This window comes from Hibiscus syriacus, unplaced genomic scaffold (genome assembly GCF_006381635.1).
Source record: "Hibiscus syriacus cultivar Baekdansim isolate YM2019G1 unplaced genomic scaffold, ASM638163v2 tig00111769_pilon, whole genome shotgun sequence".
Taxonomy (NCBI): Eukaryota; Viridiplantae; Streptophyta; class Magnoliopsida; order Malvales; family Malvaceae; genus Hibiscus; species Hibiscus syriacus.
In genome coordinates, this window is record NW_024063172.1 from 3,761,426 (window position 1) to 3,833,514 (window position 72,089).

At 34.2% G+C, this 72,089-nt stretch overlaps 5 protein-coding genes, 1 non-coding gene and 3 pseudogenes across 7 annotated transcripts; 7 read left to right on the forward strand and 2 right to left on the reverse strand.

Moving 5' to 3' along the window:
- Positions 1-22,718: 22,718 nt before the first annotated feature.
- LOC120169597 lies at positions 22,719-25,383 on the forward strand (annotated as a pseudogene).
- A 1,486-nt stretch (positions 25,384-26,869) lies between these two features.
- On the forward strand, positions 26,870-30,170 carry LOC120169954 (la-related protein 6A-like). 2 transcript variants are annotated; one of them, XM_039178024.1, is made up of 11 exons: positions 27,002-27,256; positions 27,382-27,463; positions 28,132-28,226; positions 28,394-28,465; positions 28,548-28,627; positions 28,735-28,819; positions 29,139-29,186; positions 29,277-29,342; positions 29,416-29,553; positions 29,626-29,722; positions 29,817-30,170. In XM_039178024.1, the coding sequence occupies exons 1-11, from the start codon at positions 27,002-27,004 to the stop codon at positions 29,936-29,938; spliced, it is 1,140 nt and encodes a 379-aa protein (XP_039033955.1). In that variant the 3' UTR covers positions 29,939-30,170. The 2 variants fall into 2 exon arrangements, with proteins under 2 accessions (XP_039033953.1, XP_039033955.1); XM_039178022.1 differs by having other exon boundaries at positions 26,870-27,256; positions 29,626-30,170.
- A 1,545-nt stretch (positions 30,171-31,715) lies between these two features.
- LOC120169910 lies at positions 31,716-33,765 on the forward strand (annotated as a pseudogene).
- A 906-nt stretch (positions 33,766-34,671) lies between these two features.
- On the forward strand, positions 34,672-36,407 carry LOC120169478 (60S ribosomal protein L18a-like). Its single transcript, XM_039177610.1, has 4 exons — positions 34,672-34,750; positions 34,991-35,106; positions 35,217-35,280; positions 36,035-36,407. The coding sequence occupies exons 1-4, from the start codon at positions 34,736-34,738 to the stop codon at positions 36,374-36,376; spliced, it is 537 nt and encodes a 178-aa protein (XP_039033541.1). The 5' UTR covers positions 34,672-34,735; the 3' UTR covers positions 36,377-36,407.
- Positions 36,408-37,504: 1,097 nt separating this feature from the next.
- On the forward strand, positions 37,505-41,496 carry LOC120169911 (annotated as a pseudogene).
- Positions 41,497-43,074: 1,578 nt separating this feature from the next.
- Positions 43,075-45,756, forward strand: LOC120169477 (urease accessory protein G-like). Its single transcript, XM_039177609.1, has 7 exons — positions 43,075-43,216; positions 43,321-43,506; positions 44,311-44,360; positions 44,578-44,796; positions 44,941-45,062; positions 45,151-45,255; positions 45,497-45,756. Exons 1-7 carry the CDS (start codon positions 43,161-43,163, stop codon positions 45,578-45,580), a joined length of 822 nt encoding a protein of 273 aa, XP_039033540.1. The 5' UTR covers positions 43,075-43,160; the 3' UTR covers positions 45,581-45,756.
- Positions 45,757-45,838: 82 nt separating this feature from the next.
- Positions 45,839-45,911, reverse strand: TRNAR-ACG. Its single transcript has one exon. It is a non-coding gene; the product is annotated as a tRNA-Arg (tRNA).
- A 3,540-nt stretch (positions 45,912-49,451) lies between these two features.
- LOC120169912 lies at positions 49,452-50,412 on the forward strand. The gene is made up of 2 exons (XM_039177971.1): positions 49,452-49,890; positions 50,279-50,412. The coding sequence occupies exons 1-2, from the start codon at positions 49,452-49,454 to the stop codon at positions 50,410-50,412; spliced, it is 573 nt and encodes a 190-aa protein (XP_039033902.1).
- Positions 50,413-60,652: 10,240 nt separating this feature from the next.
- On the reverse strand, positions 60,653-62,796 carry LOC120169913 (bifunctional aspartate aminotransferase and glutamate/aspartate-prephenate aminotransferase-like). The gene is made up of 2 exons (XM_039177972.1): positions 62,422-62,796; positions 60,653-61,525 (listed from the first exon to the last, which is right to left on the reverse strand). Exons 1-2 carry the CDS (start codon positions 62,794-62,796, stop codon positions 60,653-60,655), a joined length of 1,248 nt encoding a protein of 415 aa, XP_039033903.1.
- Positions 62,797-72,089: the final 9,293 nt, after the last annotated feature.

Here is a 72,089-nt window from a genome sequence, read left to right on the forward strand (position 1 = left end):
GTCGGACTCTTTGTGGGCTTGTGGATAACCCAAATGTGAGAGATTTTTTACTTCATTAGATCATATCTTTTTTAAAATTTATTTTGAAATTAAAAGGTTTCTTTAATCAAACAATGATTTCGGAAATTGTTTAATTCTCATTAATGCTTCATTGGGTCAAAAAAATTTCAACTGTTCACAATGTGAAATCTCTATAAATATTGTGTAAACCTACTAGGTTAAACACACTTAAAAACAACTCAAACTATTCAAAACGTTTTCTCTCTAGTTTTTGTAATAGATGAAGGCAAGAAATAATTTGTGATATCTACAACAGTGCAACTGTAGCTGATCATATAATTATTGTATCCTGGGAGACAAACGACCAATGATCTCAAGTATCATGGAGTGGTCCGAAATATGTCTTAAGGAAAATTGCGTAGTTATAGGCCTCAACTCGTTTCTAATCAATTGTTCCGGAAAAAAAGTGTATTTATTTCTATATTTTTTTAGATGAGTATATACCTTCATTCCAAAACCAAACATAGTACATAAAGTTCCCCAAAGAACACAAGAAAACAAAGCAGCAATACCCCTACATCAACCCAACAGTAACCAAACCCCTAGCACTGAAACAAATACAACCCATCCCCGATTCTGTACACTAAACTATCCCGACACAACTTTGTACAGAAAATAAAAGAATATACACTCAGTTCATGTACCTGAACTAGCAATACCCCAAGCTTCACATAGCAGATGACTACCAGAACCCCCTTGCTTATCTTCATCCCATAGAACTTCATTCTCACAAATTCTCTAATCTGCAAATTAATATCCTCAATCGTTGCAGCTCTCCCTTGGAAAATACGTCAATTACGCTCCTTCCAAATACAAGTCACCAAACAATTCCAGGCCAGCCTTAACAACACCGATAGCAAATCAGATTTAAATAAGATTTTCTTTTTTATTTTACCGTATCGGATTGTTATACTTCTAACAATCTTAAGATTGATTCTATATTCTACCTTTCTGAAAAAATCTGAAACGATTTCGAAATCTTGGAAAAATTGTGAAAAGCAAATAAATTCGTTTTTTGGATTTATCCTATCGTTTTAACGGGTTTGCTTAATTTTAAGTGGACAAATCTATTTAATAGAAATTTTCGTTCAAGTAACGTTGGTTACTGGTTTTGAAACGTTGATTTTATTCAATAATAAAATCGGAAATAAGCGAAATAGTTTTGAATCTACTTATTGTTTTATGGGCTTTTTGCAAATTATTTTGCAAGCTCAAGTAGGAACCAATTTGTGTAAATACAAAAATGCATGATGATTTGTCTTTTTGGAAATAAAAAATTAATGTGGATTATTATTATATTATGGTATTATTGGAAAATATCATTAGGATAAGATTTGTCACATAAAAGTGCATGTAAGCATTAATCATGATATTATTCAAGATATAATTGCTATGATATTATTACCATGTAATTTTTGGTCTTTTAATATGGAATATTAAATATGTCATGAAAAAAAATATCTTTGATATTTATAATTATTATTAAATAATAATTATTTATTGTGTTTTGGGAACAATATGAATTTTATTATTGTATTAGTAATTTCTTTTGAGAAATTTTGTAGATACAAATGGATTCAGAGTTTAATCTAAGGATTACTTGGTTGTGGAAATTAAAATCAAATGATTAGTTCTTTTCAATTATTGGGTTCTGAAAATTAGAATCAAAAGATTAGTTGCTTTCAATTATTGGATTGTGAAAATTAAAATAAAAAGATTAGTTCATTGTGATTATTGGGTTGGTAAAATTAAAGGATTAATTTTTTGTTTGTTTGTTAAATGGAATCGAGTTATTGTGATATATCGTTAAATTTATTTTCATGTGAATCTAATATGATTCTGTTTTGTAAAAGGAAAAAAATAATAGAATTTATTGACTATGTAGACTATCGCAAGAACATGCGAGGGAAGTTGTTTTTTCATCTAATTACCTTTTAAATAAGGTTTTCCGTAAAAAATGATAAGAAACCATATGAGTTATGAGAATGAGAAGAAGCAAAAAGAAATAGGAGAAGGAGAATAAGAAGGAGAAGAAGCAGAAGAAGGAGGAGGAGGTAATTGTCACGTTAGATAAAACTAACGAGAGGTAACGTCGTGGATTTTTTTGAAAACGAATTAAAAGTTTGGTAATTGTATTACAAGTTTTAAAAATTGGGTGACCAAAAAGTAAACGCCCTAAAAATTTGGAGACTATTTATGTACTTTGCCCTTATTGAAATGATAAAAAAATAGTATAGAACTCATTGAGTTGCTTTAGTGATTAAGGGGTGTTATTCTATATGTTGTCAATGGCTAACTAATATGGTGTAAATTATGTGTTTGTTTTTCATTTAATGATTTTTAATTCTTTTGTTTGGTGATATACAAAAAATGATAAAGGTAAAAATATAAATTATTTCAACTTTTTCTTTCTTTGTATTAACTACTTGTTAACGTCATCCACATGGTGAATGTGTGTATGACTTAAAATGGTTGTCCCTTATTCCCATATGTGGGTAAGAGGAAGGTAAGATAGTAGACTGTCCCCAATACCAGGTTGAGAGCAGCTTCCATAGAAGACCTCTGAATTATGAAATGCCCTCCGTGGGACTCGATCCCACGACCTCAAGATTAAAAACCTTGTGTCCTACCAACTGAGCTGGATAGTCATCTCTATGAATGTGTGTATGACTGATCTATATTATTTTGCATCCTTTTCTTCTGGGTACCATATTGTGCAGTGCTTTAATATATTTCTTTTGGGTATTCATTTGGAAGGAGCTAAGAAGTGTATGTACATTAAAAATGGCTTTTACTTTCTCCGAGGAGTGAATTGTATTTTTTTTCCTTCATATATCCTGAAATTGGGGCCATTTGGGTGAAGAAGCACATGGAAATATCAAAAGTGCTCCTCATTCCATTTCAACTGAGATGTCACCCAAATTGTCTCTCGTACAAACTAAAATTTTGTTGGCCCACTTCTATCCACTTAACCGACTACGCACCCTCCCCCTCCATATATCGATTTACCAGTGTTTTAAATCTTCAATTTTAAAAAAAATAATTAGTTTTTTTTTTACTTTTTATCGATCTAAGTTTCGTGTTTTTTAATATTTTTTTGAAATGATTATAAGGTAGTATACGTTCATAACTTTTTTTAATTTTTGACAATGCATGCATTCTGCAAAGTAGTTACCCGAACTCAGAACTTCTAGTAAGAACAACATTTAATTTAACCATGAAACCACTTAAAAATTTCAAATTTTGTATTTTAAAGTTTTATCTATTTACACCTTTAAATATAATGATTACCTCTGGATCAATTGACGTGGCATGTAACTTCACCCTTAACCTATATTTATAAATATATACAAAGTGTGCAATATAATATAAAAAATTTATTTTATACAAATATGTATTTATATACTCTCGAATACTTTTTTTATGATGTTAGAGGCAAAGGTTTTGGAGGAAATAAGACCATATTAAGTTGGTCCAATATATTGTACGAATGAACCACCCCAATAGTAAAAGCAAGAATATAATGCAAGCACACATGCATATTTGATATGTTTTTACTATATTAGAATTTTGATAAAAACTCAATTTAATTAATTTCAAATTTATTATATTTAAATATTTTTCTATAAACAATTAAGAGAAAAAGCAAAAACCGATGCATATGTTACATTGCTATTAGCATTGCCATTGCAAAGAGACCATAGTTTTGCTGGCTTAGTTGCATGTGTCTGTGTGCCATTTTAGTCTTCCTTTTTTTCTCAGCCATCTCATGCCATGAGAAGCATTTTTCATGGTCCACTCTGTTTAGTGGTAGGCACTTGCGTTTATCTTGTTCCTACTAAGCATGCCCTTATTTATTGTGCCGACTTAACTGTCTAAACGACCATACATGTAACATGCCATTCCAAGTGCAAATTATTGGCTTTTATCTCCGACACCCCCTTGTCATTCATCATGCACTTATAATTAATTGGTAGGAGAAATGACATCTTGGAATCAATCATGAAAATGAAGTTATATACAAATAGATGGGTAAACTATCCCATTAGTAAGTCGATTTTAGTATGTGTATCAATTTGATTATTGAACTTTAAAATATTTTAATTCTAGCACTAATCCTTTTACATTAGTCATTTTGTTACTGGATCGTTAAATTGCTAACATACTAATGACATGATAGTTTGGTGTTGACATGAAAGTAAAAGAAGTATTTTTCCTCTTATTTTCTTTTATAAATTAGGATTTTTTATCCATTTTTATTTGTCGTAAAAAATTGTCATTTTTTGATGTCTTTTACGATCACCTTAAACATCGATGAATTTATCTAATTGTCCTATACTATTTTATTGGTGTAGATTTCCCCAAAACATCTTTAAATCCAATGAAATTATAAAACAATTGTCGTATTTAAGGTATGAGGTTTTTTGTATTTGGGAAATTTACAATGTTTGTTTGAAAATTCAAACAATGAGAAACATTCTTTCAAGTAGTTGAACAACGTGCCTTAAAATTAGCATCATCAAATAAAAATCGGAGAATATTGAAGGTTATTGATTTTCATTGGTTTCGAATGAGTTTCATAGAAAACTAATTCAATGAGAAAAAAATAGTGAAAATTTTGATATCGATTTTGTCAGAAATGACAAATGATGACAATTGATGATTGAACAAAAACAACAAACAAAAGATTTGGTATTTTTTTGTAGAAAATATAGAAGAAACGATAACATCGTCACACTGTTAACGATTTAGAGGTTCAATGACAAAAATATTATAAAAAGGTTAGTGTTACAATTGAAGTGTTTTAAAGTTTAGTGATCAAATTGATACACAAATTAAAACTCAATAACAAATAAGACATCTTATCCTAAATATATTTATATTCAATTCGCTTATTGTCGCAACGATTTTGAGGCTATTGGACTTATCGACGAAATAAAATATAGATTAAAAATCGTCATCAATTATTTTAAGTGTTATTCAACCCCATATTAAATTTAACCAAAGTAAAAGTGTTGATTAAATAAGAATAGTATTTAGTCGATGGGAATCAAAATTAAATTTGAAGACACGATTATGTGTAGCTAAGGGTTAATAGCCCCACAATGCTTGTAAAATGACACTTAATTGATCAAGAATTATTTTATGTATCGACATAAGTACGCAATTATGATTAGTCTTTCCTATTTTTGACAAACAAAGTATATCTGTGCCAGAAATCCTTGATCAAATGGATCCTTTTTCCAATGAAAATGCCCAACTCACATTGTCCCGAGTAGGGATGGCAAACGGGTATAATTTCGTGGATTCCGTTCTATACCCGTTTTAATTAGGGCGGGAATAGATATAACTTTAGTGGGTAGTGAGCGAGTGTGGATTTAGAAAGTGGTACCCGTCGTAGGTAGTGGGCAGGTGATAGGTTTGAGACCTTACCCGCCCCACATCCGCCCGCCCCTACATCCGCCCACCCACTAAATACCCATTAAATTTTGGATCATTATGAATTTAGGTATAATTTTAGAGACAAATTTGTAAATATTAATATTGTATATGATATAACTTATAATTTAACAAAATATTAGGTATAATTTTATATACTAATGGACGTGTTTGTTTTATGTTTGTTGCTTATGTATAACTTAAGGTTGCTGTCAGGCGGGTCTAGCCGGGTACGTCTCTAGTTGGGTAGTGGGTGTGAGGATCGATTTGAGAATGTACCCGCATGGACGGGTGTAGATTTTAAAAAATTTACCCATCATGAGTGGTGGGAGGGTGGTGGATTTAAAAATATTAGGTGAGTATGGAGATAGGAGATTGGATATCCGTACCCAACCCGCCCGTTTGCCATCCCTAGCCCCGAGTGGTTCATTAATTCAGACTAATCATGCCTTGAAGTTGGACCCAATTGAAACAATTTCATCATTGCTTTCTTCCATATATTCATATTTACCATGCTTTAGAATTGGGTCCAAAAACATGAAAACCCACAATTTATAAACGTAACCTGTTACTAGTGTTGCGAACAATAATTTCAGAGCTGAAACTGATTCAATTATTGTTTTCTTCACGTGCCAACTAGTGAATGCAGTACTATACTGTACTCTGACAGAGCTTCCCATTAATCTCCACTTTCGGTTCTTGCTTCTCTAATCTATTAGCTATATCATCATTTAAGATTTTTTTTTATTAGTTAAATTTCAAATATTCGAAGAATACAGATAAATCGAATAATTCCAACAGTGACACTAGAATCCGAATTTCTGTTCATTTTACTGATCGTATCATTTATTTATATGGATATATGTGTACTCCCTCTAAAAAATATTTTTGACTAGATCATTGAACTTTCTATATAACTTTTTTAGTCGGAGATTCATGGATCACCGACACTCACACACGTAGCTATAGTGATCCTATTGGTATCGACATTAGGTGATGAAAGCAATAATAATTAAAGGCAGGTGTTGTGAAATGTTGTTTTGGTTGGGAATAGTTGAAAACAATATCATGTCGTCGTTGATTGTCCTTGCTTCGAATGTAAAGTCAATTAGTCAAACTAGAAATTAGGTGTTTGAAACTGAGGCTATAATCATATGCTAATATTAGGTTTTTGCAACTAACATTTCATTTTAATGTACAAAAAGTCTTTTGTGGACGAAAACCATCTTTAACAAATAATTAACACTTTAAAATAGGTGTTTTTACTCTAAAATAAAACATTAAGAGATAAAATGCTTCATAAAAAAAATAAGGGTCAAAATAATTATTTAATCAAACGTTGAGATATTTTTACCCTAAAATAACACATTCAGGGCCAAAATAACTATTTTGATAAATGTTGGGACTAATTTTTGGTATTATGCCAAAAATTAATTAAACAACTCAAAATATTAAAGAGACATATCCCGGGCTTTCAAGTTAACAGGGCTTAATAGTAGTTTTGAAAAATGGGTATGCTGCCCTGATAAAGAAGGAAGAGGGAGTTGTGAATAAGACTGATAAAGTGATAGTGTCCCAGGTTTAACGGCATAATTATTGACAGCTCACTCCACAGAGGAAATACCAACTCTTCAGGATCTTACTTTTATATTGTTTCTATGTTATCTATTTTGTATAATAATTTCAAAAGCCATCAAACTTCATATTTAAGTAGCAATCAGTTATCAGTCAAATTTGATCAAGGGAAGGGGCTTTGTTAGTATGTCTGCTACTTGACTGCTGGTTGGCACATAGTTGATTTGCACTTCACGAGCTGCCACCTTTTCACGCATAAAATGTAAGTCTAGCTCGATGTGCTTGCTCTTTGCATGCAGTATGGGGTTTACTGCCATAGCTACTGCACTGGTGTTGTCGCACCAAACCTTGGGTTCTTCAGGCAGTGTAACGTTCATCTCATTCAGCACAGATTTGATCCATACGACTTCAGAGGTGGCATCTGCAAGGCTCCTATATTCGGCTCCTTCAGTGGACCTGGATACTGCTCGTTGCTTTTTTGAGCTCCATGCTAGCAGGTGGTTTTCATTGTACACACAATAACCAGAGATCGATCTTATGTCATCAGCGTCTCCTCCCCAATCAGAGTCTGAGAAGGCAATAAGTGTCACCAGCTTTTGTGCTTGATTTGAGAACCAAAGGCCAGTTTCTAGTGTTCCTCATAAGTACCTCAAGATATGTTTTACTGCAAGCCAATGAATCTCAGTGGGCTCTTGCAAGAACTGTGCAGCTTTGTTGACTGCAAACGAGATATCTGGCCTCGTATGGAAGATGTACTGTAGTGCCCCAACTACACTCATGTACTGCTGAGGTTTGCTTAACACTTCCCCATCGTTTTTACTAAGTTTCATTATCGTTGCCATGAGAGTAGATGTTGAGTTTACATCCATCATTTGGTTCTTTTGTAGTAACTCGGTGATAAACTTCTTTTGGCTGAGGAACAAGCCATTGTCTGGCCGATGTACTTCGATACCAAGAAAGTACTTAAGTTGCCCAAGATCCTTCAAGGAGAATTTCTCATGTAATGCATGAATAATTTGATTGATTTCAATTTGAGAGCTCCCTGTGATGAGGATATCATCCACATACACCACCATGTATATGACTTCACAATCTACTTGTCGAATAAACAGTGAGGAATCTGCTCTCGAGGGCTTGAACTTTAAGCTAAGCAAGAATTCCCTTAGCTTAAGAAACCAATTTCTTGGAGCTTGTCTCATGCCATACAATGCCTTCTTCAGCTTGCACACTAGAGCAGTTCCGTTACTAGACTATTCTTCAAAACCAGGAGCCTGTTGCATGTATACATCCTCGATTAGATCACCTTTTAGAAAGGCATTGTTCACATCTACCCGCCTTATTTGCCAGTGGCATGAAACAACCAGTGAAAGCAATATATTAATTGTGAAAAAACGAACCACAGGACTGAATGTATCCATAAAATCATAGCCTGGTATTTAGGAATACCCCTTGGCAACCAGTCTAGCCTTCAATATTTATACTGAGCCATCAGCATTCTTCTTCACCTTGAAGAGCCATTTGTAGGCAATGGCTTTCCTTCCAGCTGGTAACTCCACAATGTCCCATGTGTTATTGCTAAGAAGTGCATTGTATTAGCCATAACGGCTGTCTTCCAGTCATCATCTTTGAGAGTATCTCGAATATCACTAGGCACTTCCTTACATTGAGCTGAATAGATTTTTGGTTTAAAAATTCCAAGCTTGCTTCGAGTTGTCATAGAATGAGTGTTGGTCATTCTAACATCTGGGACATTATCTTGATTTTGAGTTTGCTCCGTGAAGACAACTTGTTCACGCTGAGAAGATGCAGTTTGATCATGTTGGGATGAAGCATAAGCAGGAGATTCAAGAGCATGAGAGCATGATTCATTATTTACCGAGTGTTCTTCAATGTGTACATGCAGTTCATCGTCTGCAGCTACATATTGGTCTACACTGCTAGCTTCAATTGTTTGACCAGTACCAACTCCAACATTAATATTTGAGCTTGAAGTAGTCCTGGCAGTTATGGCTTGCTCGTTTGGAATGAAAACAACCGGAATGACCCTCGATCGAACTGCTCCATTACTACTTATATTGCAAGTTGCTGCCTTGTGAGCAAAAGGGAAGATACTTTCATTGAATACCACACTTCTGGAGACATAAATTCTGCCATGATCATCCATGCATTGATAATCCTGATGCATAGGAGAGTATCCTAGGAAGACACAAGCCTTGGATCGAAAATCCAACTTGTGTGTATTGAACATCCTGAGATTAGGAAAACACTGGCATCTAAAATTTTTAAAGAATCTGTAATCATGAGGCTTATTATATAACTTCTGATAAGGAGACACATTACCAAGGTTCTTGGAGGGCATCCTGTTGATGAGGTATACAACACTAAGAACAGCATGAGACCAAAAAGTTAGAGGCATTGAAGCTTCTGCTAGCAGAGTCAAGGCAGTTTCAACTATGTGCCTATATTTTCTTTCCACCACCCCATTTTATTGCGAGGTATGTGGCCATGATTTCCTGAGTTTAATGTCTAATTTCCGTGAGACAACTTCTAGAAATCGAAACTCTCCTCCATTGTCTGTTTGTAAAGCAATAATTGTAGTTTTAAACTGGTTAGAAACCAAGGCTGAAAATACTTCAAAAGACGTAGCAATTTCACTTTTATTCCTTAGCAGATAGACCCAACTGTTTCTTGAGTACAAATCTACAAAGCTCACAAAGAATTTGAAACCACTAGAAACAATAGGGGCAGGACCCCATACATCGATTTCAATTAACTCGAAAAGTTGTTTGTACACAGTTTGTGATATAGGAAAAGGATGAGTTTTGCTTTTTCCCAACTGACAGGCTGCACAAACTTCACTTTTGTCTATATTTAGTCTCTTATTGAGGGTTGTCATTACCACCTCAGGCGCTGGATGATCGAGCCTCTTGTGCCATAACCAATACTCATTGGCATTTCTAACAACAGTGTTGTTGAGTGTTGTTGCTCCTTGCATAGTCTGGCAATCAAAACTGTACAATCCTCCATCAAGCTTCCCTTGTACCAGCACGACTCCTGTGCATTCATCCTTAACATAGCAAGCATTTTTGTGAAATTCAAAGAAAACTGAATTGTCTTGTGTGAGTTTCGAAACTGATAAGAGATTCTTGTTAATATTTGGAACATGTAGTAATTGGTCAAGCAAGAGATCCTTAGAAACAATTTTTAAAGCATTCCTACCAATGTGAAGAATTGGAATAGAGGAACCATCACCTAGATGAACCTTACCACTGCCAGTGTATGCTTGCTTGCTCGAGAATGTGGAGGTGGTGCCAGTCACATGGTATGTGGCACCTGAATCTGGAAACCATTTGGCATGGTTCAAAGGTCCATTAGCCATTAACGCATTGACATGCACGTTATCACTTGGTTCAACGGCAGATGCGTCTTCACCTCCTGTATTGTCACTTACAAAGGGACTGTAATGGCAGTCAGGTGTATGCGAAAAACATGTACACGTATTTGCCTGCATGTCATTAGGTAAGGAGTTTTGTTGAGCGGTTACTCATTTGAAGTTTTGATCAAACCTATGCCAGCACCTATCAACTAGATGACGTAGCTTCCCACATAATTAACACTGCTGCTTAGGTCTTCTTTTATATTTGTTGTTTGTGTTGCTGTTGGGTTTAGAAGTCCCACGACTCCTATACTGTTATGTATCAGAAGTCTGGGTGGTGATGTATCGTGTGAGATTAACACCTATTGGGAACCTTGATGAGTCATCAAGACGACATTCAGCATCCATTAGAACATATACCACATTATCGAGAGCAAATGGATCTCTGCTTGCATTGATTGCAGCCACCATTGACTCGTATTCGACTGGAAGCCCATTAAGAATAATGGCAATGTGATCAATATATGAGATAGGGTTACCATACGTGGCCAAGAGACCGCATATTTCTTTTATGGCCATGGTGTAATCTCTCATAGACTGGGAGCCTTTCTTCATCGATCGAAGGCGACAATGCAGGGCCATTATTTTTGTGGTAGAAAGTTTGGAGTACAACTTGATGATGGCATTCCAAACTGCAGCAGTGGATTCAACACCAACCAATTGAGGCAGAATGTTGGTGCTAACAGTGGAATGAAGCCTAGAGGCCAAAGAATTGTCTTGCTTGACATACCGAAGGTAAGCTGGATTAACAATTTGTTCACCAACCTCGTTGAGTATCAGCTTTGCTGGAACCACCCTGGATTCATCAAGAAAGCTTTCAAGACTGAGCCCTCTGATTTTGAGAATCACTTGTTGCTTCCAAAGAAGGTAGTTCGAGTCAGTTAAGCATACATTGATTCTTTTATTAGCGAAGGTATGCGAGATGGCTTCTGTCAGCTGCTCATCCTCGGCCATCATTATAATGCCTTGAACCATAACTGTTCTTTGAAGATAAACAAGAACCAGAAAGCACGAGCAAGGAAGGAATGACACACAGCGAAACTTTTTTTTTAGGATCTAACGGTGAAAGATACCATGTTAACTATGGAAGAAGCTTAGCATGAAATGCAGCAAAAGAGAGATTTACTATTGACAAGAACGATGATGTTTACACAAATTGAGCAGCTATTTAAAGGCTGCAATACAAAGCTGCACAATCGGTTACACCTAACTATAATCAGTTAACTGCTTAATAGCCCCTAACTACCACTTAACCGAAAGTGGTTTAACATTCTAAAGCTCATAACCCAACTTAATTGTTCTTTTCAGTCTTACTAGCATGTTCAACCACACTAACAATCAATCTCGATCTTAGATTTTTTATGTCATAAATAGGGAATTCTTCCTCATTATTACCCAAAGGCTATTCAATTGTTGACAAGGAACAATGGTATTAATTTGAAACGGCAGAAACATGCAGCGCTAGTGTTGCTTAACATCATATAGGAAATTAGAAAAAACTTATATAGCATCAAAGAGCACAATGAAGGCACATAAAGAGCAAGAATGGCCACCATGTTAAAAACAAAAACAGCAGACAAAACGTTATTTGCCCAACCATGTAACATACGTGGTGCATTTGATAACAACTTTATAACGATCGGAGACGAATATCTCCCTCTACTACTACTTTCAACTAAATAAGAAATCAACCTTCAACGTCAATTGAGCAACTAACATCATTACCAATGGGAAGTATGCACGTGACATCAGATATTTTACCCAATAAACCAATGAGAAAGGGATACTGAAATAAGAAGCGGAGAGCCTTTTCAGAGTTTGCTGAGATCGTTATCTTTGTTCTGCAGGTCCCTCTGTATTCCACGAAGAGCTTTGGAGGAGCAACTCGTCGTTTTTATTGAATCATTGCTGCTGCTGGTTTATTCTTCTAACCTCTACTCTGAGCTAGAGATGCTCGGCAAAGTTCCTGAAAGACTTGTTTACTTTTGGGCCACACCATGGATTAAGCTCAAAGCATGAGGATATTTGGGCCTTTAAGACTTAAAATATGACCTAATGGTTCCAACATATTTAGTATGGTTGAGTTGGGTTGGATTCTTTTATTTGTTTCAATTTGACTTGAGAATTACATACGAATTATTTTTTTTATGTGCCATCAGTTTGATTTGATTTATATTTAAGGAGGTTTCATCTGACCCGATTTATATGGTAAAAACTCACATTTGACATGATATATATATAATTTTATTTTTATCTAATAAAATAGAGAGTTAATCTAAAAAATAAAGAGATAAGAATTATTACAATTATTTCTAAATGCATAAGAAATTATTACACTATTATATTTATTTGAATTATTTTTTTTATTTTAAACTCGAATCTAATCTAAATATGAATCAAAAAACAATCTTATAAGATCGAGTCTATGTCCATCCCTAATCACCGATTGGTTAGAGATGATTAAACTTGAGCAAAAGTAAGAGCGAGAACGAAAAATGAAAGAATTTGAAGTTAAGATTGTGTTTCAAAGTTGGTATATAACTAGAGACCCTCAATTACACTACTATATTCTTACGGAGATTGTAAGAATTAGTGTAGGTACGTTTACCCCTTCTGTTTTTTTTTTTAAATTAATATTATTTATTTTTTTTAAAAATTTGATATGATTGATTATAAAATAGTATCTATTTATATATTTCTAAGGTTTATTGATAACATATACACTCTATAAACACAACTATTCCAAATTGAAACCTTTAAGGAAAAGTGAGAACAAGTGAATAACACTCATTTATTACTCAAACCATATGATATTATTTAGAATTTAAATTTATATAATTTCACAATTACAATTTTTACTATCAAACATAGTAATTATACTATATCGATCAACTATATCTAAAAATTTTAGATTTTTTTAAAATTATATTTATGTAATTAATATTTTTATACAAATGATAGTTGAGGTTATTGTACTTTTTCAAAAACAAATCAATGTAGTTCTTGATTTTTATTTTAATTCAATGTGAATCTTGAATTTATAAAAAGAATATAATGTGACCCTTTAATTAAATGTTTTTATTATTTATCGTTACGATATTAATATAACATTTTATAATATTAACATGATAACCTATAATAATTAATTTATATTATAATTTTTAGAAAAGTACATAAACTCAAGTACCCCTTTACCTTTTTTATACAACTAATTATAGTGTTTACATATGTCCTAAATATAGTTTACATTATTGTCTAGTGTTTAGATGTGTAAATAAACAAGAACGTTTCCACCTTAACTATGGCTACATTGATAATACCAATGGAACCAAGTCCGAATGTTTCGCTAGTCGAACCAACCCAAAGGCGAATTGGTGATTGGTTTGAACACTGTTCAACATAGGGTCGCACGGCAGTGGTCGGCCCCGCCGAAAGACCACGCTTCTCAAAACACGGAATCTAAACTCCTTTATTAATCATGGTGTCGAAGTGGGAACACACTTTTGTATAGAACAAAAAAAAAGTCCATTTTTTCACCTTTTATCCCTTAAATAAAATTGAAATAAAATATTAGTAACAGTTTATCTCGATAGTCGAAAATTGCAAATGACGATATAGTACTAAAAGGAACCACTGCCCTAGCTTGCTCCCATCATCAAAACAGGGCAAGAATTAGAGAGAGAGAGAGAGAGCAACTCCAGAGAAAGTGAGTAAGATTTTACCGATGGCTGAGAGCTGGTCGAGAAGCAAATGGGTCTTCGTTTTTATGCTCATATTTGCTTATTCTTCTTCTTCATCACTAGCTGAAGATGGTATGTACAATCACTTTCCTCCGTTTTTTTAGAAGTTCTAATTTGCATTGTTTATAGATTATGTTTTCTGGGTTTCTTGCTTTTGTTTGAGATCTGTTAATTTCTTTAGCTACAGTAGCTTGATGAATCGGGTTTTAGTTGATTTTAGCTAATAGATTGAGTTCTTCCCTTGGGGAGGTCATTTCTTCAAGGAGTAATTAATAAACTCACGGTTTTAAAACTTAAGATGCCCACGTTTTAATGCCCATTTATTTCAGTGACGATTCTTTTTTCATTCGGTTCCCTGCAAATGCCTTCTTCCTTTGCTTTTTTCCCCAGTAGATTCGATGATTCCTTTTGGGTTTTTTTTCCTCCGATAAATCCATTAAATCACTCCATTTTACTGGAATTTGTTTAAGAGTGAGCTTTGTGTCACAGCAGTAAACTTTTTAACTTTGGTTGAATAAAATGGAACTAAAGCTTGATATTAGATATGATTTTAGAAAAATTAATAGTTAAGTAAACATAATAAAAGTGATAGTAATATGTAGCTTATCCTTTAGGTTAGGATGAAATATTTTTGGATTAATTTCAAATTGACTTAGAATATAGCCATCAATCCTTGGATTGTCTGTCCCACCATAATTGAGTGTTTGTTGAAGATGAATTCTCACATTTAGTATGCAAATCTGAAAGCATGCTATTCCTCTAAATGCTTATTTATTAGTTATCATCATTCTTGTTACCAGATTCAATTATTTATTTATTTTACAAACCTAGAAAGCTTTAAATAGAAAATCTAACTGTTCCATCACAATAATTCCTTGCAAGTTGAATTCGTTTCAATGTCATAACCCCATTTTTTTGAATGGTACAGTGAATTCAAGTTGAGTTTATTTCAAAGAATGGATAAATTTTATTTGATCTAATTCAATAAATTAGCGTAGTTATCTTTTATATATTTAGAGATAATAATAATAATATTTATACAAATATTTTTAGTTAAGTTTCTGTTTTACGTAATAAAAAAAATTATATATATTTGAGTCAAGTCTAATAAGATCAAAGGTAAACTTTTGTCTTAAAAAATTGAAAATAATTGAGTGAAACATCCATAAATTTAGATCAAATGATGATAGATTGGTAAAATATTTGAGTTCAACAAAATATCTTATCCATGTCCATCATTATCATTGTTGCCTAATCACCCCAGTTAGGTGGTTAGTTTTGTTGTACGATAATCTAATATAAGGTTAAGGAAAAACGTTACTGGAAATATTAATATTTTTTAACATTTTTAGTAGGTTTACTTAAAATGTTATTTTTTTACCTGAAATATTAATTTCGTTATCTAAAATGATTGTTTTTTATATTAACATTTATGGTATAAAAATAACATTTTTAGGTAGTATTCTATCAAAAATGTTAAAAAAATCAACATTTCCGGTCATCTCTAGTTAGATAATAGAATTTTCCTTGATCAATTGGCCTGTGAATAATTAAATTATTGGGTTGAGTGATAAAAAATGATATTTTTTAAAGTAGAATTTTAACTTTTAAATCTCGAAAGCAGAGAATAATAATTTTTCATGTAAATGTATCGTTAATTAATTTCAACTTACATATGGGTGAATTTGAGATTTTGACAAAGTGGTCGAATGATTTACGAGTATGTTTTGATTGTACCAAGGTGCAGCTATTGAATTTGTAAACTTTGAAGTGGAAATGTTGAGAAACCAGGAGAAGTGCCAAAATATAAAAAGAAAAAAACATAGAGAACAGTGTGAGTGGAAAATTGATAAAGTTAGAATTTTTGACAAATGGGTCCTTCATGTTGGCCTTTCCCCTCATATCAGGGTAAGTGGAATAACCAAACTGGAACACATTCCCGCCAAAAATATCATCCTCCGCAGCTTAATTAACCAACGAATAGGGTTCGTTTCTCTAATTCCGTATTTTTAGGACACTGTCCCAGGTAAGTTCCTTGTTGTCCCTCAAGTCTTTATGTTACTCACAATGACCGAGAATCATATTAAGTTATAATTAAGATCGAGTAGATCAAATATAATTTTTTAAAATATTTTTTCATTTCACAAAAAAATGAATTTTATAGGCTGAATTTATCAAATAATGCAGTGAAAAAAATTATTTGCTCGAATAATGCAGTCAACAGATTATTTCATGAAATATGGTGAATGCTACAGTAAACACCAAAGACGCATTGGAATCCAAACGATATACCCAAACCTCTTAAAGACGCATTGAAGTCCAAGCGTCTCCTCAAAGACACATGTCAATCCATGAGTCTTCCCCTCACAGCATAAAATCCTTGACCCATACCATCCAATCTTTCTTGTGGCCCGTATGCATAGTAATAATATATTCCTTGTGGCTCGCATGCATAGCAATAATGGAGTTTACCACGTGAATATGTAGGTGTAGCAATAATGCTGCAACTATTGCAGCAATAATGGAACATTATTGGGAGTAGGGACGGATGGTTGGGGGTTGTGGTTAGAAGATTGAGGTTAGTTTTTAAATATAAATATGAGGTGTAGGGAGGGAGAGGATTACACCGGGAATGAAAAAAAGAATAGGAGAAGAAAGAAGAGAAAAGAGGAAGAAATAAGAGAAAAGAGAAAGAAAGGAGAAGAAGAGAATATCGGTTCGTGCTACATTCTTCGACAAATTTATATGAAATTAGTTTAATAGTTTGTTAATTTTTTGAAAGAACGAAGGTGAACTAAGCTTGAAGAAATTTTATTTAAGGTATTTTATAATTATTTTTATAAATATTTGTTAATGTTACGATAGTTGTTATGTTTATTTTTATATTGTTGCTATATATATTATATTTTATCTATTATAAATACAAATTTTGATGTTGTAGAGAAAATGAGCAACAACTTTTTCACGATTGTCCACTATAATGTATATATTATGGAAAATGAGGTCGGAGTTGTTTTCCAGCCTGAAAGACCTATAAATATGATGTTCAAAAGGGACATCACATTTATAGAAATGAAGCAGATGATAGAAAGAAAAATCTGAGCTGCAATTGATGGTTTGAAGTACATGTTCATGGTATGTCCCAATCCAGTTAGATATGTTGCAATACTAGTTGAAGAAGAAGATGATATTGGAACCATGATTGGATTACATGAGTCAACAAATATTTCAGTTATTGAGTTATTTGTTGATGTGCGTAACATATCTGATGTTCCTGATCATCAAGAAATGTGGCTGGAAATTCATCTGAAATGGCTTTCGGAAGTGAATTTGAGAACCTGACATACAGATCGATAAACAATTTTATGGCACTATTGGAAAGTGGAAATGAAGTCGTAGGAACATCCGCACTAGCAGAGTACAAGGAGAGAAACATATATAACTCGAAATTGACTGTTGATGTTGATGTTGAAAATCGACGAGGACGGATGGTTGGGGGTTGTGGTTGGAGGATTGGGGTTGGTTTTTAAATATAAATATGAGGTGTAGGGAGGGAGAGGATTACACCGGGAATGAAAAAAAAAGAGGAGAAGAAAGAAGAGAAAAGATAGAAAGGAGAATAAGAGAATAAAGGTTCGTGCTACATTATTCGACAAACTTATATGAAATTAGTTTAATAGTTTGTTAATTTTTTTGGAAGAATGAAGGTGAACTAAGTTTGAAGAAATTTTATTTAAGGTATTTTATAATTATTTTTATAAATATTTGTTAATGTTACGATTGTTGTTATGTTTATTTTTATATTGTTGCTATATATATTATATTTTATCTATTACAAATACAAATTTTGATGTTGTAGAGAAAATGAGCAACAACCTTTTTACGATTGTCCACTACAATGTACATATTATGGAAAATGAGGTCAAAGTTGTTTTTCAGTCTGAAAGACCTATAAATATGATGTTCAAAAGGGACATCACATTTGTAGAAATGAAGCAGAGGACAGAAAGAAAAATTTGAGCTGCAATTGATGGTTTGAAGTACAGGTTCATAGTATGTCCCAATTCAGTTAGATATGTTGCAGTACCAGTTGAAGAATATGATAATATTGTAACCATGATTGGATTACATGAGTCAACAAATATTTCAGTTATTGAGTTATTTGTTGATGTGCGTAACATATTTGATGCTCCTGGGTCATCAAGAAATGTGGCTGAAAATTCATCTGAAATAGCTTTCAGAAGTGAGTTTGAGGACTTGATATATAGATAGATAAACAATTTTATGGCACTATTGGAAAGTGGAAATGAAGTCGGTGGAACATCTACACTAGAAGAGTACGAGGAGAGAAACATATATAACTCGGAATTGACTGTTGATGTTGATGTTGAAAATTGATGGGGAGAAATCCATGATGATTCCAACGAATATGAATAAACTCAAGAACCCGTTTTACCCGACGATGATAATTTTGGCTGTGGCGGTGCACTTAACCCGAGGCCAACTGATGAAGTTCTGACACTGTATCAACCAACTCCTCATATGTACGAGATCGATTATGATGCGATGAGGGCCCAAGAATTCCCAGACATGCCACATATACCTCCATATCATATGGTTGAATCATTCGAAATTTCTGGTGAATTTTCAGTTGGGATGCAATTTAGAGGAAAAGATGAATCTACGCTGTCGATTAAAGAGTATTGTATCAAAGGCCATGTTGATATCTATATTGCAGAGTCCAACAAAAAAACCATATATGCGAAGTGTGTTAAATATAACCCAGAGTGCAATTGGAAGATCAAAGTGTCCAAAATTCAAAGGCATAATGCTTGGGTCATCACAAGGTACGATGATTCTCACACATGTTTACGAAACTCAATCGAGTAAGACCACCGACTATTGGACTCTGATGTAATTTGTGATTACTTGAAGGTATTAGTTGAGAAGGATCCAATAATCCCTTGTTTAGTGTTAGCTGAATCTATTCGAAACCAATTTTGATACCAAGTAAAATATGACAAGGTTTGGAATGCGAAAATGAAGAAAATGAAGTTTACATATGAAGTTTGGGATACATCGTACAATGAGTTACCACATTTGTTACAAGCAATGAAGCGATTCATCCGGGAACCATAGTGAAGTCTCAAACCATGCATGCGTATGACGAAGAAGGTTAACTTGTTCCAGGAAAGAAGATATTTCATAAACTCTTTTGGACATTCAAGTCATGCATAGAAGGATTTCCATTTTGCAAACGTATGGTCCAAGTAGGCGGTACATGGTTGTATGGTCAATATAAACATGTATTGTTGATGGCAGTTGCGCAAGATGGTTAACGAAATATCTTTCCAATTGCATTAACTTACTAACCGGGTTAAATTTATTGATAATGTAGCACGAACCGATATTCTCTTCTTCTTCTCCTTTCTTTCTATTTTTTCTTATTTCTTCCTCTTTTCTCTTTTTTTTCATTCCCGATGTAATCCTCTCTCCCTCCCTACACCTCATATTTATATTTTAAAACCAACCTCAATCCTTCAACCACAACCCCCAACCGTCCATCCCTACTCCCAATAATACTCCATTATTACTGCAATAGTTGCATTATTATTGCTATACCTACATATTCACACTCTATTATTGCTATACATGAGGGCCACAAGGAAAATATTATTGTTATGCATGCGGGCCACAAGAAAGATTAGATGGTATGGGTCAGGATATTGTGTTGTGAGGGGGAAGACACATGAATTACCATGCGTCTTTGAGGAGACACTTTGACTCCAATACGTCTTCAAGGGGTTTGGGTAAGTCGCTTGGACTCCAATGCGTCTTCGGTGTTTACTGTAGCATTCATCTTATTTCACAAAATAATTTGTCGACTGCATTATTCGAGTAAATAATTTTTTCCACTACATTATTCGAGAAATTAAAAAAAAATTATATGATAAAAAATCAATACTATTATGAACTTATTAGAATTAATAGAGAAAAAGGTTCGCACATTTCTATATTTTTAATATTATTACCTTTAGTTAAAATAGGTATGACCATAGTGTAGAAAATCAAATTTGGGCTGAAGCGATGGGGTAGGATCCACACGGTTAACAAAGGTGTCTATTGTTAAACTTTGGTGGGACCGGTCTCACGTCGCTTTTGGTGTGCTATCGAATCAAAATCTTAAATTATTTTTGTCCTTATTTGGATATTGGATTGATGTCCATGTCTATCACCGGCCTAATGTTTTATGCTAGTGGCCGTATAAGGTAGGGATGGCAAACGGGCGGGTCGGGTGCGGATACCATCTCCCCCATCCTCATTCCCACATAATATTTTTCAATCCACCACCTGCCCACCACCCATGATGGGTATAAATTTTCAAATTCACACCCGCCTACGCGGGTACATTTTCAAATACATCCCTACACCCACTACCCATTAGCGACATACCCATCTGACCCGCCTGACAGCAAACTAATAGGATGTTGGAGTTGGTTCCCAGACAGTTCGTGATAGGGTGGCAACGCATGCTTCAATTTGTCAGAGGAGTGGCTCTACGAATGTTATGGAGACAGATTGTAGGTAGCATGTAGTCGCAGAGCTGAATTGTTGAGTTGCTTTCGATGTTAATGCTCATTGTACGCCTAATATGGGTTTTGAGGGGCTAAAGAACATGGAAACTTCTGCTTTTGATGTTAATGCATATAGTACGGTTAATTTGTGTTTAGATGGGCAGCATGGGCTAAAGAACATGGAAAGTGGCGTGGTTAGTGGGATTATGAGTTTAATCAAATAGCCGAATATTTCCCTAATTAAAGACCAGATTAAAGACTAAATATCCTTAATATTTTGTTAAATTATATGTTATATATTATACAATATTAAAATTTATAAATTAGTCTCTAAAATTACACCTAAATTTATAATGGTCCAAAATTTAATAGATATTTAGCTGGGCGGGCGGATGCGGGACGGGCGGATGCGGGGCGGGTAATGTCTCAAACCCATTACCCGCCCACCACCCACGATCGGTACCACTTTATAAATTCACATCCGCCCACTACCCTCTAAAATTATACATATCCCCGCTCCAATTGGAGCGGATACGGTGCGGAATCCACGAAACTGTACCCGTTTGCCATCCCTATTACAAGGGTTTATCCTCTTCATCCATTATTTTGGCTTGAAATAGAGATGGGTCGACATGAATCCCTTGGAATTAGGGGAATTGAAATCTAATTACACCACTTTCTCTTGTTTGGTTCAAGTTTTCCAAGAAAATTGAAATCCATCATGGCTTCAACTTTCTATCAAATGAGGGAAAGTGAATTTCATCCAAAAATAGATGGAATTCAATTCCCTTGTTGGAGGGAATTGAAATTTGACCATACTACCCTCATCAATCCTTTGGTAACTTATTCATATATTGAATAAAAATATTTTTTTATTATTTCGGGTCGAGTTTCTAATTTATATATTCTAGTCGGGTGAAATTTTATTTTGGTCGGGTCGGTTTTTTTAAGTGTGCTATTCGGGTCGGGTCGGGTCGAGTTCGAGTTTAGGGTGAAAAAGACCCGACCTGAAAATATATATAATTTTACTTTATATATTTAGGAATAATTACAATAATACCTCTCTATATATAATTTTTTTCAATTAAGTCACTATTTTTATTGAATAAAAATATTTTTTTATTATTTCAGGTCGGGTCGGTCGGATTTCTAATTCATATATTCGAGTCGGGTGAAACTTTATTTTGTTCGGGTCAAGTCAGGTTTTTTAAGTGTGATATTCGGGTAGAGTTCGAGTTTAGGGTGAAAAAAACTAGACCAAACCCGAAAAAAATATATAGTTTTACCTTATATATTTAGGAATAATTACAATAATACCCCTCTATATATAATTTTTTTTCAATTAAGTCAATATTTTTATTAAATAAAAATAAATTTTATAATTTATTGAAATAAATAATCAATCAATAAAATAAAAAAAATTAATTTTTTTAATTTTTTATAATATATTACTACATATAAGTTGTAAAACAAACTAAAATAAAACAAAAAAATAAGAAGAGCAATTTTGTCATTTTACATTATTAAAATCAAATTCATCTGACATGTCTGCGAACCAAACAGAATATGAAATTGAATTCCAATTTCATTTTCTGCCAACCAAACAGAATATGAAATTAAATTCCAATTCTTGACAGATTTCAATTTCTTCACAGATTCTAATTCCTTCATAAGCATTCTTGCGAATTAAACGCCATAAATAACGTTATCAAAATAATTGTTATCAATTGGTTTATTGAATTTGTTGTCTGATAGTGGGATTGGACCAGTGAATCTACCGATGACGATGAAAGATATCTAAGCATGTGCTTTACTTAATATCGTCAAATTTTATTGCCGTCATCCGTATGCGCACGTGTTCGGATAAGCAAGCTTGCCTTTGTGATGATTCATGGAAGCCAAAAATAAATGGTAAATTATTTTGTAGGGCTGGTTGCCAACGGTGATTTCGAAACGCGACCATCGAACGGCTTCCCGAGCGATTCAATATACGATGGCCCCACCAAGATCCCCAGCTGGAGAATGAAAGGCACGGTGGAGCTTGTATCGGCCGGCGAAAAAGTGAACGGCGGGATGTTACTCATCGTGCCCGTGGCACGCACGCCGTTCGATTGGGTAACGACGCGGAGATCAGCCAAGAAGTGCAGGTGGAGAAAGGATCGACGTACGCGATCACGTTCAGTGCGGCACGCACCTGCGCGCAGTTGGAGTCGCTGAACGTGTCCGTGCCGCCCGCATCGCAGACGGTGGACCTGCAGACGTTGTACAACGTGCAGGGGTGGGATCCGTACTCAATTTCTTTCGAGGCTGAGGAGGAGAAAGCGCGGTTGTTTTTTTAGGAATCCGGGCATGGAAGATGACCCGGAATGCGGGCCCATCATTGATGATATCGCCATCAAGAAACTCGTCACCCCGATACACCCAAGGGTAAGTGAAACTACAAATCCCTTTCTTTTTTTTCTCTTGCTTTTGCTTTTTCATCGGCTTTACTTCCTTTATGCTAGCGTGATTTCGGTGTGTGGGGTTCCACTGAAGTGTTAAAAGCTCGTTTAGTCGCAGTACCAGTGTGTTGTAGTATGGGTAAATAAGATCCTGCGTTTAGTGCTGGAAGAATTACAGTTTCGGGTCAGTTAAATTATTAACTTTTGGGAGGGCCATTGTGTAATTTCACCATTTCACTAAATTAGAATTTCTTAATTTTTGGAAGGACTTAACAGAAATTATATAATTATTCGGAAGTACAACTGGACAAGGCCCTTGGATGAGTGAAACATCTAGTCTTTCATAGGCAACATCAAATATCGTTTTTTTTAATAATTTAGAGGGATTATAATTTGAATTTATTAACTATCTTAATTTATTGACAATATATATTTATCCTGCAAATGTTGCTAATCTAACTTTTAGAGGTTTTTTGTTCAAGTAATGTGAGATTCTCATGGGAATGAAAATTATATTTTCATGTTTGGTTGGTCGAAAATCTCATTCTTGATAATGTTTTATTATCAATAGTAGATTTTTTTGTGTATATTACTGGGAATGTCATTACCTCCTTTTCCTTAGGTATTGTTGGATTATTGGTGTATTAAACTATTTCAGATTTACAAAAAAAATCTATAATTAAAATTTTATATGAAGTTTAGGGGTTAAAATAAAATTTTATCCTTTTATTAAACATTTTTATAATTTTAATTTTGTAAAAAAAATATAAATTTTATGAATTTAATTTTTTTAAAGAAAATATATAAATATTTTTTAACTTGTTAAAAAAATAAATATATAATAAAGACAATTTGATCAAATATACATTCTAATAATATTTTATTATTTTAACTAAGCACGATAATCTTATATTCCTGTTAAATCAACCAAGCACAAAATATAACATTCTCGGTAATCCTATTTCCTGATAATCTTACAATTCTACTGGTAATTTTACATTCCGTGAACCAAACGTACACTTAGATAAGTTAATATTTTCTCTTTACTATTAAAAAGGATGGTCAAATCACGGCTTGGGTCCCTTTTTCATACCCAAGTTATTGTTCAATCATTGTATTTTAATTTGACATAATTTGATCCGTTATTTTTAAATTATTAGTTAGTCCAATTAGTTAGTATTGTTAATAGTTCTTCAAAATACTGTTCTCAACTGAAACAATTATGTTAGCATGATAAGTTAAAAGGGGTATTTGAAGAAATCTAGGTTAGTTTGTTAATCTAATTAGTTAGTGGTGTTAATTATTTGAGCGAATTAATGATATTGTAAAAGAAAAAAATCAAATTATGTGAAATTAGAATACAAGGACTAAATTCCGAATTTGATCAACAAAACTGTAATTGAACAAAGATGGTTGATCCCGTCTAAAATTTATTTTAGTGGGGTTTGCTTGCCATTTTTCTTTGCTCATGATGTTGATCGAGTTAACTTTGCTGCTATGTTTTCTTCAGACAATGCAGTTGTTAACGGTGGCTTTGAGTTCGGTCCTTGGATGTTTCAAAACGTATCTCTTGGTGTCCTGCTACCGACCAACCTCGACGAAGAGACATCCCGTTGCCCGGATGGATGGTCGAATCGAACAGAGCGGTTCGATACATCGACTCGAATCACTATGCTGTCCCAGAAGGAAAACGTGCCGTTGAGTTAGTCTCGGGCAAGGAAGGCATCATTTCCCAAATGGTCGAAACCACACCGAACAAGCTATATAGCCTGACCTTTTCTTTGGGCCATGCTAGGGATAAATGCAAGGAACCACTAGCAATCATGGCCTTTGCAGGAGATCAGGCACAAAATTTCCACTACACCCCGGATTCCAACTCCACCTTCCAAGTCGCCAGTGTCAACTTCACGGCCAAGGCTGAGAGGACCCGGATCGCATTCTACAGCGTCTATTACAATACCCGAACAGATGACATGAGCTCACTATGCGGTCCGGTGGTGGACGATGTTCGTGTTTGGTTTTCGTTATCCGGTAGAATTGAGGCTCGGACATTGTTAGGGCTTGGACTTGCCTTTTGGGCTTACCTTTTGGTTTTGGTTTAAAGTTAGATAAGTTTACGTAAAAGGGAAAAGTTATGCTTTTGTAATATATAAGTTTCAGTTTCTAAGGCATTATAACCGGCAAAGGCAAATATGTCCCAAGCTTCATTGTATGTTAGCTTGTTTTTGGAGCATTGCTTTGAGTAAAAGAAAGTAGCTTAAGTTGCATTTCCCATTATTTTTTTTCTTATTTTTTTGGGTAAGCTACACAGAGACCACCAAACTATGATCATTAATCAATTTTACCACCGAACTATTTTTTGTCTCAATTCGACTACTAAACTTTTTAATTGATAAATAAAACCTTCCAATCATATATTGACATGTGTCACGTTTTAATTGAATAATTAAAGTTATTTAATTGAATTAAAATAGTGACTAAATTGATAGAATATGTAAATATTAAAGATCAAATATATAATTATGTCAATTTATTAACAGTCACGTCGGACGCGCCGTTATTTTTTTAACGGGGAGTGATTTGATTGAATCAATTAAAAAGTTTGGTGGTCAAATTGAGACAAAAAATAGTTTGATGGTAAGATTGATTAATGACCATAGTTTGATGGTCTCCCGTGTAGTTTACCCTATATTTACTGCTAAAATATTATTTAAGTCTTTTTAGTTAAGTCTTGTCTAGAGCAATTCTAAGTTAGGTTTGAATAGATCGATTGTTAACATGTCTATTAATAAATTGTAATGATTGATTTTAGTTACTTGTATTAATTATACAGATAAATTATATTTGTGATCATTTAATCATTAATAAATTTAATCGAGAAATCAATTTTTTTTAAATATTATCAATTGTATAACTTAATTATTTATATAATGTCAATTAAATCATCTATTGATAACATTTTACGGAAAAACAATTTGATCGTTGATAAAATTGATATAATTACATATTTGATCAATTTGGTCTTAATTTTATTTTAATTTAATAAATTTGAACTTATAATTAGATGGTAACATGTGTAATTAAAATGATCAAATTAAATTAATATTAATATTAAATTAATAGAATATATAAACAATAAAGATTGATTGTATAATTATATAATTTTTATTAATTATCATATCAATATATTTATCAAATGATCATGGGTATAATTTATTATTGTATTTATAATATTGTTTGTATTTTGTATTGATTAATTTTTATTATAATTATTTATAACATAATACTTGTATTTATAATTGTAATTTAAAAAAATTAACGGTTCCCTTGAGAAATTTATTTTAAAAAACTCAAAATTAATTTTAAATAATTTAATCTAAAATTTTAAATTCATAAATTGATAAATCATACATTTTAAAATTTAAATTTTAAATTTTAAAAATACCTAACCAAAGATCTATTTTTATTTTTAATACAAACATAAAATCTTTTAAGAAGTATTTAGATGTTCAAATATCAATATTTTCGTCAAATATGACAAAAACACCCTTGTTGTATCAAATTGGAAATTTACCCTTTCACTATAAAAGGGTCCCGCAGAATGCATTTCCGTTTTTCCAGAGAGAGCAGGCGAAGGAAAAATAAAGAGGAAGGGCGGGCGGTTTTTATTTATTTTTTCTTTTTTGCCTCCTTTTAATAATTAACTCTTTCCTTGCTTCCTACTCTCTCTCCGAGATGGGCAGCCACGTGGAGCCTACGACCGTCACCGCTGGCCCTACGCTGCTCTCTCCGCCACATGAATCTCATGATCTTGTTCCCGTCGGATCCGCTGAGACGGAGGAGGAGATCGAGATTCTATCTCCGCTATCCGATGAGGATCACGACCACGACCACGCTCACGGTCAAGATCGGGATCAAAAGCAGAATCACGAGAACTCGTCGGCGAATGCTGTCCTCACCGATGATCTCAAAAACAAGATCATTAAGCAGGCAAGGCCTCAAAATCATCCTCCCCTGCGTTCCTGAATTCTTGATCCTTAGACTTTGTTCTGCCTCTTGTTAGATGAAGTTTATTGATATTTGATTCTCAATTCAAGTTTATTTTTATTTTTTAGGTGGAATATTATTTTAGCGATGAAAATTTGCCGACGGATAAGTATATGATGAGTCTGATTAAGAAGAACAAAGAAGGTTTTGGTGAGTAAATACAATTTACTGCATAGAATTAAGAATTTAGCCTGCTGACTGCTTACACCATCTGCAAAATGTATGGAAGGCTGATTTCACGTTTGAATATATTGCATTGCGTTTTAACTGGTAGCTTCGATTAGTTTTGCTCTGTGGAAATGACCAGAGCTGTTCGATCATCTTGGAGTTAATGTGCCAATATCATAAAAGACTAAAAGGCAATAAAGGGGATTCCGCAATATCACACGCATTTCAATTTTTGACTGCTTTCACTAAATGGAAGATTGAAGACTGTGGACTTGAATTTGGTTTTGAAGTAAATGGATAGACATGGACGATATATAAAAATTTGTATATGATGGAGTTGATAAATAACAAGTAGGTATTTCAAAGCCATGAGTTACATAAGATTGTTTAATTTTTTTGGTAGTTTTGAGTGAAACCCTGAGAAAATCATCCTTTGAGTTTTCCTCAAACAAAGAACAGTGTATTCATATATTCATGCCCCGAATGGATGGTCGCCAAAATTGGTCACATAAACCTACAATTGATGTTGCAAATTATTATTTTTATTATAGTAAGGTTAAGCCTTCACATTTCAGATGGAAATAGCTGTTCCTATTGTCATGGTATCTTATTATCTTCATGCATATCTTTTTATTTTTTATTCCTTGCAGTTTCTATATCGATGATTGCTTCTTTTAGGAGAATGAAAAGACTCACCAGAAGCTATCCATCAATAGTTGCCTCGCTTAAAGAGTCGTCCATGCTTGTATGTTTTGAGACTCTCATTCCTTACAAAATAATCATCTTTTATAGGACTGCCTTATGACCTTGACTTGCTGATGTTGTAGGGGTTCAAAGGCTACAATTGAAATTCAAAGAGATCTAGTATTTTTTTTTCTGCTATTTAATTTCCATTTTTTTTAAATGTCTCAGGTTCTTAGTTCTGATGGGAAGAAGGTGAAGCGCCGCAATCCTCTTCCACCCATTGAGGTCAGGGACCCTAAGGTACTTCCCTTATGGAACATTGGAACTTAATGACTTCACTCTCGTATTTCTCTTTAATTGACATCTAATTTGTGGACTCTAGTTATTCACTGTTTTGATAGAAAACCTTCCAGAGGATCATTCAGTTGAGAACATTTGGAGGATATTTGGTGAAGTTGGACAGTATGTTTTTTTCTTATAAAGGACAGCACTTCCATTCCTTATTGATGTTATTTTTGGGGTTTTGCTTCCTAATTTGAATGCTTGTAGATCTCTTTCTGAATTTTCAGCATAAAGAACATATCCCTCCGTGATCCTCATGCTGCGGAAGAGTCGAAGAAAAATGCCAGGGCAGATATCTTGGTCAGCAGCAAGGTACGGAACTGGTCTCTATATAGTCAGAAGTTTTTTGATTAACTAATTGTTTTTTTTTCGTTCTCTCTTAATTGATTTCTTGGATATAATGCAAAGCATTGAACTAGACAATTGCTGAAATCCATTTTTGTGTTATTTTTGGTTGGTTTGTATAACAATCTTGGCAGATTAGCATGTGATTTTTATGATGTTAACTTCTGTGACCACTTTGAGTTTGGCATAGATTGTAAGCATGACATGGCTTTCTTTATAAGAGCTATCTGCAGCAGATTTCTTCCTGTATTGTCATTGTTTTTAATTTCCTTGTTTTTGGATCTAGTTACATGCTCTAGTGGAGTATGAGACCGTGGAGGCTGCTGAAAAAGCTGTAAGTGTCAGCAGCGTCGTCCACTTAACCAAAATCAGGCTTACTTAATTTCTTACTTGATTTTGAGCTCTTCATTGAATATGGGACCAGGTAACTACTTTTAATGATGAACGCGACTGGAGAAATGGCATGCATGTTAAGCTTCTTAAGAGAATGGTAATATTCCTGTTTGTTTTACTTTTCAAACTTAGGAATGATCTGGTATTAATTTTTCTCCTGTTTGTCATAGGGCAAGTATGCTCCGCGAAAGCAACCTTGGAGGGGACCTGAGCCTGAAAAGAACTGCAATGCTCGAGCATCTGATCAAACAGGAGATGATGAGAATCATACCTTGAGTCAGCATCATGAAGGTTTACCGGATGTTGAGGTGGGCTATATTTTCAGTTTTCATGTTCCTGAAGGTTTCTTGAATTTGGCATAATGGAATTTTACATTTTAGGATGGTGAGCATTTGTCCAAGGAGAAAAACGGGCAGCGACCTAGAAACAAAGGACGTGCAAGGAAACCGAAAACACGTGGTGGTACCAATGGAATTGGTATCAGAACAATCCACAGCACTAATCTTTTTCTGTATATTCTTTCTTTTTTCCCATACGGTAATAATTTTCTTCAAAATCTTATGTTATACAGGCCACGGAACGACATCCTCATCTCATGCCATTGAACCAGCAAAGCCACCTCCGGGCCCTAGAATGCCCGACGGAACTAGGGGATTCACAATGGGACGTGGACGACCGCCCATCTCTAAGTAGTCCTTACCGAGTTGTGCGCGTGCCCTGGTATAATCTATCTGGATTATGTGTTGGTTGTTGTGATTGTGAAAGTGTACAGACGTGGGAAGCTGGAAGAAGGGGATTATCTTATAAATGTGGTTTCAAAGGCTTTGAAATCCAGTTTATGGTTTATTTGGTGATGCTGTTAGTTTTATATATCTTTTGCAAACTGGCATCGATGGTGAAAAATAGCGCCTACATGGCTTTTGTTTTCGAATTATGTTCATATAAATTAAATTTGTAGCGAAAATAATTTGGTTATGATTAATCGGATGTGATATAGGTGTAATTTATTGTTCGTTTTGATGTAATTAACTGATTATATACTCTTTCCAGTTTTCATTGCCATAAAAAGCCGTTTAGATTAATAATTAGGATTAAATTGAATTTGGTTATTGTATTTTATAAAATACTAAGAAGTTGGTTATTCGGGCAACATTGTGCTTCTTAGTCCAATTAAACGTTATTAAACTTTGCTTTCACATTTTGCTAATATGAAGGCTAATTTCGCTAATTTATATATTTAATATATATATAATTTCTTGTATTAACAAATTTAATTCCTCAATTATTGTAATTTTTATAAAGTATAATACTAGGATTACATAAACAATGAAAGTATTTTATCTAATAAAAATTATTTTTACATAAATATAATTCGGATGTGGATTTTCACTCTATAAATTGAGTTAAATTTTTGATTGGATGAAATTTTTTAAATCTAAAACGAGTAAAAAATATTATATTTAAATTAAAAGTAAACTAAAAGAAGATGAATTTTAATTCAACTCGACCCGCATCCATATAACTTGAATCATTCTTTCAATCTACACCATTTCTCTTCTCCCTCGGGACTCACTCGATCCCCAAAACGACACTCCCCGTCCCCGTTTCATCTCCTCGGCTACGCGTTTCTGCTGCTTCGAGCTTCTTCTACTGTCTTATCAGGTTTCAACTTAGACGATCGAGAAATGTTCAGAAGCGAAGGCGACGACCACGATCCGACGCCGTTAGAGTTAAGGCCGCTGATGGTGTAAGTAATAGCAGTTTCGCGGTTTCTGATCTAATTGTTTTTCGTTTTGCAATATGATTTATGATTCGGAAATTTTACTACCTCTGCTCGTGTTTATGATAATTTTGTTTCCAAATTTCGTGACTTGAAAATTAGAGTATAATTGATTACTCTGCTTGAACTGTTACTATTTCTGGAAACTTGAAGCGCGCAAATCTATTGAATAAAGTAAAAGTAGTGAATTTGAAATTTAACTCGATAAATCCATATTTTCTACACTTTTTAAATAAATATCATAAAGTAATTAACTTATATAGTTTTATAAAAAAAACTTACATAATTAATGAGATTTAAATCCAAAATTTTAAATTCATGTTTTTAACATATTCGATTGAACTTTAACTTTTATATGCAGAAAAATTAAATTTATGAAACTAAAAGTAGCGTGTGAAATGTGTAGGAAGCAGGGCCATAATTAGACCTTTATGAACCGAATTTATTATTTTTATGATGTTTTTGGGGTTATTGTTTTAGGATCCGTTTGATGACTGGGGCCATTGACGATACGATGGCAGGTTATATGCTTTCATCTGATGGGGAATATAGCGATGGGGATTTGGCATTAAATTCTTTGTCCGATGAAGACTTGCCTCTCGAAGAAGCGCTAGCTAAGGCTTCCCATCGGATTGTTTTGCGTGGAAAAGGCCTAAAAAGACATAGGCAAGCTCTTTTACGAATTTTCTGATGATAAAATTCCATAGGAGGTATTGTATTAAGCATTTCTTGTGTCTTTCTATTATTAGTAGATCATTTCTAGTTTTTGACTCTTCTTTTTATATATGTATTTACAGTCCTGAAAATACATATCTCGAAATGATCAAATTAATTGGAGCGTATATGAATTAATACCCTTTTTTAAGGCATTTGTTGATGGATTACCCTAATTAATTTCAGGATACATAATCTTCGTGACATTGGTTCTTTTAATTGTGGATTGGTGTGGATGGAAAATTGTTAGGCTACTATTGGCTCCATTCTACTTGACCTCCCCATTTTTTATATCATTGATCTTAGCTTCGTGTGCAGTTTATTTCGGTGTCCCTTGCTTAGAATTTTTAAGTTTCATGAAGTAGTTAGGAAAATAGGGCCTCCCAAATATATGAGAAAGAAAAGGACCCCAACGATGGGTGGATTTTTTTTTGTATCAGTAAGTATAGCTGTGGTGTTTATTCTGTTGAAGTTGCTGCTACTGCAGCGGCAACCTTTGCATTTGCTGCAATTGGACTACTTGATGATGCCTTAAGTTTCACCAATCGAAAGAGCGGTATGGACCCACGGTTAAAACTACTTTTGGAGGTACGTACTTTCTTCCTTGCCTCTTATCTTTAGTCATATATGTGCCATCCTTGTCGCCTTAGGAGTTCATTTTAACATTATTGCACTAATCTTGAATTATTTGTCATTACAGGCGGCTGTTGGGATTTGGTTTTCATTTTGGTTGGATACTACGAATTTGTCGTCACCCTATGGCATGGATATCTTCTTGTTACTGAATCACATTTAACTGGGTGTTGAACTAATTGAATCTATTTGATAGAAACCGTTTTATATGTTCCCTTGTTCTTTTATGAGGCGGTTCAATTCATGTTTTAGGCTATCCTCTGAAGACCATACTTGTTATATTTTATGCTCGAATTTTGCTTTTGGTTTTCGCTTAAACCATTTTATAAAGTTCATTGCAGGAAAATGCTGGTACCTCTACTGCTGGGCCTTCTGTGCTTGGGAAAATTATACCTATTGTTGACTCCACTTTGTTTCCTTTCCATGGGAAGGGGGGTGAACTTAGCAGATGGTCTTGGTGGTCTGGTTGCAGGGACTGCATTGGAATGTCAATTGCGGTGCTTCCAATATGCCCAGGTTAGTATAGATATCTCTGAACACTCAAGGTCGTTACGTTTAATGTCGACTCCGCTTTGTGTCGTTCCCATCTTATCATATTATTAAAATGTTATTATTGCATCCATCTTAGTGAAATACTAAAATATGATTATACTGTTTGATTTTTAGTTGTGAATTTTAAACTTCTTTTATGCTTTTGTAATTAGTGCTTTGCTGCCATTTGCTGTAAACTTGTTCAACACTGATTGTTGTTTTTCAATCCCAATCAGAACTTAGTACGCCTGCATCAGTTTTCGCTTGCACAACCAATACAAAGCAGCTGTAATTATGGGTGATACTGGATCCTAGGCCCTCGGTTGCGCATTAGCTGCAATGGCCGCTTGTACCGGAATGTTTTTCCCCTTGTTCCTCGCATCTGGTTTCTTTGTTTTGGAAGCGTCATCAGTTATCGTGCAGGTATGCTGTGCATGTTCGGGTCAACCGAAACTGTGTTCATTGATTGTATTAACGATTCAACTTTCTGACTTCGCCTGATACATCATGGCTGCAGCCAGCGATGAATGTCGATAGCAGTGTTTATTCCTTGGACCGCATTCCGTTTTTCCGAGGCATGATAACTGACACTGTTTTTGTTAGGTGCTATACTTCAAATACACGGAGCAGTATGAGGGAAGTGGACGTCGGTTGTTTAAAATGGTACCTTTGCATCTTCATATAGAATCATGCGGGCACGAGTAGCCAATGATTGTTGCTGGTGCTTATGTTGTTTCCTGTGTGTTGGCTTTATTTGCGCCTTACACTGGCCTTAAATCGGCGTAATAACTTTGCCTTTCATCATTTTGACCCCATCTTCAAATTTTTGTTTCCATTAATTCTGAATATTCTATTCATTTCACCCCATTTTATGTATCCTTAAATACACAAAAGGCTGAAATATAACAATTTTCACTTTACCCTAATTCGTGTATTATTAATATTTCAATACCAATCATACGAAATATTGGCATAATATATATTTTCAAGACAGTGTCGGTTTAATCTTTCTTACAAAATTTATATTTTTTAAGAAATAATTTAAAAAAATACAATTTTAAAAATAAATTCATATAAAGTCTCATTACTCCACCAATAGTCATCCACTTTTATCATAAGTGTGACAAAAATCTAATTGTTATAAAATTAACGTATCAGATTTCATCAGATGTAAGATCTATCAGATTACATTTTGATTTCCAATGAATGTATTCTAATATTTGGGCATTATATGTATAGTTTGAGGCTATATCTATTGTTTATAATTAAAAAGTGACATATTGAGATTAATCATTATTGTATTTATTCTTCAATTCGATTTATTTTAAAAATGATGAGATAATTTAAAAGAATTAGAAAAAAATAAATTAAAAGATAAATTATTTTGAATAATAATTATGAAAATTGCCTCCTGTTGGGTAATTTTGATAAAAGCATCTGTTATTAAATTTTTTTTGACACCTCAATATTTTTGGTACTCAAATCGTTGGTAAAGTTCACATACAATTATTGAAATTTTTAAATCTCAATTTTTATCCCACGTGAATAATTTTGTCAATTAGAGATAATTTTAAGGATCACGGTTCAAAATATATATTTTTAATTAGTTTTTAAAAACCCCTATTTTCTTATTATTTTCCTATACAACATCTTAATTTATAACAATTTGAGCTTACATTTGGAATTTTACCAAACCCATTTAACAGCCATAAAATTAATCTAAATACAAAACCCAACCCGATTCAACGACTATATAAGCCTTTTGATCTAACAAAACCCTAATTGAGAGAGTGAGGGCCGTGACTTCTTCGGCTATTATCGTCACTCAAAAAATGGTTACTTTCAGGGTAATTGCTCACCGCCTTCTCTCTTCTCAGATCATCCCAGTTTCCTTCTTCTTTTCCCTGTTTTGACTTCAGAATTCTACTATCATTAGTGGTTTCACTTTATTCTTAAGATTTGATGGCGGTTTTGTTATGTCATGCTTGGTTTCGATCCATTCACATTCGGTTTGGAAGCTGTTAGCTGTTATTAGTATTAGAAAATGGAAGTATTTGATTTTTTTTTTGGTTTTGTTTATGTTGCAGTTTCACCAGTACCAAGTTGTTGGAAGGGCTTACCCAACGGAGAGCGATGAGCATCCCAAGATTTACAGGATGAAGCTTTGGGCCACCAATGAGGTCCGGGCCAAATCCAAGTTTTGGTTAGTGATTATTTTCATTTCCATCTGTGTTTTTTATGGTTAATTTAATTTACTTCTGATTGAAATTGTTGATCGGTTCTGATTTTTTTGGTGTTGAATATATTCGTTAGGTACTTCTTGAGGAAGCTGAAGAAGGTTAAGAAGAGCAATGGTCAAGTCCTTGCCATCAACGAGGTATATATGCCTAGTATTATCCATTTGATAATGTATACCTTCTATCAAGTGATTTATTGTGGGATGATGTCTTGAAATTTCAATAGGAGAAGCACCCATTTCATTTTATGCTTTTAATTTTTTATTTAGGGTTATTCGATTAATGTTGGAAACTATTTTGCGCAAATTACCGACATTTAGTTCAAGTCTGTGCAAAATCCATTGGATTAGAAAATCAGTTCTTTTATTTGAAATAGGTTTGAAACTTTTATAATTACAGGGCTCAACAAGTTATAAATTTTACTTTGTTGTGATCCCTGGTTATTTTCTTTGCTTGTTGATTGGAATTCATTTACTTTCTGTACTTTGGGAACTTTTTTGAAAAAGAGAAGTTATAGGTAATGATTGTATGTTGATTAATGTTCAAAACTATTTTGTGCAAATTTCCAATATTTAGTTCATGCCTGATTGCCTGTGCAAAGTACACTGAATTAGAAAAGCAGTTTTTGGAATCAAAATAAGTTTGAAACTTTTTATAATTTGATGTTTGTAACGAGTTATAAATTTTACTTTGTTGGGATCCCCTAGTTCATTTCTTTGCTTGTTCATTGGAATTCATTTACAATCTACTTTGGAATCTTTGTCGAAAAAGAAAAGCTTTATGGTAATGGACCTAATGGCGGCATGTTGATTTGCTGATACACTCGATGGAAAATGATTTCTGGTGCATTCTTTGATTTTCTTTTCCAATCTTCTCGATTAAATCTTTCTGCAGATTTTTGAGAAAAATCCTACCAAGATCAAGAACTATGGTATCTGGCTTCGCTATCAAAGCCGTACTGGTTATCACAACATGTATAAGGAATACCGTGACACTACTTTGAACGGAGCTGTTGAACAGATGTACACCGAAATGGCTTCTCGTCACAGAGTCAGGTTCCCTTGCATCCAGATCATCAAGACCGCAACTATCCCGGCCAAGCTATGCAAGAGGGACAACACCAAGCAGTTCCACAACTCAAAAATCAAGTTCCCATTGGTGGTCAAGAAGGTGAGGCCACCTACCAGGAAGCTGAAGACAACCTACAAGGCATCAAGGCCCAACTTGTTTATGTAATTTCTTTCATTTGATGAATGAGAGAGTTAAGGTAAGTGTAGTTCTACAATTTTTGGCATCGAACATCTATCGGTTTGTTGATTGGATATTGTTTTTTTGTTTTAGAACATTTTAATCTTTTGGGTTTTAATATCTCATTTTTTTATTACATGATTTTCGTTTGTCTTTCACATTAATGAATTGTTTAATGTAAGTTTGCTGGATATTGTTCATGCTAGTCTCAGCTTCTCTATTTTTCATTGAAGCTTTGATAATATAAGTTACGCAGTTGGATTGAATTTGTAATGCTCCGGCTCTTAAACTCGAATGATCTAAATCGTAAATAACACAAATTCGAACATAAAATTAACTTTAAAATCTTTTCAACTCTTTCTCAGAGATTTTCCTTCGAAGAATTTCAGCACAGCAATAACTTTGTTGTGTTTAACGTCCAAAGACCAATTATTATCTTCCAAATTGAAAGCAACTGTTTGTCTACACAGAAGTGGTACTCGCAACCGTTAGCTATGATTATGAACATACATATCTCGGTACTAAGAACATCACTTGTTAATCCATTTATTAGATAGCCACCATATCTAATTAATAAATAAATTATTGAGTAATGAATCTAGAATTAAGATAAGCTTTTGTTAACCACACCGACCAAATCCTCACCATCATGTGCTTTCGCCATCTTCTGCAACCATAATGTGCAGGCAATTAATATCAACCCCACAACTTTAAAAATTCTTTATTTGATCGAGTATAACATCATATCGTCTAAGATGATAAAAAATTATTTCATTAAATATTTAATGTTGATGTATTCTCAAGTTTTGAAACTGAGATTTCAGTTAAATTAGAACAATCGACAGTTTCATGAGAGTGGACACATATCTACTTTGAAATCTAAATTTTTTTCAATTAGTTATTTATTTTATTGATGACACCCTGAAATTTTATTTCTGCACACCCATATTCAAAGTTTTGTGTTATTAACGTGTATATTTGTTCACCCTAAAAGAGAAATTTGTGGATGATACTGATTAAGTGTAAATCCAATCCTTTAATATATAAAATAAACTTTTTCTTACAACCACCATGAATATTGTCCCATGCTTCTACACATCCTTGAGCCCATAATGAATGGGTAGGTGGCACCACCTTGTATTTCATCTCATGTAATCATAGCACATTAGCTTCTTTACACAAAAAGATGTTAAAGTTATGAAGAGCCGACACATCCACATAATTTTCTCTTTCACTTCCTCTCTCTAATGCTCTAATGTCCACTCAAATGCAAAGCTTTTGAGAATCCAAAAAGAAAAAGAGGGTTGTCTTTTAATCAGGTCTTTTGCAACTGCAAGCTCTGATATTACTGATAAAGATGCAGCAAGTTTCTCATTCTCTAAGGCCATTCATCACCATTCTTGTGTTACACTTACTTTCTTCTTCTTTCACCACTTGTTTCTTGTTTATCTCATGGGGGGATCACTGCTTCCAGCACTCACAATAACATTAAAGAAAATGCACATAAGGTACGTGCCAAATTCTTATGTACCATGTGTAACTATACGCCTATACATATGTATATATTATGATTTGAGTATTTTTAACCATGTTTTTATTTGATTAACATTGATATTTGCAGCTTAGTTCTCAAATGATATCTTATATTTCCGTTCATGGACTTCTGCTTTGGGCTTCCATGGGATTCTTGATGCCTGTTGGGATACTTACTATTAGAATGGCTGATAAAGAGGAAGCTGGGAAAAGGATTAAATTTCTATTCTATCTCCATGCCATATTCCAGGTATTATCGTCTTTCCTTTTGTTCGAGTATGTCGTGATGATAACGTTGAAATATCTTGTCCTTGTTAAAGGATTTCGTGGTTTTTTTTAAAGCCTTCGAAATTTTATATTTTTCAAAGCTTTTCGAAGTCTTTAGAACTCTCATGTTATTCGGACAATTACAATCTCTTGATCGGATTGTTAATCTCATTATAAGTTTCTTATATTACGGTCGGATCTATTTATTAATCCCATACCTAATACCAACACTAAAATCACATATATAAATTACCATGCAAAACTAAAGGTTTTTCTTGGAACTCTGTCGATCAACTAACCGCCATCACAACCATAGTTTTCGCACCAACAATTCTGCTTTATAGGAGTGTTTGTTAAATCTTAGAAGATAAACTTAACTACAAAATATGCAGATAATGTTTAGTAGACGCGTCAAGAAACTCCGTTTTTCATAGGATATTATAAACCAACTTTCACTTTAACGATGATGTCCACCGCTTTGAATTTCATCAAACATCCCATTAATTAACTGATCTAAACCAACTTAATCATGAAGACTTCAGTATGAAGAAAAGTGAGAAGAGATGATGCACTCTATTGCTCCATATAATCATTGTCACCATGTTCTGCAGATACTTGCGGTGCTTCTTGCAACAGTGGGAGCTGTCATGCCCAAAAGGAACTTCGAGAATTCATTCAGTAACCATCACCAAAGATTAGGGTTAGCCCTTTATGTTGCCATCTCGATGCAAGTCATCATTGGCTTCTTCAGGCCTCGTAGGTACGTAAAACTTACTTAATTGTCTAATTCTGAATTTCATCCCTGTACTTTGTAAAAATCGAATTTAGTCCCCACTTAAAGAGTGAAACTGGAAGTCTATCTTAAAAGGGCTAGAATTGAAATTTTCATTTCTTTGGGATGTTAAAGTATTATTTTACAATTAATTTTGATGAGATTAAACGTAACATTTTTCATTGGGGTGGGGGGCAAGGTTATTATATGCTAGGAGTGTTCACTAGGGGTAGGGATGGCAACGGGCCGGGTATTGGTCCCCGTCCCCGTTCCCGTTTAAAAAACTAGTAGCCGTCTCCGTTTAAAAAGCCACGGGGATTTAAACGGGGATCCCCATCGGGTAATCGGGGAAACCGCTGGAAAACGGGTATCTCCGTTTAGCATAAACGGTTATTTAAACGGGTATCGGGCCGGGTATATATATATTTAAATTAAATATATAAATATTATATATATATATATATATTTTTTGATCGTGACTATTGGGCTGATTTTGATCGTATTGCTAAGGTTTTTTAGTTTTTAAGCGTTGGGCAGTTGGATTTTTGAAATCCAAAGCAATGTGTAATGGGGAACCAACGCATTTTCCATTGCGCCATTTGTTTGGTTTTAATAATTTATTGGATGAGGTTAGTGGGGCGCAAGGGGACATTGTGGGGGAGACGTGCACAACTTTGGAGGGTAACCGTGATGACTTCCCAAGGTTCCCGAGGCAGTGCAAAGTGGAGGCCTTGAGCATTTCATTCAAAAGTGCAGAGTCAGCTTTGAATATCTTTAATTCCCGTGCAAACAAAATCTGTTCTAGCTGTCAGGCCTCTTATTTTGAAAGTTAGAATGATGGTTGGGCAATATGTCTGTTTTTTTGTGGTTTGTTAAAAAATATATAAATATTATATATATTTTAATTTAAATTAAATTTATTAATATTATATATATATATATATATAAAATAATAATTATTTTTAATATTTATCGGGTCGGGTATAGGGCCGGGTAATCGGACCGGGTAATCGGGGCAGAGATTACCAAACCCGTCCCCGTTTAGCATAAACAATTTTTCTCCGTCCTCGTTTATCATCCCCGAACCCGACCCGTTTAATTCGATTTTCGGTTTTTCCCGTCGGGTTTGGGTTTTTTTGTCACCCCTAACTAGGGGTGGCAATTAGGTGGGGGAAAATTGAAAATTGTAGGGATTTGAATCGATAAGGATGGGGAATAACCGAAATATTCACCCACAGAGATGGAGACGGGGGAAGTTTTATCCTTGAAGCTTAAATGGAATGGGGACGGAGATTGCTATACTCGACCGTACCTGTGTGAATAACCGTGGGGATCCCCGAAAAATATCCGTAGAGATCCTCGATATTTTACAAAATTTTAAAAATATATTTATAATCATTTACCTATATACATTTAATATATATTTTAATAAAAAATATACATATAATAAGATTGTGAGATTACGTGTTGCCACGATTATATCTCAAAGGAACTAAAATTGAAGTTTAGATCTTTTCTCATTTAATATACATTGAACTAAAATTGAAGTTCAGATATTTTCTCATTTAATATACATTGATTTTTTTAGATTGAAAATAGTTAAGATTGTACAAATACATTGGGTGTTAGATGAATATTGACGTTTGAAACTTTCATATTATAGATAGAGACCAATTTGAGATAATATGATATACATTTCAAGTTTTAGGTGTTACGTTGATTTAAAAAATGTTTGTTTATTTTTTAGGACGAGATTAATTGAAACCTGTAGGGATCCGTAAGGGATGAGTATGAGGGAAAAAAAATCCCCGAAACATATAATGGAATTCCCCAAAATTGTATCCGAAAGTGTTGGGGATGGAATGAATAATACAAAACCGTCTCTGCCCCGCTCCGTTACCACCCCAGTGTTCACGGACTATTAGTCGTATTAAAATGATTTACCCGTATGATTATTACAATTTTTTTTACAGAGGAAATAGAAGAACCGCATGGTATTTAACACATTGGATTATTGAAACAATAACATCTGTGCTGGGGATTATTAACATCTACACTGGTTTAAAAGCATACCACGAGAAAACATCAAAAAGCACTGGTATTTGGACCCATACTTTTCACTCTCGAAATCTCTTCCATTGCCTGCTTTTATCTCTTCCAAGACAAATGGGAATATATACAAAAGCAAGGACTTGTACTAGGCAATAATACCAATACTAGTCCCCAGAATCCTACTCCACCTTCAAATCGAGACCAAGAGAATGCAATTACTCGAAGGGATAACCCAAAGGTGGTGTTGCCTCAACCATGTGCCAAGCGTAATGCTCTTGGGAATTTGTTTGACTAACTTTGGATTCTTTTATTTTATTTTTAGTTTATATTTATATATTGATTTGAGTAATGAAAAAGTCACACTCTACTCTTTGATGCCTTTCAATGTTTATAGAAAAAGCACAAACTCCTTGAATTATACTTTTGATGGAGTATTTGTCATGTATCAAAAAGTGGAGTATGATCTATATTGATAACTTCTAATCTTTCTCTTTAGTTCTTTTTGTTGAATGAACATTTGGGTTTTTAGGCGTTTGATTTGAAGGATATTTTGAGAAATAAATTGAGGTAGTGACATATAAGTGTGTGATTATGTTTGAGAAATGTAAGACTTGTCATATACAAATTTGGTTTGTTTGAAGTACGATGAATTGAGTAGAAAAATTTTGAGTTAATCAAGTTGGTAATTATTATTTTATCATTTAAACTTTATTTGAATTTTTTTTAAGTTAAGTTTATGAAATTTGATTCAAGTCTAGGGATGAGTACGAGACTCGAACCTGACGGGTTCTAACCCGAGTTAACCTTAGCGAGCCAGTTTTTTTTTTTTAAAAAATTTACGTTCAGATAAGATATTTTTAGTGATTATATTCGGGTCATATTTGGATTTAGGGTGAAAAATATACGATGTGGTCTGGAAAAAAATATAATTTTACCTTATATACTTTGGGATAATTGCAATAAGACCCTCTATATATTTTTTCAATTAAATTTTTATTTTTATTATAAATAATAATATTTTTTTATATTATATTATTTTGGATCGGGTCGAGTTCGGATTTTATTTCAAAAAGCTTGTCAAGTTCGAGTTGGGTGAAAGGTGTATAATTTTCAGATTTGATCGAGTTAGGTGGAGAGTGTATAATTTTCAGATTGATTAGAATCAGACCCAAACTCGACTCATGCCCGTCCCTAGTCAAATCTAATTTTTTTAGTTATTTTTCAAATTTAATTACTCCATAACTATTTATAATATTATAGTATTGATTAATCTAACCATATATATTCTTTCAACTCTTTTTTACCTATAACTTATTAGTCAAACAATTAAAAATATTTAAAATATATATTATTTTATAATCACTTTAATTAAATAAAAAATATCCATGGATCAACGATTATTTTCAACTCTCTGAAGCATTTTATCACTCTCTCGTCTCTAAGTGTATAGTTGTTCATCGTAAACCTTTCTTTGTTTGAACCTTGCCCCTAATTTCACTTTAAGACTATTTCATTTTAAGGTGTTGTTAAATGAAATGAAACGATCTTATCAATAACCATAAATAACAAAACATAGACCCAATTATTGGATAAAAAATTAGATATTATATACTTTGTTTTAATGAAGATAAACGGACTTAAATCATTGATATTCATCGTAGAATAAACAATTGTCTCTAATTTTTTCGATTAATTCTACTATAAAGTCTAATCAATAATAAGCACTAACTTCCATCGAACATAAACACACGTGGCAATAATCATAATCATCTTATCTTAATTTTAAAAGATTAAAGTGAGTATATTCGATCGGTTGATCAAACTGTTTAGTTTTATTCGTTTATATTCTCTTAAGTTATAAATTATAGATTCACTAAGAAAATTTACTTCTTTCCCCTTAAAATTTCTAATTCTTATTTTTCTTTAGTTAAAATTAAAACTAAATTTAAAATTTATATAAAAAAAGGAAAAAATTATTCCAAATCACACGTGAAAACTGATAGCTGTCACGTGCTAGAGTTACTCGCAGTTAAGGGCATAGTTGTGAATTCGTCAGCATCGTAATCTCGTCTACTCACTCTTCACTCAGATCCCTCTGAACACAAAAAACTCAAAAGTAGAAACCCATTTTTTCAGACAGTAGTCAACATGGCTTCCAGCGATCATCATGATCATCACCACCACCATGACCATACCCATGATGAGTTAGTATATCTATATGCCCATACAAGTTTTGATAGTTCTTTTAATGGAGTTTTAACCTTTTGACCGTCTGGGTTTTGATTATATATGTTTGATTATGCAACAGCAAATCGACAACATCATGGGTGGGAGCTGATGGGAAGGTTTACCATACCCATGATGGACTGGCGCCGCACTCACATGAACCCATTTACTCGCCTGGATACTTCACCAGAAGAGCTCCGCCGATTGTCAACAGGGATTTCAACGAGAGAGCTTTCACTGTTGGTATCGGTGGCCCTGTTGGTACTGGGTATTTCCTATTTTCCTTTGAATTGATTTCACTTACTCTGCATTTGTTAATAATGCCATCTGTTATTTATTAGAATTTCCAACAAGCATGATGCTTTAGAGTACCTGAATTAGTGGAGACTTCTACTTGGGTTCACTTGTTCATTATTTTGTTTAATACTATCTGTTATTTATTTTGCTATTAAGCTGCTTTATAAGAATTTTTAACAAAGATTATGCTTTATTGTACCTGAATTGGTGGAGACTTCGACTTAGTATTTGCTGGTCCTGAGTGTAGAAATCACTGACCAAATCACACAGATCTATGGTAGTTTACTCTCTAAAATAGGCAATGTTTCTTTTCTAAATGCGTTCCAACAGTTTGGCGGATGCCTTTACCAAAGCTGTCATTCTGGTAAACTGGATGCCTTAGTCAAAGTTGTTTTGTTTTTGACTCTGCTCTCATTGTTGTATTCCGTTTTGTATGGTTTTGTAATATGGACTTCTCCTCATCATTGTTTACTGCTGATTCTCTATTTCTTACCATAATCTTACATCAGTTGAGAAAATCGTAGTTTACTATCCAAACCCCCCGACTTTTTCCCCTTCCTTTACAAAGTTTTTTCGTCTTTATTTTATCAAGCTAGTTTTTCGAGCCCCTGAAATATCTTTGTTTGTGTCCAACCTCTCTCTTTTGTTCTTTTCCTAGTCACGTCTATAGTTGTTTTTCTCTAGTTTATTTGTACGACTATTATACAATTCTTGGTGATATCCTAAAACATCCTAAGAAATGGAATCTGATGAAATATTTTAATGTGCCATGCAGGAAAACGGCTTTAATGTTGGCACTGTGCACATTCTTGCGAGACAACTGCTGTAAGTATCCTGCATCTTGTACTGTTTGATGATAAGTGTTTACCTTATGTTAAATTAAACTTGTTTTTAGCTCTTTGATATCAATTTATAAGTTATCGGAGGTAAATTTTTTCTGAATGTTATCTAGACTGAGCATATTTGATTCAATTGTGTCAGTGTCTTTAAATAAGTTATGATCTGAGCAGCTAACCCAAACTTGAATCGATGCATTGAGAAGCAATTTGTAAACTTCAGGTGACAAATGACATATTCACAAAAGAGGACGGTGAGTTCTTGGTGAAACACGGTGCGCTTCCCGAGGAAAGAATACGCGCTGTAGAAACAGGAGGTTGCCCGCATGCTGCTATCCGTGAAGACATCAGCATCAATCTCGGTCCTCTTGAGGAGCTTTCTAACTTGTACAAAACAGATTTACTTCTTTGTGAGTCCGGAGGAGGTAGGTACAATTTTTCTATAAAGTGATTTGGCATGAAAACTGAGGACGCCTCACATTTTGAAAGTGCCGAACTAGGTGTTTTGTGCTAATTGGAAAATGAAAAATAACTTACTGATTTAGTTATGCGAACTTCTATGGATGCAGATAATTTAGCTGCCAACTTCAGCAGAGAACTGGCTGACTATATTATCTATATAATAGATGTATCTGGTGGTGATAAGATCCCTAGGAAGGGTGGCCCTGGCATAACCCAAGCTGATCTTTTGGTATTTGATTTTATTTATTTTGTTGTTCCATTGCATTGAATGCACTTATTGGGATTTCTGACATGAATTTGTAACATTTTCTTAATAGGTGATAAACAAGACTGACCTTGCACCTGCAGTTGGAGCAGATTTGGGAGTCATGGAACGTGATGCGCTTCGCATGCGTGATGGAGGACCCTTTGTATTTGCTCAGGTTGGTTGAGTAGTTGAGTGTATCCTTCACCATATTCTTGAATAAAACCATTGATATTATTCTCATTATTTGCATCAATTACTCGATGGTTATGAGATTAATGTCATAAGAACCATTGATTTACATACTAATCAACAAAATCGTTATGATATAATGCCGTCAAACTTGTATCATCCTTAGAATTACATAAACAAAACTTTTTTAATTGTTGATAATTTGTGTGTAAATTATACATTTGCAGGTGAAGCACGGGCATGGCGTGGAGGAAATAGTAAACCATGTATTACAAGCTTGGGAAGCAGTGACCGGAAAGAAACGCAAATGAACTTTCGTTTGAAGAACCTGTCGAGTTCTTCATATATTGTAGTTCTAGTTATGTTATGTTTCCACTATCAGTAAGCTTTGCCTTTCATCAATGAAAAGAGGGAAATACTAATATGATAACTTTGAAGGAGGATTAGTTTTAGTTTCTTATTAAGAGATATGGTCATTGAAGTTGCACCATCCTTAAAATTACGCTTTTGCGACGGTTGAGAAGTGTATGCAATGAAAAAAAGTGCAAAACAGAAAAAGAAAAATAAATCGACTCTGCTGGGGATCGAACCCAGAATCTCTGGTTCCGTAGACCAGCGCCTTATCCATTGGGCCACAGAGTCCTCTTGGCAATGGAAAAGGTTTAAAGTTATTAAAGACTTGATAAAGGTAAAATTACAGTACAACCTTTATTTTATTTAGAAAAAATAACCTCAGTAACCAAAAATCTCAGATAATATACGATTTTGATCAACTTTTTTTGGATTTGCGAAAATGACCAACAAAATCGCAATGCGATCTCTAATTCGCATTGCGATCTCCACTATCGCAAATTCGTGTTGCGATTTTTCATTTCGCATTGCGATTTTCCATTTCGCGTTGCGATAGTCTACAGTTGTTGTTGCGATAGTCTACAGTTGTCAAAATTCTTGTGATAGTTAAAAAAAAATATTTTGTTTCTCTAAAAAGATAGTATCCGCGCGGACGTGTTGAAGACACGTATTACCACGACCACGACCCGAGACAGACGACCGCAGCGGCGGCACGCGAGAGTCCCCCTTGTTCTCTATCACTCAACAAGGAAGTGAGAAAGCCAAGCCTTAAAATACTATTCCTAATAGTGTTTCCAATACTATGTGAGATTTGAGCATTACCAACACTTGTTCCCAATACTATGTGGGATTGAGCCTTAAATAGTGATATTATTTTTGAATGTTTTGCTTAAAATTGCAATAATCGCGATTTATTGTAGATTGACTTTTAATTATGACATATTTAATCGTATAATACTAATGCAATTGGTTGCTAATTTAGTTGTTTTAAGGTGCATGATTGTTAATTGTTTCCTGAATAATCACATCGTATTGGAAACAAATGTTGGTAATGTTCAATCCCACATAGTATTGGAAACACTATTGGGAATGATATTTAAGGCTTGACTTTCCCACTTCCTTGTTGAGTGATAGAGAACAAGGGGGACTCTCGCGCGTCGCCGCCGCCGCCGTCCGTCTCGGGTCGGGTCGTGGTCGTGGTCGTGGTAATACGTGTCTTCGACACGTTATCTTTTTAGAGAAAATTCTTAAGAAACAAAATCTTTTTTTTAACTATCACAACGAATTTTCGCAACGAATTTGGAAAATCGCAACGACAACTGTAGACTATCGCAACAACAACTGTAGACTATCGCAACGCGATTTTCAACTATCGCAACGCGAAATGGAAAATCGCGTTGCGATTTTCAACTATCCCAACGCAAAATGAAAAATCGCGTTGCGATTTTCAACTATCGCAACGCGATTTTCAACTATCGCAACGCGAAATGCAACGCGAATTTGCGATAGTGGAGATCGCAATGCGAATTAGAGATCGCATTGCGATTTTGTTGGTCATTTTTGCAAATCCAAAAAAAATTGGTCAAAATCGTATATTATCTAGGATTTTTGGTCACTGAAGTTATTTTCTCTTTTATTTATCTAGTATCACATCCTTATTTGTCTAATAACTCTTCTTATGCAAGAATTAACTTCCTCAGTAGTTAAAAGAATCGTGATCGTTCTTAAAGTCACATGTTCGAACACTAACGACTGCAACAACAACATGGTGTTTGTGTATAATAAATCGAAGAGTATTTAGAATTTGTAATCACTTAGCTTAGTAAAAAACCATAATAAAAATAATAATAAATATTCTTATTTTCTTGCGAAAATAGTAAAAGCTTTTATCTTGTGTTTTACATGTCTTGGTCTTATTGATGTAAAATCCTTTTCTATTTCAAGATTGGTTGCATTATCGTTTGTTCAGTTTGATATTCAGATATTTTTAAGTATATTTATATGTATTGTATCCAATAAGATGTAAAAAAAGACAATTTATTAAGCTTTATCTCAAATAGACTATTTTATCGAGAAGTTAATATTTATATCATTTGAATTGTTATTAATAATGCTAATCGTTTAAATAATGCTTATTCTTAGCAAGAACTTAGGTTTAAGTATATTGAGTCAAATTGTCAGCTTATAGTAATATTCCTTTGGAGTTGCAATTGCTATACCATTTTATTTTAGAAATTTCAATTTTTTTATTAAGCTAAGATGATTATAAAATAGTATATGTTCTAAATACTCTCAACCATTTGATAATAAATGCCCAATCACACATGCTGGCAGTCGCTGATGCTCGAATTCAGGACCTCTAGGAATAACATTCATTCGTTTAACCATTGAGATAATATGATTCGTACAAAAATTTCAGTTGTTATATCTTTGTATTTTAAAAGTTTCAAAATATTCTGCTAAATAAACTTGAATGTTATATTTGTTCGATCGCATATTATAGCGATTGATTTGGATTATTGTTAATAGAATGAAATTAACAATACGTAACAATCATGGTTTGTCCAGGCTGGTATGAGCTTCCAAGAGTGGGGAAACAAATTAGCTTGACAACACGTGAACATGCCTTCAAATGATTTGGTTTGTTTCAAAACCAACAAAACAAAGCTGGCAAATACTTGGCCATTACCATAAACTCTTTCCCCTATAAAAACGCTTGTAATCTCTGCAGTCCACTCAAAACACACATCTTCTCTCACAGTTTGCTAAGAAAAATGGAGGGTAGCAAAATGGCCATTGCCTGCCTTGTGGTTGCTGCCGCTTTGGCCACCGGAGCCACTGCTTTGAGGGATGAACAAGGGGCGGTGGCTCCATCTCCCATGGATAGTGCGGGAGTGGCTCTGGCTGTTCCTGCTGAGTTAGCTGCCTTAGCTTCCATGGCTGCATGCTTCTTTTGAACTTTATTTCTTTGTATTTTTTTTATAAAAAATTATTCTTTTGAGTGTGGTTCCGTTGGTTGATTGGTTGAGTTTATCGTTTATTCCAAGCAATTGGCATCGTGGACGATGAAGATAGAAAAATTTATTATTCTTTCGAAGTATAATGTTAATAAATTATTGATTTATATTGTTTTTCGACTTTACTTTATCAGAAATTTTTTATCAGGGTAAATTATACAGCTAGTCCTTATGGTTTTAGTCCGTTCAATTTTAGTAACCGATTTACAAAAAAACCAGTTCTAATTTTTTTTTATTAATATGAGGTAAATATAAGGTAATATCTATTTAAATATAATTCTTAATTATTTGTTATTAAAAGCTATTGATCCGTTCGATTTTGATTTCTCAACCGTTAACTCAAAAATTTGAATTGGCAATTAAAAAATAAAACAAAGAAATAGGCTCGTTTGCCAGTGGGCAGAGGCACTTTGCTAAGTCTATTAATTAATAGAGGTTTAATTATTGTAGACACCCGTTTTTGACCGGACTTAAATAATATATTATATTATTATTATTATTATTATAATTACTTATTATTATTATTATATTATTAATACTATTAATATTATTTTTGCAGGCTCCACTACCCCACTATTATCTCAACTACACACCTACCCACCTACTCCACTACCACATGCATCAGGGAGCAAATGGCATGGATTTGGAGTGTATGAAATTAGCTTTAAATAATGTTTGGGGGGCCACGTGAATAGGAGAGCCTCTGGTTTTTAAGCTTTCATTTCATTTCCAGCAACCATTTTCAAAGGAGAAGAAAACTTGAATAAATGGGGCAAGCATCACGGCTTTACAGGGCATGTTCTTTCTCTCATCAATGGAGGATAATACCCCAAGAACTCAAATGGAGAAATCAACCAGCATTTTGAGAAGATCGATCTTCACTTTTCTTCAAAATTACCACTTCTTCACTCTAACACCTGCTCTTCTTGCTTTCCTTTACTCTGTTTCACTTCTTCTTTCGCAAATATATGTTTCATCTTCTTCTTTGCTTCAACCGATCCATGCCCGCCTCGATGATCTTTTTCAAGCTTCTGGGTTCCCTTATTCATCAGATTTTTTCACGCTTCTCAGTTTAAAACTTTCCCAAACCATCTGTTTCTCCGTTTTCGCATTTCCTTTCACGTTCTCTTTCTTCCTCGTTGCCAAGACCAGCATTATCGAACTTTGTTTCCGCCATGGGAGAACCTCGAAGAAACCTTGGTTGTTTTCATCGGTTCTTTCACTCTATAATCCCCTCCTCGAAACCCAAATTTGTAATTCCATGTTGATCATTTCGACGAATGCGACGTCTCTCTCCGTTTTATTATTCGAGTTCAATCGATCAAAGGGGGATGGAAAGAAATTCGGTGTCTCTTTTCCCGTGTAGCATAAGATTCTCCGATTCAACCTTTACCCCACAAAATTCACTTTCAAAGTTTAATCCGCAAACCTTTCACATTAAACCCCCGCGCTTTCTATCCCCTGCTTTTCACAGCTTTAAAGCAATCTGCAAAGCAAAAGGAGTGGGTGAGTGATGGTTAAGGCCATAAAGACGAGGTCCAAACAAACCGAATGTTCTCTTAGTCACTGGGTCGTCTCCCAAACCTTGGTTTTGGGCGAAATTACTGTTGATTCGTAAGCTTTTGCTTTCGTATCCTGAAGTTGAATTCTTGTGGTGGATGGATAGTGACGCCATGTTTACTGATATGGCATTTGAGGTTCCCTGGGAAAGGTACAAAGACTCCAACTTTGTTATGCACGGTTGGAATGAGGAGGTTTATGATCAAAAGAATTGAATTGGACTAAATACTGGGAGCTTTTGAATGTTGCCATGCCACAGAGTTAGAAGCAGGAATTTAACCCACTATTGGCGTTTATGTTTCATTTATTATTATTATTATTATTTATCATTTTATTATTTCTACTCACTTTCATTTAATTTTATTTTTTTTTCATTTATTTTGTTATTCAATCGATCAAAGGTAATTATTCAAATCGAACGTTTTAAAATTTCAATTTAAATTTAATTTTTCGCAATTAAAGACAACCGACAAATTAATTGGTACTGAAAGGGCGGTTCAAGGGTGCTAATCCTTCCTTGATCGTAACCGACTCCCGAACCCGACACGTTTCTGGTACAACGCAGATAAGGTAAGATGGTGTCCGACCTACCTAAATGTTTTTTAAAATGGTCGGTGGCGACTCCAATCCACATTTTCCTAAGTCGAAGCCCAAATCCAGGGCCCAACCGAAAGACGGTTCCGACAGCTTGGCGACTCCGCTGGGGACCAGGTAAGTGAGTCAGGCCGAAATTAATTTTTGGTTGTTTTTTTTATGTGAAAATGTTAAATTTTAATTTTAATTTATTTATTCGATTCCAATTATTTATCTTTGATTATTTTGTTTCAAATAAATAGTTGTACTGATGTTTTTTAATGATTTCAGATTTTTTTCAAAATTGTCATCTCTAAGCTCTAAACCCGAGCTCCAAACATGTTTTAAGTGGGGGTGAAAGCGACGCATTCGTGTGAATTTATTCACCGCATATGCCTAGCAAGTAGCCTTCGGGATTCATATACCTTATGTCTTCGTGTGAATTTATTCACCGTGCGGGCATAAGGGAATGTTTCCTCTCGAGTTTAACTTAGTCTACACAAGCCTGTGATGGGTTTAGGACTAAGGGTCTGGTAAGCCCAAGGGGGCACCAGCAAGGAGAACTCGGGTACCGTGTTTTAGAACCTAAACTGGAGACTTAGAAGGAGTTAGAGCCCACCCCAAAACCTCATTTCAAACCCTAGGATGCTGGAATTATCTCCTGCTTTACTTTCTGTTCAAAGCATGTGAACTAGAAATTTATGCGGTTAGGACTTGTTCAAAATCAACATGCGGAATAGAGATCATGTCCGGGTAGGAATAATAAGCATGGGGGGTAGATATCATGTGGGGTAGGACTTTTCATTTTCATTTTCATTTTTTTTATTATCCTTATCTCACTAACTTTTTTTTCTCCTTTCATTTTCTGTTCTTTTGCATTTTTTTTGATCATTCGTATCATTAAAACGAGGTGTTGATCCACCAAAAATGTATTTGTTAAACATAAATAGTCTACATTAATGGACAATGGGGTTATAATACAACGAGATAAAAAGCTCAGAAGTCCAACCGGGATTAAAGAATACTTAGAGGCAAAGGTTGCAGGGGCAAGACGAGGAAATGGTTATTGACCTGGAGAATCCTTTCGAAAATTAAGAGAATAAGATGGTGAAACCTTAGCCAAGCTAGAGACCATTATTGATGAATTCCAAAAACAAGTCGACAAACTTCGGATGGAAGGCTCCAAAGACACTTTCGTTTGGAACGAGCTCGGCATAGAGTGAAGGCCGGAGATGCAGTCATTCGAAACCTTTTTTGGGGCAAGCAACTCGTCACCCGCACAAGTTTAGCCAAAGGAGCTGGAACGGTTCGACAGGATATTCAACCGGTGAAGAAGCGGAAGACGAATCAACTTGCCAGAGGTTGTGCGGGATCTATACCATCACAAAGTTTTTTGTCTCTTCAGATGTAACATTTTTGTCCCTAATAAGGATTATTCAGAATGATAGACACATTTTTCGGATCAATGCCTCGGACATTTCATGCTTCATGCATTTAAACATTTTGCATTTTGTTCATTTCTTTACATTCACATTAACTATCTTCACATGATTCATCAAAAAATGAGAACACTTCGACCCTATGACATATAGCTTTACCAACAGTTGTTCGACGCACATGTGGTGTCACCATATCCAGAGAAATCCATAAAGCCCCATACCCCAGGTAGTATGATGAGAACGCTCACTGCAGCGGAGTCCCAGGGCGCACTATCGAGAATTACTCCACAATCAAGAGAATCATACAGAAAATACGTAACAAGAATCGGATCGACTTCAACAACTTGGGGGCATCCAAGTGAGGAAGACCATTTCATCATTTGAGACATTTTGTTTGAATTTGTTTTTTCATTTTTTTCTCAAGTTTTTATAAGGACTTTTAAATAAATTTATGTTACTTTAAAGATGTTAAGCAATGGATCACATTTGCAAACTTGCAATTCTTTGAATATCATCTGAATTAAGAAAATCTGTAAATGGTTCAAAGTTACAGATCTTTGACAAGTAACATAATCTGAAACAAGGACTTTAACCTTACCCAGAATATACACTCAAACACCGTACCGTGCTCTTGCAATTAACCAATGTAACCCTTTCCTTTCATAAGGTGCGGACAACATGGGGCATCATTTGCATATGACAATTACTATGTTTTTTATTTAAGACGTTCAATGACGATGATGATCTTTACAAATGAAAGAGTCGAGTAGGTGAATCCAGTTTAGGTCAGTTGCTTGAAAATTGAACTCTAAAGATGAGATTCCTTGACTTTTCAAAAAAACGCCTAGGCTATAACAGGTTCTTCTTGACAATCTTATGAAATTAAATCCGTAAAAACTGAGCTATTCCGCTAAGGCAATTGGTTATAGAGGAAACTTGAAAGCCCTGGCCTTATGAGTAAATTACGTTCAAACCATGACATTGCTCGGACACTTGGCAATTCGGTGTTTGCTCCACTGCTCTTGTCAGGCTGAAGATTCTGTGATGAGATGAACCCTTCAGTTAAACCTGATAAAAGTGATTATAATATTAAGCTGTCCCTCTAAAGCAATTGGTTGAACGCCCCGGCTTTATGGATTCGGCTATCCAGATAAAGGCAAATTAAATCAAATTTATCTAAACAAGAAATTTTCGGTAATGATGGACTAAGGGAGTTAAGGAATACCTGTTATAGTCGACTACACACGAGCACTCAAGAATTTCATTTTTAGACCGATATTTTTTCGCATTGCCTTTGTTGGAGGAGCCTACAAAGCTTGAACAAATGGAAGATTTCAGAGGACCGAAATAAAATGTCTAGTAATTGGTCATCCTGGTTGCGTCATTATGTCCGCACCCAAATGAATTGCCAAAGCATATTTCGATATTTAAAACAAATGACATTTTGAGTTACCAAAACCTTAGAAAGGAGGCTAACCTAAAGCCAACTCATCCATTTGAACATTTGTCAAAGATTTGTAACTCTGAAAGCATTAAAAGAGCTCTTGATTCCTTTGATATTTTTTGAACTCACATTTACAATTTGATTCAATTGCGAACAATATTTTACAACATTTTTATCATGTCTCTCTCCTAAAACAAGAAAAAGGAAAAAAAACATTTTCAAGCAGAACAGTCTCAGATATGAAAGGTCTGTAAAGCCAAAGCTCGGGAAGCAAATGGGGCACGATCGATTTCAATGACCTAATTGACAGACAAAGCACGAGACTCCATCCAGAAGATAACACATAATTCATTCATATTGCATGCATCTTAAACATACTTAGGTGCATCACATTCATCATTTTAGCATACACGTTTTTGCAGCTTTTAGAGTCAAGTTTTGACTTCAGGATGAAGGATACTCGATTCTCAAGCGCCTTCAAAGAAGGATGGTGGTTGATTAACTCTGCAGTAAGAAGCTACACTTCGACCAACTCGACAGATTGAAAGTTTCTCTCGAAACAACACATATTGCTCGAGTGCCAATTTCAACTTCACAACGAAGGATATTGGACTCCAGACAACGCAAGTTCAACTTCACGACGAAGGGACCGCTGGTTGTCAACAAACAACTTCTCAATATCAGAGCCAATTTCAACTTCACAACGAAGGATATTGGACTCCAGACAACGCAAGTTCAACTTTACGACGAAGGGACCGCTGGTTGTCAACAAACAACTTTTCAATTTCAGAGCCAATTTCAACTTCACATCGAAGGATATTGGACTCCAGACAACGCAAGTTCAACTTCACGACGAAGGGACCGTTGGTTGTCAACAAATAATTTCCCAATTTCAGAGCCAATTTCAACTTCACAGCGAAGGATATTGGACTCCAGACAACGCATGTTCAACTTCACGACGAAGGGACCGCTGGTTGTCAACAAACAACTTCTCAATATCAGAGCCAATTTCAACTTCACAGCGAAGGATATTGGACTCCTGACAACGCAAGTTCAACTTCACGACGAAGGGACCGCTGGTTGTCAATAAACAATTTCCCAATTTCAGAGCCAATTTCAACTTCACAACGAAGGATATTGGACTCCAGACAACGCATGTTCAACTTCACAACGAAGGGACCGCTGGTTGTCAACAAACAACTTCTCAATATCAGAGCCAATTTCAACTTCACAACGAAGGATATTGGACTCCTGACAACGCAAGTTCAACTTCACGACGAAGGGACCGCTGGTTGTCAATAAACAATTTCCCAATTTCAGAGTCAATTTCAACTTCATAGCAAAGGATATTGGACTCAAGACAACGCAAGTTCAACTTCACGACGAAGGGACCGCTGGTTGTCAATAAACAACTTTCAACTTCACGACGAAGGATATCCAACTCGAGAAGGCTATCTGCCAAAGACCCCCGAGTTCGATTACGCTCAGCTCTAAGGCACATCATTTGCAGCATAACTTAAGTCGAGAAGGGTTATCTTCCAACCAAAGACCTTTGAGTTCGACTACGCTCAGCTCCAAGGTACATCATTTGCAACATAGCTCAAGGCAAGAAGGGCTATTTGCCAACCAAAGACCTTCGAGTTTGACTACGCTCAGCTCCGAGGTACATCATTTGCAGCATAGCTTAAGTTGAGAAGGGCTATCTGCCAACCAAAGACCTGACGAGTTCGATTTCATTCAGCTCGATGACAGCGATAAATTGCTTTCTTGAAGAATTTTCAAGCCGAAATCTTTAAACCGAGAAGAAGACAAAGGCCCAATTCCAGGAAGCTCAATCACATTTGAGAACACCAGACAAAAACTGGTTGTCTTTTTCGTCTTTGCCCTATTCTTGCTAACACAAGAATGTGCAAAGAGGGGCAGCTGTAGACACCCGTTTTTGACCGGACTTAAATAATATATTATATTATTATTATTATTATAATTACTTATTATTATTATTATATTATTAATACTATTAATATTATTTTTGCAGGCTCCACTACCCCACTATTATCTCAACTACACACCTACCCACCTACTCCACTACCACATGCATCAGGGAGCAAATGGCATGGATTTGGAGTGTATGAAATTAGCTTTAAATAATGTTTGGGGGGCCACGTGAATAGGAGAGCCTCTGGTTTTTAAGCTTTCATTTCATTTCCAGCAACCATTTTCAAAGGAGAAGAAAACTTGAATAAATGGGGCAAGCATCACGGCTTTACAGGGCATGTTCTTTCTCTCATCAATGGAGGATAATACCCCAAGAACTCAAATGGAGAAATCAACCAGCATTTTGAGAAGATCGATCTTCACTTTTCTTCAAAATTACCACTTCTTCACTCTAACACCTGCTCTTCTTGCTTTCCTTTACTCTGTTTCACTTCTTCTTTCGCAAATATATGTTTCATCTTCTTCTTTGCTTCAACCGATCCATGCCCGCCTCGATGATCTTTTTCAAGCTTCTGGGTTCCCTTATTCATCAGATTTTTTCACGCTTCTCAGTTTAAAACTTTCCCAAACCATCTGTTTCTCCGTTTTCGCATTTCCTTTCACGTTCTCTTTCTTCCTCGTTGCCAAGACCAGCATTATCGAACTTTGTTTCCGCCATGGGAGAACCTCGAAGAAACCTTGGTTGTTTTCATCGGTTCTTTCACTCTATAATCCCCTCCTCGAAACCCAAATTGTAATTCCATGTTGATCATTTCGACGAATGCGACGTCTCTCTCCGTTTTATTATTCGAGTTCAATCGATCAAAGGGGGATGGAAAGAAATTCGGTGTCTCTTTTCCCGTGTAGCATAAGATTCTCCGATTCAACCTTTACCCCACAAAATTCACTTTCAAAGTTTAATCCGCAAACCTTTCACATTAAACCCCCGCGCTTTCTATCCCCTGCTTTTCACAGCTTTAAAGCAATCTGCAAAGCAAAAGGAGTGGGTGAGTGATGGTTAAGGCCATAAAGACGAGGTCCAAACAAACCGAATGTTCTCTTAGTCACTGGGTCGTCTCCCAAACCTTGGTTTTGGGCGAAATTACTGTTGATTCGTAAGCTTTTGCTTTCGTATCCTGAAGTTGAATTCTTGTGGTGGATGGATAGTGACGCCATGTTTACTGATATGGCATTTGAGGTTCCCTGGGAAAGGTACAAAGACTCCAACTTTGTTATGCACGGTTGGAATGAGGAGGTTTATGATCAAAAGAATTGAATTGGACTAAATACTGGGAGCTTTTGAATGTTGCCATGCCACAGAGTTAGAAGCAGGAATTTAACCCACTATTGGCGTTTATGTTTCATTTATTATTATTATTATTATCATTTATTATTTCTACTCACTTTCATTTAATTTTATTTTTTTTCATTTATTTTGTTATTCAATCGATCAAAGGTAATTATTCAAATCGAACGTTTTAAAATTTCAATTTAAATTTAATTTTTCGCAATTAAAGACAACCGACAAATTAATTGGTACCGAAAGGGCGGTTCAAGGGTGCTAATCCTTCCTTGATCGTAACCGACTCCCGAACCCGACACGTTTCTGGTACAACGCAGATAAGGTAAGATGGTGTCCGACCTACCTAAATGTTTTTTAAAATGGTCGGTGGCGACTCCAATCCACATTTTCCTAAGTCGAAGCCCAAATCCAGGGCCCAACCGAAAGACGGTTCCGACAATTATAAAATAAGTGTTCAAATTATATCGTTTTTCACGAATGGTGCCTAAATTATTTTTTGAATCGTCCAATTGTTTAACATTATAAACGTTACCACTTTAGATATCCGTGACTTAACATCCATTAAATTTCACTGTTAAGTAACATGTGTCACCCTTAGATAATTTTAAAAATTGTATTTTTTAAAAAAGTTCAAAAAATATATATATATTTTTAAAAAGCCCAAAATTAAAAAAAAAACTTAAAAACCTCCCCAAACTTTGAAAATCCTAAATCTAGTCCATATACCCATGTCCACCAACGTTGTTCACATCGATTGGACTTCCACCTAGCCGTACCTCCACCAGAGACCAGTTACCCGACGAACAACGGCCTAAGACCCCAAAAATCGCAACAAAATCTACCCCAACTAACACGACTAAAAGGCGACCATCGTGAAGACCATCACAACTTCACAACAAGGACAACACCGTCTGACTACAGAGATGGCAAGAAAGGAGTAAGAGGCGGTGGTTGTGGTCGAAATGGAGGTGGAGTTAGAATTAGGGTTAGGGTTATAGAATCTAAGGGATTTTGAGACTTTTTGTAATTTTAGAAAAAATAATGTCTCTTTATAAATATAAAAAAATAATTTATATAAATTATTTGAAAATAACCTGAATATGACACGTGTCTATTAACACAAATTTTTAATAACTTTAAAGTGGTAACATCTATTAACACAACTTTTTAATAACCCTAAAGTGGTAATTATTTTTTTATATTATTTCAAAATAACATAAATGTGACATATGTTTATTAATACAAATTTTAAATTTTCATTTTTTAATTTCTAAATCCGTCATCGATTTAAATATCAAATTTTGTAACCTGCCATGATATACCGGCATGAAACCACTGTAATAAATTGAACAACGATTTGACTCCTGAAGAACAAGATCGAACTTATCGCATTATGGAGGAACAGGTAAATCACTTCTTTGTTAAAATATGTTTCATCAATTATGTAGGACTGTTCTCATAGCTAATAGTGTATCTCTCTGCTCAACAAAGAAGCCAATGCACCAATCTACTAACTGTCTAGCTCTCTCTCTGCTATCATGTTAATATTTTCAGGTCCTCTGGACAGTAGCAGAGAGAGAGAGAGAGAGACAGATAGTAGATTGGTGCATTGGCTTCTTTGTTGAGCAGAGATACATTATTAGCCATGAGCCTATGAGAACAGTCCTACAATGGCAAAATGATCATGTAGGATTATAAATAGAAAAAAGACCAAACTACAATGAGGACTTAAAAATTGCATTCAAATGATGCACTATATAATAGATACCATTAACACTACCCTTGGTTTTCCATGGAAGAGCTTATATATCCCAACAATAGCCACTCAATCTTCGGGTTTTCCATAAATTGATAATGTCTGGTGATCTTTGTATTGGCACAATCGATATTCATTCAGTCACCAATAAGTTGCCATTTTCATCCTGAATCAAACATTCACACACAGTACAGACCCAGTTGGCAAGTCATTATTGGAAATGATGTCTCGATATTCCCGAGAAGTTAAGTTCTCAGTGGCAGGACAGAATGAACACTTTTAACAACCTTCTGTTTTACCAGATAACCTAAATGGACGATACGTAAAGAGTAGACCACTGCACTGCAAGATCAGTGATGAGGAGAATGCCAAACTATATTACTAGAATTGCAAACATTTTCTACAGTATGTACCAGTGCCCAAAAGAAACATGGATTTGCAAAAGCTCAAAGCATGTGCCCACTTTTTACAAAAATAAAACCAAAAGTAGCTAACGCATCGACTCTGCTGGGGATCAAACACAGAATCTCTGGTTCCTAGACATGTGCCTTATCCATTGGACCACAGAGTCGGTTAAAGAATTTGTGCAATTTCTAGTTTAAACGTGATAACTTTGGATGGCCATTCTACAGAGTGCCCCTAAAAGTTCAAGCTCCTTACATAATCAATGCAATATATTCATATTAAATTTTAATTCTAGCGTTGTAAAATTAAAAATTGGAATTACATTATTATCTTCTTCTTCTTTTCATTTTACTTGTATTATCATTTAAAATCTCTTTAAGTGAATTCTATGATTTGTTTGGAAATTTAAATTTGGATTCCATTTATGATGTAAATTAGTAAGAAATGAGAGGTATACATATATAAAATTCATTATGGTATATAATCGAAGAGTGTAAAAAACATAATTTTGTTTTCTTTCTCTGGAATGTTTAGACAATTGTTAGGTATGACTCATAAATATACTGGTAAAGAGGATAGGGTTATTTTTGTAAATATGTACCAGGGTACATATATATTGAATAAAAATTCTAGCGCCGCCTAAGGCACCGAAGACGTAAGAACATTGTTGAACATTGTTGAACCTCGTTAAAATTCTTGTGTTCTTTCCGTTTTCTTTACCCGATTATTCAACAACAATAATTTTAGTTTACTATCACTATCTGTGACTTAAGGGTAAAATCGAAGCTGAAAATGAAGAAGAAAACAAAAACCCAATGCTAAAATTCCCAAGAAACCACCTACTGCTTTCTTTTACTTCTTGTGAGTGTTCCTTATGTATCAGTTTTGTTCATATATTTGGTTTAGTTCATAGTACCTTTTCTCTTGGCTGCAATTGCTCTCGCTTCTTAGCTTGTGTCTCTTTATTTTTATGGCCTCACTTGGAAGATATTTGTTGTGCTTCAGAGCTAAAATCTATCTGCGTACTACACACAGAGACAGAAACATATATATATATATTCTGGATAGTGAGCTTTGGTTCCTATATAGAAGCCATATATGCTAATGAATAATGCAATATGTTGTTTCAGATTGGGAAGGTATGTGGTGAGAAGTGGAAGACGATAACATACGAGGTTTGCATATTGTAGTCTTGAACGGCTCTCTTTATTCCCTGTTGCTACTTTCAGTTCGCTTGCAGCATGAAATTGTAGCATGCTCCGTAACTAAATATAATCTGTCTGTTTTCATGATGTTCCAAAATGATTTGCAGTATCTGTTATGAACTTATGATAACTTGGAAATATGCTACTACAATTTAATGGTGGAAACAAGTTAATTTGCAGGAAATTAATTGGTGAAGATGAAGAAACCCAAAATTGATTCCGAGTATGATGACTAAATCGAAACCTGAGCGTTCTGGTACCAGGAAATGCATAGATGTAGTTGTTTATGAATTAGTAGTTGCAAATATTCAAGAATTTGCCTTCAAGTCTTTTACTCAAAATTCAATATCCGTGTGTTATACAGGAACAGCAGGCCTGAGGGAGATGAGTGCTTTCTTAATTCTCTCAAAAGCAGCTTGTAAAGTGGTGAGTGATGCTGCATACGATATCCGTATGCAGCTATCGTCACCGAATGCAATTCCGGGGACTAGTGCAACCTGAGCCTTCTCCAGGATGTATCGACAAAGCGACTCCGAATTCTCAATTTTACCAAAATCTTCGGCTTCAATTCCATAGTAAGAACTGAAATCGATGAATAGATAGAAAGCTCCCTGCGGTTCCGATACCGTAATGCCTTGCAGTTCATTGAAGCTTTTAACCAAGAAATCTCGCCGTTCCCGAAATGCTTTCACCATGACAGAAACCACTTCCCCACCGGCATAGCCCAAGCCTAGTGCAGCAACCCCTGCTTTTTGAGCAATACTGCTAGCACCTGAAGTGATGTGACTCTGGAGTTTATTAATTGCTTCAACAAAGTGCTTAGGTCCCGCAATGTATCCGAGCCGCCAACCGGTCATTGCAAAAGTCTTGGAAAAGCCGTTGACGGTTAGAGTCCGATCCCACATGCCTGGCAATGATGCGAAGCTCGTGTGAGTTGCTGGTGAATATATTATATGCTCGTAAATTTCATCGGATAGCACCAGCAGCTTGGGATGCTTTGCTACGATTTCGGCAATTCTTTCGAGCAGTGGTTTAGGATAAACGGATCCAGTTGGGTTTGATGGAGTGCATAGAATCAACAGCCTCGAGTTTTCAGTAATTTTAGAGTCGAGGAGCTCCGGATCCAACAGGAAATTTTCAGCAGACAGTGTTGGAAGAATAACAGGTCTTGCATCGGCCAGCTTCGCCATGTCTAGGTAACTCCACCAATATGGACAAGGAATTAACACCTAAAATAAATTATGTGCTCAAAATCAGGTTATTAACGAAACCTAAAGTTTCTGAACTCATAATATATTAGATGCATAATTTTCTTTATCAAAGTAGATGTTTAATTCCTTTTTATGTTGTCATTTTACTGTTCAATCATCATATGTTTAAAATTTTGTTATACAAGGAAAACTTGACATGTGATATAAATTTTAATTGCTTTTATTAAAATAATAAAAAAAATTCTTAGGATAAAGTATATAAACGATTCTCGAATTATATGATATTGTTTTGTTTAGTCTATTGACTATTAAAAGTTATAAAATATTCCCTTAACTATAGGTGATGCTTAGTTGAGTCCCACAACTATTAAAAGTTACAAAATTATCATTTGATTATTCATATGTTTCAAACTCGTTTTTTTTTGCTAAAAGATGGTAATTGTTTGAGGTGGACGTTAACTTGTTGACTATGATATGAAAAAATATGATATCAAATACAATATAATTAATAATAATTATTCATATCTTAGATAACAAGTTAATATTCAGCTCAGACAATCGTCAAATTTTTAACAAAAAAAGATGAGTTTTGAACATATAATTAAACAAATGACATTTTATAACTTTTAATATTCGAGAGATTTAACAAAACAACGTCCTATAAATAGGGAACTATTTTATAACTTTAAACAGTCGAATGCCTCAACAAAATAATACATTATAGTTATCTAAGACATAAATTAAATATATTGGAACACTTGGACTTCTAATAAATCTATTAAAAATACAAATGAAATTAAAAAAAAATAAACGCAATAATAAGAATTGTAAATAATTTAAAGACGATACAAATTCTTGAACATAAACCATAAAATATATATGAAACGTATTAAAAAATCGAAGAAGAAGATTACCTCATCACCAGGAGAACAAACTGCAAGAAGTGCTTGAAGAATACACTGCTTAGCACCATTGCTGACCACAATCTCATCATGTGTATAACAGATCCCATTCTCCTCTTTCAGCTTATTACAAATCGCTGTACGAAGTTGCAAAGTACCTCCACTGAGAGTGTACCTGGTGTGATCTTCACGAATGGCATTTATCCCGGCCTCGGCTACCATGATCGGTGTATTGAAATCGGGCTCTCCCTTAATCAATCGAATAACAGGCAAACCAGCTTGTTCAAGACCAATTGTATGAGCAGCTATAGACGTCACAATTGAAGGCTTCACAGAGTTGACTCGGGGGCTCAAAGAGATATCAACTGGTTTCACTCGGTTCGACATTGCAATTGCTCTAGATGATTTGTTTGGTTCAAGATGGGATATGGGAAAAGCCAACGTGAGAGATCTGGGAACTTTTAAATGCATTTATATTCATTTTTTTCATTGTGCATGTGAAGGACGAACATTTTGTCGGCTTTTGAGTTTGACCAACAAACCCTAAAGTTCAAATCATGGTACGAGGGCTGTAAATTATCAGACAGTTTGCCCGTTGTTACACTTGGACTACATTCACAACGGAACTTGGATAAAATCATGGATCTAATTACTTAGGTTTAAAATTGACAGGGACTTATATAGGAGTTAAATTAAGAAAGGAGATAGGATTTAATTTGATTAATCTTAAAATTATATGAACCATAAAATAGTTAAACCAAGAAAGTTGGGGCATGGCTTAGTTTGACTATTCTAAAAATCGATACAACCTAAACCTAAACAAACCAGTAAAGTTGGTGTATTTGGAAGCTTGCCGGCGCGGCAACAAAAACAAACTTTTAGGGTGCGTTTGGTTAACGAAATGTAAGATTATCAGTGGGAATGTAAGATTACCAGGGAATAGGATTACTGGGAATGTTGTATTTTGTGTTTGGTTGGCTTAGCAGGAATGTAAGATTACCGTGTTTGGTTAAAGGAATAAAAGATTATTGGAATGTATATTTGACTAAATTATCCTTATTATATATTTGTATAATATTACAAGTTGGAAAATATTTATATATTTTCTTTAAAAATTTAAATTCATAATATTTATATTTTTTTACAAAATTAAAAATATAAAAAAAATGTTTAATGAAGGGTTAAAATTTTATTTTAACTCCTGAAATTCATATAAAATTTTAATTATAGATTTTTTTGTAAATCTAAAATAATTTATGGATAAATTTGTAATTTAACCTTAGTAGAATTTTTATTATTCAATGACAGAAGAATGATATTTTTGAAAAAAAAAATTAGGGGCATTTTAGTCCAAAATACCGGTAATCCAACAATAGCTAAGGAAAGGAAGGTAATGACATTCCCGGTAATATACCCCAAAAAATCCACTATTGGTAATCTTGTATTATCGGGAATGAGATTCTCGGGCTAACCAAATGAGAGAATGTGAATTTCATTCCCATAAAAATCTCACATTCCTTCATCCAAACACCCCCTTAAATCCACATCATAGAATGAGGGCCAAGGCAAAAAGGGTTGTACAATATCCAACTCTTAGCTGGGCTGTTGTTACACTTGGACTGCATTTTTTTCCAAGTTAATTTCCTTAAAAGACAATAGAAATAGTTGTCATGGAGAAAACATGGGAAATTATTGTAAAAATTTTATGTCATGTTGCAGGCTTACAGCTAAGCTTGAATTGTCATCAAGTTGGAGTTGAAAACCGGTTTTATTTATAAATCGGGTAAACGATACCTAGGATCACTTAATTATGGATTTAGTAACAAATAAGTCACTTTTTTTTCTAAAAATTACAAACTGATCACTAGATTAAAATATTAATACAAATGGATCATTTCGCTGTTAAATATTAGATGAAATATTAGTCCTTAAAATTTATACTATTTATCCTTTTGATTTGAATTTAAAGTAATTCAATAAATTTAGTATTTCGTATATAGAAATTACATCATTATAGTCTTTATTCTTTTCTTAAATTGGTGTTGTTCTCCTAAAAAATATTATATTATTTTCCTGATTTAATAACAGTTTAACAGTAATGTATTATTGCCTCATGACGGAATGTATTTATCCAAAAAGAATAAATTAATAATCTTTTTAAATATAAATGGTTAAATTTATTGAATAATTTTTAATTAAAATAAAAGTATTAGAATGTATAATTTTTAAGAATTAAAAATATCATTATATCAAGCCATATTATTTTAATTTTAACAAAGGAGTTGCATGTTTATAATGATATCTTAATTGAATAAATTGTTAATATTTTTTTTAAAAAATAACTGGTTTATTATTAAATTCATACAATGACTTTGGATGTAGTTTACCAGATAATAATTTAGGTATAATTTGGGTTTAGGGTTTTTTTTAGATAAGTTATATTTTGTTATTCAAGAAAGCAGAATCTGCTATAAAGAACGAAGAAAAATCTTAACAATAAGCTGATTCAACTCCCCACCTAGCCCTTATGTAACAATCGTATACGGACTATAGATTTTATACGAGAAAGAAGATCCCCAGCAGATTTCTTGTCACGAAAACAGCTTTAAAATAACCACCAACAGATACTAAGGCAAACAGCAACCAAGGTTAACTCCTCTAACCAATCAAAATTAGTCTAGAAACCTGTCACAGCTTCAAAATACTAAACCAGTTACCCTCTGCAATGGGACAACAAAAAGAATATGATCCCTAAACTCCAAATCAGCCTTACAAAGAAGATAAACATTAACCACCGTCATTCGCTGTAATTGATCGAATGTAAGAAGTCTATCAAGTATAGCCATATACCCAATGACAACATGCTTTGAAATGTGCAAGGAAAATTATAACAACTTTTAGCCATACACCCAATGTAAGAAGTCGAACCACATTCCAAATCCATCTAATAATGACAGCAGTCCCATTACAGCCCGTAGAGAATATCATATCTATTTTGGGTCCTAAGTTTTAAGATCTTCAAGATTCAGTTAAACCCAGACTTGCAATCGAGAAACCAGAAATCAATCTCTCTCAAAACATATTCACCCACCCAAACAATCTACAAAAACCATGATTGGCTAAGGTATTCCAGATAAGCGTAATAAGGCAAGCCTTAACAATCAAGACTCTTTGAACTCAATCTCTTTCAGACTTGAGGGAGTAGATATATTGCCAGCCCACTCTAGCATTTTTCGCTGAGCTATCACAACCTTGTCAGAAGAATCACGAGTAAAGTGGCTCAATCTCGAATTTGAAATTTAATTATTTTATTTTGAATCGATAATATGTATTTATTTTTATAATATTATTAGTTTAATTGATAAAAACGAATAGTTATTACCCTTAAATGGTGTTGCAAAGGCCTTTTCTCTCAACTGGATAAATTATAGTTTTAATCCGTTATAAATTTTTATTCATTGTAATAGTGAAATTATGTTTTGATCCCACTAAGAAAAAGACTTTAATTTCCTGAAAAAATATAAAATTAGGTATGGCAAATTGATAAACTGTATAAATTCGTCTTTAGATTAACTCATACTCACTGACAAAAAAAAGAGCGTAAATTATGTGTTTAGACTTAAACTATCGGTCTTGGTCCATTTCAGTATCTAACTTTTATTTTTTTTAATTTAAGTTTTTAATAAAATATTAAAATGAAACAAAAACTAAATATTATATATGATTTAAAAAAATAAAACTTTAAATACTAAAATAGACAAAAAACTAATAGATTAAATAGTAGTTTAACGAAAAAACAAATTTTAGATATCTCATTGTTTTACATTTGAGTTTGGCACAGCAACTCAAAAAAGAAAAAACCAAAACAATTACACTTTCTTCAACTTCAACACGTTATCTTTGCTCTCACTGACGATTTTGATCAAACACGTAAAGCTCACCTGTCCGCATCCCTCTAAGGGAAACTAGCAGCTGTCCGCCTACGATCACCTCAAAACAGGGGAACGAACAAAAAGCAAAAGCCAATCACTGGTAATTGCTAACGGTGTCTCACATCCTAGTTCTAATAACATAGTTGAAAAGGGTCCAAGCAGCCCAGTAATGGTTGGTGTCATGATACTTGTGGTTATACATTTGTAGTAATACAAATGTTATTACAATTATTAAAAGATCGTAATTGTTTTTAATAATGATTTTAAATAATATATTTATTATTATATAACTATCTTTATTTAAAGCGATATTAAAATTCTTGGTTGGTGTCTGTCTGTCGCATTGTAATCATACCCTCTGCGGTGGGAAAGAGAGAGCACTCAGCCGATCCTGCGACTTTCGTTTACCGGACCATCGAGTTGTCAATTATCGATGCCACTTGCACGTGCAAGGCTTCACTTTTTTTCCTTCTTGTATTTATATTCTGCAAAGGCGCTGCAAATTTGGAAAGTACCCTAATAGCTCTACCAATTCTGCTCTTAGGCTTGCCTTTGCCTTTGTCTTGTTTCTTTTTGGTTTCTTATAAGAGGAATTTATTATCACTAAATTACCGATTCGGTTGACACATTTCTTCTTCGTTTATTTGGCTTTGAAATGTACTCGATCTTTTATCGTTTCGATTTTGATATAAAAATTTACGATATAATGTAAATATAACCTGTGGGAGTGAATATCATAGTCCCCCTGAAAAGCTACCATAAAGTAGGAGGAATGATCGTAGGATTTAAAGGATAAATTTATAAAATATTCACATGTTATGGATAAAAAGTAAAAACTATTTAAATTGTATGAAGACCATTCTAATTACTCCCAATCCCTTTTAGTCATCTGGATTCTAGAATCCAAACGATCTATTCTTATAGTGATGATAACCGGACACTTTATGTTTGTCTAGTTATTATAGTTTCCATTTAAATTCGATTTTATTTCAATTATTCAAATTATAATAAATTAATAAAAATATCATAAAACATCTAATTAATTTATATGAAAAGGTATACAATTAAAAGAGAATGATGTAGATTTGGTTAAAACTCAGCCTAAACATTTAGAGAAAGCGTGTTCCGAACTTGATTTTCAAAAAAATAAAAAAATATTGAAATTCGTTGAATTCAAATTATATTACCACTAGTACTAGGATTCGGAATCTGTTTGACTGAGATGAATCTTTTATGGATCCCAAAGAAGAAAATCAAATCCATATAACAAAAATGAAAAATCCATTAAAGCTTAGTTAATTGAATTAACTTACTAACTTTATACATGGAAGAAACTATTGCATTAAACTTAAAACATTTTTCCCAAACAAAAGGCTGAAAGTTTCAGCCCAGTTAGCTTTTCCAGATTCTTCTCTGCATTTTCCAGAAAAGCCATGGAAGAAAAAGGAGACAAATACATAGTAATGGAAACACAACAATCAGAAAATAACAGCCACAAAAGAGATAGAAGAAACATAAAGTGGAAACCAAGAAGATCACCTCCATAACGGAGGCGATCTTAAAAATGAAGCCGTCGATGAATGAAAAGCCGACGTTTAGGCTCAGCCTCTTCCAGTTGAAAGCAGAGCCCAGAAACTTCAATTTCCATGACTCTTTCTTCATCAGCCTCTTGAATGACACCGATCTCTTCGTGGCCATCACTTGTGCCTTCTGACGTGTGTTCTCAGTGAGGTTTTCCTTTTGCTCTCTTCTTTTTATGGGTTGGAGAAAAAGAGTTGAGAAAGACAGTTATAAATATGCAAGTAGGTATGGCCCATGGCCATGAGATCAAAGATATTATAAGATTTTTTTAGTTGTGATTATAAATGAATATTTATTTGAATTTTTTTAATAATAAATATTCATATATTTCTGAAAATATCGTGCTCAAATACGAGACCTCAAAGAATAATAATTATTTTTTAATCATTAGAGTTGTTTGATTCATGTTAGAATTATTTTTTAAAAATGATATTAAGTTCTAATTTTATTTTACGGTAAAAGCATTTTGATTCGAAATAATAATATAATTATTTATTATATATTTAAGTATAATTACATCCTTATATTTTTTAATTAAATTTTATTTTATTTTAAAAATATTTTTTTAATAAATTGATTTCATTATATCCAAAGAATGCAACAAATTTGTAATCACCATACAAAAACAATAGGAGCTCACTCAAGTATAGTCCAAATTGTACAGAGGGAAGAGTTTATCCCTTGAGTTCTATCTATACATATACCATTAGTCTAAATTCTAACAACCTCCCTAATAGACTTAGAAATAATATCTCAAAATAAATGAGAGCATTTCAGACAAGTTTGAGAATGAAGGAAATCTGGGACTTGCCTTTCAACTTCTTAACAGCCCACTGCAACTCAAAATCTCAGCCATCTTTAGGCCTTTGCAAGCCACAGGTATACATGACCCTCCCCAAATTAAGTTGGAAAAAGAACAGTACAAAAAAATAAGTGATCCCTTGTCTCAACAGTACCACCACATAGGTCACACGACACACCAACCATCATACTCATTCGAATGAGTCTATCCCTCATATTAAGTCTCCCCAAAATGGACAACCAAACAATGACAACATATTTTGGCACGTGGAACGGAAACCAGATTAATTTGTGCCAAGGGACTATGTCCCTCTTGACTCTAATCTCCAATCACAACCTACGAGCACTAAAACTAATCAGATTAGCATGAGTAGTGAAAACAGGGTGAGCCTTATCATGCAAAGAGAGAAGCTTGCTCAAACACCAACTCATAGATTTGCGCCAGAAATTCCTACCCTCCAAAACATAAGCACACATCCAGACAACCCACAAAGAGCCTTCATTTGTAAGGAGCTTCTTAATTAACTAAAACTGACAAGCCCTATTCCAGCAACCCAACTTTTTCAAACCAAGGCCACCTTCGAACTTAAGGGAACAAATAAAATACTAACAAACCTTAGCACCAGCAGCAAAAGTATCTAGGCCCTTTCAGAAATATCTCATGCAAAGTTGATCAATTTTTTTTATCATAACTTTGGGGAGAATGAATTGATGCACCAATAATTTGTAATGTTGAACAATATTGAACGAATCAGCTCCAACCTACCAGCAAAACTCAAGTTTCTATTAGCTCAATAACCTAGCTTCTCATCCACGCCCTAAGGTGACGTTTGGTTCGTTGGAATCCCTTGGAATTAGGGGAATTGGAATCCAATTCCACAACTTTCCCATGTTTGGTTCAAGTTTTCAAAGAGGGATTGGAATCCAATTTCATCAAATGAGGGAAAGTAAATTTCATCCATAACATGATGGAATTGAAATCCTTTGGATGAGGGAATGTGAAATTTGACCATACTACCCTCATCAATCTTTTGGTATTCGGGTCGGGTCGGGTTTTTTTAAAAAAAAATGGGATCGGGGCGGATTTTTTAAAAAAAAAATTAGGTTTGGCTTAGGTTTTTTAAAGTTTGATATTCGGGTCGGGTTTTTTTAAGTGTGATATTTGGATCGGGTTTAGGGTTTAGGAATAATTACAATAATACCCCTCTATATATAATTTTTTCAATTAAGTCGTTTTTATTGAATAAAAATAATTTTTTATTATTTCGTGTCGGGTTGAGTTTCTAATTTATATATTCGGGTCGGGTCTCAGGTGGAGGTTCCCTTGTTCTCGGGTCGGATGGACCAAAAACCCGACCCAACCCGACCCATGGTCATCCCTAATTAGGATAATTTTAACTTATGATGTTTATTAGTATGATTTTTATAATTTATTGAAATGAATAATCAATCAATAAAATAAATTTTTAATATTTTTTAAATTTTTATAATATATTGCTACATGTAAGTTATGAAACAAACTAAAATAAAACAAAAAAAAAGTAGGGCAATTATGTCATTTTACATTACTGAAATCAAATTCATTTGACATGTCTGCGAACCAAACAGAATATGAAATTTGATTTCAATTCAATTTCCTGCCAACCAAACATGTTTCAGATTCAGATTCCAATTCCTTCACATATTACAATTCATTCGCAGATTCCAATTCCCTCATAAACATTCCAGTGAACCAAATGCCACCTAAATATCTCATGGAAAGGGAACCAATCTTGAAACTCGAGACTTTCTTTATAGCATCCAAGTATACTGAAGAAACACCCCAAGCAAACAATTCACTCTTCTCAGCGTTCAAGCGCAACCCAAACATAATGTAAAACCTATCCAAAATACATTGGATACTAATAACAGATTCAATGGTCCCCTTAGAGAAGATGAGGAGATTATCAGCAAAGTAAAGATGCGTAAGGTTGGCCTTCTTGCACTTTGAGTGAAACTGAAAATTTTCATTAGTAGCAGCAACATCTTGCATCTTTGACAAACAAATAGGGAGACAAAGGATCACCCTGTCTAATCCCCTAGCTCCACGAAAATAACCCACAAAACTCTCATTAAATGTAATAGAAAAGTGAGGAGTGGTCAAACAGACTCGAATCCAGCCTCTAAATCTCTCAGGCAGCCCCATAACCTCCAATACAGTCAAAACAAACTTCAAGCTATTAAAAATGAGAATTTTATATATATATATATATATATATCAAGTTGAATGTGATTTTTTGCTCTAAAAATTGGATTAGTATCATCTCTTTGAATCCAAATTGAAAGAAGTGATGCTTATGCAAGTGAAAAAATATTTTAATAATTGCCATACTATTTTAAAATTTTAATTTTATGATGTTATTTTTTTTTTCATTTGAATTTTGTAAACCACATCTTTATACTAGATAGCTAATCACTAATTTGAAGTTATAAGAAAAGGCAAAATAATCGTTAGGAAATGTTTATGAAAATATTTTTTATTCAAAATTCTATTTGAAATGTAGAGTCATTTTTAGAAAATTTATTTTTAACAGAAACTTCGTGTTTGAAGAGCGATTATTATTTTTTATTGAAAGGAGGCCAAAGCCGGAAGCAATTACACCAAATTTAACATAAGGAGGACCAACAATGTTCCGATGAATCAAAGGGAGAACAGACGTGGGCTGTTCAGCGAGCTTTTGCATCTCGTAATCAAGGGGAAGGCTAAACTTTGAAAGACTATCGGCCACCATATTACCCTCACGGAGAACCCAGAGAAACTCAACATACAAGCTACAATTGCACATGATTTTAATACCTAAACTTTTAACTTTTTTTAAAACCATATCTAATACTTAGTTTTTATTTCATCTTAGCACATTGACGTTAAAAACTTCAGTACACTGTATTTTTATGGATAAATTACATCATTATCACTCAATTATCTTTTCACTCCCATTTTGGTACTAAAGTTTAAAAACTTTTAATTTAACTACTCAACTTTCAAATTGCTCCTATTTTAATCACTCTAATTTATTTTATTTATAATTTTTGTGCCATGACATTTTTTATTATTTATTAATATATAATTAAAAATAAAAGTTAGAGTGATTAAATTTGGAATCATTTGAAAGTTAATTAATTAAATTAAAAAAATAAAACTTTAGTGACCAAAATAGGAGTGAGAAAATAGTTGAGTGATGAATAATATAATTTACCCATACAAAAGATGCCACGTTCAAATCACTCTTTAAGTTTTTAACGGTGGGGTATTTAAACGAAACAAAAACTAAACGTTAGATATACTTTTGAAAAAATTAAAAGTTTAGATACTAAAATGAACTAAAA

Bases quoted from the DNA above. Each gene is read 5' to 3' on its own strand.
- LOC120169913 (XM_039177972.1), bottom strand. From the start codon at position 62,796: ATGTCGAACCGAGTGAAACCAGTTGATATCTCTTTGAGCCCCCGAGTC. The intron at 61,526-62,421 runs GTAATCTTCTTC...AATTTATTTTAG, and splicing joins TTTGTTCTCCTGGTGATGAG to GTGTTAATTCCTTGTCCATA.
- LOC120169954 (XM_039178022.1), top strand. From the start codon at position 27,002: ATGGGCAGCCACGTGGAGCCTACGACCGTCACCGCTGGCCCTACGCTG. The intron at 27,257-27,381 runs GCAAGGCCTCAA...TTTATTTTTTAG, and splicing joins AAAACAAGATCATTAAGCAG to GTGGAATATTATTTTAGCGA. The intron at 28,820-29,138 runs GTACGGAACTGG...TTTTGGATCTAG, and splicing joins ATATCTTGGTCAGCAGCAAG to TTACATGCTCTAGTGGAGTA.
- LOC120169478 (XM_039177610.1), top strand. The intron at 35,107-35,216 runs GTTAGTGATTAT...TATATTCGTTAG, and splicing joins CGGGCCAAATCCAAGTTTTG to GTACTTCTTGAGGAAGCTGA. The intron at 35,281-36,034 runs GTATATATGCCT...ATCTTTCTGCAG, and splicing joins AAGTCCTTGCCATCAACGAG to ATTTTTGAGAAAAATCCTAC.
- LOC120169477 (XM_039177609.1), top strand. From the start codon at position 43,161: ATGGCTTCCAGCGATCATCATGATCATCACCACCACCATGACCATACC. The intron at 44,361-44,577 runs GTAAGTATCCTG...TGCATTGAGAAG, and splicing joins ATTCTTGCGAGACAACTGCT to CAATTTGTAAACTTCAGGTG. The intron at 44,797-44,940 runs GTAGGTACAATT...CTATGGATGCAG, and splicing joins TCTTTGTGAGTCCGGAGGAG to ATAATTTAGCTGCCAACTTC.
- LOC120169912 (XM_039177971.1), top strand. From the start codon at position 49,452: ATGGAGGATAATACCCCAAGAACTCAAATGGAGAAATCAACCAGCATT. The intron at 49,891-50,278 runs GTAATTCCATGT...CGTATCCTGAAG, and splicing joins CCTCCTCGAAACCCAAATTT to TTGAATTCTTGTGGTGGATG.